The sequence below is a fragment of the Salmo salar genome, chromosome ssa04 (assembly GCF_905237065.1).
Source record: "Salmo salar chromosome ssa04, Ssal_v3.1, whole genome shotgun sequence".
Lineage (NCBI taxonomy): Eukaryota > Metazoa > Chordata > Actinopteri > Salmoniformes > Salmonidae > Salmo > Salmo salar.
In genome coordinates, this window is record NC_059445.1 from 28,779,724 (window position 1) to 28,851,812 (window position 72,089).

At 41.4% G+C, this 72,089-nt stretch overlaps 2 protein-coding genes across 3 annotated transcripts; both read right to left on the minus strand.

Annotated features, from left to right (window-relative positions):
• Nucleotides 1-7,181: 7,181 nt before the first annotated feature.
• gucy1b1 (guanylate cyclase 1 soluble subunit beta 1) lies at nucleotides 7,182-49,540 on the minus strand. The gene is given in 14 exon segments (XM_014195554.2): nucleotides 7,182-8,766; nucleotides 9,011-9,129; nucleotides 9,131-9,166; nucleotides 15,866-16,006; nucleotides 28,277-28,514; nucleotides 39,547-39,744; nucleotides 41,751-41,884; nucleotides 42,116-42,232; nucleotides 42,471-42,701; nucleotides 43,921-44,118; nucleotides 46,707-46,825; nucleotides 47,017-47,117; nucleotides 48,871-48,944; nucleotides 49,304-49,540. Coding segments are annotated over 14 exon segments (1,842 nt in total). The 5' UTR covers nucleotides 49,307-49,540; the 3' UTR covers nucleotides 7,182-8,633.
• Nucleotides 49,541-55,964: 6,424 nt separating this feature from the next.
• Nucleotides 55,965-69,722, minus strand: LOC106602731 (guanylate cyclase soluble subunit alpha-1). Of its 2 annotated transcripts, XM_014195552.2 has the most exons (8): nucleotides 69,160-69,722; nucleotides 68,830-68,891; nucleotides 68,354-68,448; nucleotides 67,302-68,086; nucleotides 63,101-63,586; nucleotides 61,053-61,196; nucleotides 58,138-58,292; nucleotides 55,965-56,915 (listed from the first exon to the last, which is right to left on the minus strand). In XM_014195552.2, exons 1-8 carry the CDS (start codon nucleotides 69,400-69,402, stop codon nucleotides 56,720-56,722), a joined length of 2,166 nt encoding a protein of 721 aa, XP_014051027.1. In that variant the 5' UTR covers nucleotides 69,403-69,722; the 3' UTR covers nucleotides 55,965-56,719. The 2 variants fall into 2 exon arrangements, with proteins under 2 accessions (XP_014051027.1, XP_014051028.1); XM_014195553.2 differs by lacking the exons at nucleotides 68,830-68,891; nucleotides 69,160-69,722 and adding an exon at nucleotides 68,569-68,684.
• Between the last annotated feature and the right edge of the window lie 2,367 nt (nucleotides 69,723-72,089).

Consider the following 72,089-nt stretch of genomic DNA (forward strand, 5'->3'; position numbering starts at 1 on the left):
CCTCCTCTCAGCTGCCCACTGCACTGAGGCTAGGAAACACTGTCACCACCAATAAAACCACAATAATCGAGAATTTCAATAAGCATTTCTCTACGGCTGGCCACGCTTTCCACCTGGCTACCCCTACCCCGGCCAACAGCTCTGCACCCTCCGCAGCTACTGGCCCAAGCCCCCCCCCCCACTTCTCCTCCTCCCAAATCCAGACATCTGATGTCCTGAAAGAGCTGCAGAATCTGGATCCATACAAATCAGCTGGGCTAGAAAATCTGGACCCTCTCTTCCTAAAATGATCGGCCGCCATTGTCGCAACCCCTATAACTAGTCTGTTCAACCTCTCTTTCGTATCGTCTGAGATTCCTAAAGATTGGAAAGCGGCCGTGGTCATCCCCCTCTTCAAAGGGGGAGACACTCTAGACCCAAACTGTTACAGACCTATATCCATCCAGCCCTGCCTTTCTAAGGTCTTCGAAAGCGAAGTGAACAAACAGATCATCGACCATCTCGAATCCCACCGTACCTTCTCCGCTATGCAATCCGGTTTCCGAGCTGGTCACGGGTTCACCTCAGCCACGCTCAAGGTCCTAAATGATATCATAACTACCATCAATAAAAAACAGTACTGTGCAGCCGTCTTCATCGACCTGGCCAAGGCTTTCGACTCTGTCAATCACCGTATTGTTATCGGGCAGACTCAACAGCCTTGGTTTCTCTAATGACTGCCTCACCTGGTTCATCAACTACTTCTCAGATAGAGTTTACATTTACATTTTAGTCGTTTAGCAGACGCTCTTATCCAGAGTGACTTACAGTAGTGAATGCATACATTTCATACATTTTTTCCCCGTACTGGTCCCCCGTGGGAATCGAACCCACAACCCTGGCGTTGCAAACACCATGCTCTACCAACTGAGCCACACGGGGAGTTCAGTGTGTCAAATCGGATGGCCTGTTGTCCGGACCACTGGCAGTCTTTATGGGGGTGCCACAGGGTTCAATTCTCGGGCCGACTCTTTTCTCTGTATATATCAATGATGGCGCTCTTGCTGCTGGTGATTCTTTGATCCACCTCTACGCAGATGACACCATTCTATATACATCTGGCCCTTCTTTGGACACTGTGTTAACTAACCTCCAAACGAGCTTCAATGCCATACAACATTCCTTCCGTGGCCTCCAACTGCTCTTAAATGCTAGTAAAACTAAATGCATGCTCTTCAACCGATCGCTGCCCGCACCCGCCCACCCGCCTAGCATCACTACTCTGGACAGTTCTGACTTAGAATATGTGGACAACTGTAAATACCTAGGTGTCTGGCTAGACTGTAAACTCTCCTTCCAGACTTTTTTTCTGCTCTTTTGCACACCAGTATTTATACCAGTATTTATACTTGCACATCCTCATCTGCACATCTATCACTCCAGTGTTAATTGCTAAATTGTAATTACTTCACCACCATGGCCTATTTATTGCCTTACTGCCTTACTTCATTTGCACACACTGTATTCAGATTTTGTAATTGTGTTATTGACTGTACGTTTGTTTATCCCATGTGTAACTCTGTGTTGTTTTTTTGTCGCACTGCTTTGCTTTATCTTGGCCATGTCACAGTTGTAAATGAGAACTTGTTCTCAACTGGCCTACCTGGTTAAATAAAGATGAAAAAATAATAATAAATAAACTGCACATTTTAGAGTGGCCTTTTATTGTCCCCAGCACAAGATGCACCTGTGTAATGATCATGCTGTTTAATCAGCTTCTTGATATGCCACACCTGTCAGAAATGCTAACTAACAGGGATGTAAACAAATATGTGAACCAAATTTGAGAGAAATATGCCTTTTTTGCGTATGGTACATTTTGGGGATTTTTTATTTCAGCTCATGAAACATGGGACCAACACTTTACATATTTATATATATTTTTCAGTGTATGTTTGGTTGTCTCTCAATATTTACCAGCAGCCATCATGGTAGTGATAGGGCAACTGCTTTTGAGAGCTTTTAAGATAAAGTTGTGATTTCTTACGTAATAGTAAGATGGTTCCTTACCCTGTAAGGAGCCAGGATAAACTAATTCATGGTTGGGATTGGTTTATGGGAGCAAATGGAGGGAAGATACACCACAAATGTAAGATTGCAGTGAAAGATAAACTAAAATCACCTCAAATCAACCGAAAGACTTGGTTTTCTCCTGACAAACATACATCACATTACCGCAGAGTAGGAGTTATAACCTAGGATCCCCCCCACAGAAACACTCATCCCCAGCATCTCACCTTGCTGCAACCACTTTCAAATTTCTCTCTTTCAAATCTCATCTGGTGGGTGATACCACGGCAGCCATTTTTGCACCAGAAAGTTCACCACTCATCTAACAATCACAAAAATTGAAAACTAAAGCAGTTCTTATTTTGGGAGTCGTAATAAACATGTGTATTGCATTTTTGTGTTTAGCTGTTGTGTGGTGAAATTTGTGGCGCAAAAATGGCTGCCGTGTCATCACCCACCAGATGATATTTGAAAGACAGAAATCTGAAAGAGAGACTAATGCACTCAGATGGCTTCTGTTCTTAATTCGTTTATTTGGAAGAAAACCTTGTATCTCCACAATGGGAACTTTTCAGGAAATGGACAACACAAGAATGTAGGTGAAAGGACGTAGGTGAAAGATTGATGAGTTAATTCCTTCCCACTACTCACATGAACTCTATCTGGAGTTGGATAAGATTCATGGCCACTTACAAACTGAAGCCCTGTTTATTCCTGGTGCTCACATGTGGTTGTTGTCATTCGATCAAGAGCCTACAATTGGCAGTAAAATGTGTCATTTATTCAATAGCACAATGTGCTGTATATATATTATTTATTTATTTAACAATATGTATAGTTTATATTGTCTCTTTGGTTTGTATTGTATGTAATGTGCTATGTCATCCTGCCTGTAGATCAAATGTCCCTATTAGTCCATGGACTAAATATGATTAAATATAGGATGACTCTATATAACTAAAATACTTTTGGTGTTAGTTATCATCAAGGTCACAATAAAGAAATTCCCAATACTACCCATTCTAGCTTCGAAATACCCTAAAAATCGTACCCATAGATAATTCATTACCATTTCTATTGTTTCACACCTTATTTTGTGTTGTATTATGACATCCATTGTATTATCTATCCATTGTTGTATTGTAAGACAACAATTGAGACAATTGGTGATGAACATTTCATGTCATACCCTCAATCCTGTTGAAACAAATAACCTCATTGGGGTCATAACATTAATGCACCGATAACCACAATTGAGCTACCTCCGATAAGTAGTTATCATACTGAAATATAACCCACAGACATTGACCTTAATGAAAATAATTTTTAGACTTTGTCCCCCCCCCCCCCCCCAGAGTGGACCAATATGTGAAATGTGGCCCTCTGGCACATGTCTTATATGGGACAATAAAGATTTTAAAAAACGTTCACCATGAACTTCTTGCCCTTTGATCATGCATAGATAGCGCTGCCTATTTTTTATTTTGTCTATGGACATCAAATTACTTTGTGGCAGACCACGTAAACTGAGTGCACCATAAGAAGCGCATCTGCTATTCTCCTATAGGACAGTAAAGATCAGGATAAGGACAGTTAAGTGTTAGGGACTGGTTCACATTGGTGGCCTTGGATCTTAACCATTGCCTCTCTCTTGCCTATCTTTATTTTACTTTAAATTTTTTATTTAACCTGTATTTAACTAGACAAGTCAGTTAAGAAAAAATTATTATTTACAATGAGGGCCAAACCCGGATGACCCTGGGCCAATCATCCGCCGCACTATGTGACACCCAATCACGGCCGGATGTAATCATCTGCATCTCTGATAAAGTTTGGTTTGATAGAAGACTTTAATCTTAATCTTCCGACTACTTGACCTAAAAATGACGACCTTCGTAGTTGTCAGTTAATATTGCACAGGGATAGTGTAAGCCCTAACAGATAACGTATTGTGACATCTTTACTGTCCTATAGGAGAATAGCAGATTATATTTTCTGTTTAGATTCCCTCAGTTTAGGTGGTCTGCCACAGAAAGAGCCAATGGGGAAATAATCTGACGTGTAGGAGAACATTGGCTGTAATGAATGGATTGGCGTTTGTGTGGCACTCGGTTTCTTTGTTTCTACTGTTTATTTCTACAAATCTGTGTAGCTTTCTTTACAATGAAAATATAGGTTAAAAGATAGGAAAATTATTCCCTATCTAGCACCATTTCAACTTTTTATGCTACCTACAGTATGTTAGGTTCTTTTTCACTAAAGAGTTGTACCATATTCACCATGGTACACACGGATTTATTCCAGAAGTCTCTAAATGAATTAATGAATTAATGAGTACTGTGCAGTGTGCAGACATGGCACAACTGTCATCCTAAGAGATCCTTCTGGACAGCATTTTCCATTAGCAAATTTCACATGACCTATACATACACCTCAAAGAAGCTGTCTTTGGAAGATGCCTTTCTATTTTAGTTGTAGTGATGTAATCAATCAAGGGAACATTACTCAACAATGTAGATGTGGGAGGTTAATCATTAACAGCATTATACTCAGTAGTAGTGATAGGCATCAATATGGAAAGGCTATATCGATATCTGTAAAAAGGAAATTATATCGATATCAAGCATCCAATTGCATTTGAGCCCGGCACATCAAAAAGCTCAGAAGATTGGCCAAGAGTTCACCACGTAAGCTAACCTTTAATGAAATATGCCATACTAGCAAGAACAGTGTGCTGGTTTTTATTTTCTTTGAAGTTATCGCATTATTCCCATGAAAACCTTCAACGAGGCTTTTTTAACAACATTCATCAAATAATTATACTTCAATTATACTGAATGTTTGTAAAGATGATAAAACTGCACATCTGGTGTAAAACATTTTACTATTTTTTTAAATTTAATTTAACGTTACAGCCTTATTCTAAAATGTATTACATTAAATGTTTTCCACATCAATCTACACACAATACCCTATAATAACAAAGTCAAAGAAGGTTTTTTTTGTGCCAAAAAAATAAATAAATACCTTATTTACATAAGTATTCAGACCCCTTTGCCATGAGACTCGAAATTGAGCTCTGGCGCATCCTGTTTCCAATGATCATCCTTGAGATGTTTCTACAACTTGATTGGAGTCCACCTGTGGTAAATTCAAATGATTGGACAGGATTTGGAAAGGGACATACCTGTCTATATAAGGTCCCACAGTTGACAGTGCATGTCAGAGCAAAAACCAAGCCATGGGGTCGAAGGAATTGTCTGTAGAGCTCCGAGACAGGATTGTGTCAAGGCACAGATCTGTAGAAGGGTACCAAAAAATGTCTGCAGCATTGAAGGTCCCCAAGAACACAGTGGCTGCCATCATTCTTAAATGGAAGAAGTTTGAAACCACTAAGACTCTTCCTAGAGCTGGCCGCCCGGCCAAACTGAGCAATCGTGGGAGAAGGGCCTTTGTCAGGGAGGTGACACTCTGACAGAGATTCAGAGTTCCTCTGTGGAGATGGAAGATCCTTCCAGAAGGACAAACATCTCTGCAGCACTCAACCAATTAGGCCTTTATGGTAGAGTGGCCTAACGGAAGCCATTCCTCAGTGAAAGGCACATGATAGCCCGCTTGGAGTTTGACAAAAAGCACCTTAAGGACTCTCAGTCCATGAGAAACAAGATTCTCTGGTCTGATGAAACCAAGACTGAACTATTTGGCCTGAATGCCAAGCGTCACATCTGGAGGAAACCTGGCACCATCCATACGGTGAAGCATATTGGTGGCAGCATCATGCTGTGGGGATGTTTTTCAGTGGCAGGGACTGGGAGACTAGGCTTGTGGGAAAGATGAACGGAGCAAAGTGAAGAGAGATCCTTGATGAAAACCTGCTCCAGAGCACTCAGGACCTCAGACTGTGGTGAAGGTTTACCTTCCAACAGGACATCGATCCTAAGCACAGCCAAGACAATGCAGGAGTGGCTCTCGGACAAGTCTCTAAATGTCCTTGAGTGGCCCAGCCAGAGCCCGGACTTGAACCCGATCAAACATACCTGGAGAGACCTGAAAATAGCTGTGCAGCGACGCTCCCCATCCAACCTGACAGAGCTCGAGAGGATCTGCAGAGAAGAATGGGAAAAACTCCCCAAATACAGGTGTGCCAAGCTTGTAGCATCATACCCAAGAAGACTTGAGTCTGTAATCACTGCCAAAGGTGCTCCAACAAAGTACAGGTCCTGTGTGGCTCAGTTGGTAGAGCATGGTGTTTACAACGCCAGGGTTGTCGGTTCAATTCCCACAGGGGACCAGTAAAAGGAAAAAAATTATGATGTATGAAATGTATGCATTCACTACTGTAAGTTGCTCTGGATAAGAGCATCTGCAAAATGACAAAAATGTACTGAATAAAGGGTCTGAATACTTATATAAATGTACTCTTTCTGTTTTTAATTTGCAAACATTTCTAAAAACCCATACCCGCGATAACATCTGCAGAATATGTGTACGCGAACAATAACATTTTATTTGATTTATTTTATAGGACATGGCAAGCTTTAATTTATTTTGTTGTCTGGTTGATTATGTACCTGAGTTTTCATTTTTATTGATGTGTGTAGATATATATCTATATTATGTGTACCTCAATACTAGGATAGAAAGAAAATCAAATCATTGAGGATCATTAGGGAGGGCGGGTGGTAGGGTAGGACACATGGTGCTAAACATTTCTTTCCTTTTTTGTGTGCTCTGATCTGTGTACTCGGCTCTGATCTGTCAGTCAGTATCAACTGTTCTACAACTGGCCACTTGAGGGCGCATTAACCAAGGATGATTTCCTCTGCTTCTGCAAGGTTGAGTATTTCAGTTGCAAACAGTGACTTTGTTCAAAATGCATGAACTGTTTTGTAATTCCTCTGCTCACTTGGTACAGTAGTGTATGTATAGTAGAATTACCTCTTGCCTCACTTACTCCTTGACAGCCCACTCCTATTCAAATATTTGATACATTTCTCCTATTATTGTCTCAACTATCTAGCCTGGTGGAAGCAGCCCGATCTCTGCTGGTTCCACCAGCCTACGAACAATCCCCATTACATGCCAGCATGGAAATAAGTAATAAAAAACTAACAAATAAATAATACCACAGCTCTGGTAGCCTCTTTTTATTCAACAAAAATCATCAATGAAACAAACAGTGAAATAATTTATGTAAAAACAATAGTCTTCTCCTACCTCAGACTATGGTGAAGGCATGCCACGTTGTGAGGCACTTGCACATTAACAAGTTTTTGGGTGAGTGCAGTTTAAAATAAATGTCACACTTACAGAACAATATATTGGCAGTGTTAGGGAAGCTACTCTGACAATATAATTTATCAAGCTACCAATTACTTCACACTGGAAGAAGTTAAGCTATACTAAATCTACCCTTAAGAAAAATATAGTTTACTTAACTAAAGTCACTTTGAAAAAGTAGTTCTCGACATCCAAATCGTGAAAATTATGATATGTAAATATGAAATGTCATAGACAAGAAATTGCAAGAATAGATCAAGTTGGGGTCATATGTTAACAGAATATGTAATTTAGCCTATTAAACACAAAACCGATGTTTCTAGTGAGAATTAGGCAGTCTGAGGTCGAAAAAGAAAGGAAATGATTGCCTACGTCACCCATATTTTATTTTATTTTTGCAAAATAGTAGTGTTTAGTTCCAGTAGTTAGCTACACCACTACATGGCAAAGAAAGTAATTAACTAATGACAACACTACCTAGATTTGAATGTAGTTCAACTACCACCAAGCTACTGCATCATTTTGTTAATTTACTAGTTGAACTACATGTAGTTCACTACTACACAACACTGATTATTGGTGTTAAAATTTATTTGGACAGTTAAGTGAAATATTTAATGTGTTTAATACATTATACCAAAGGTTCAGTGTGTCCTACAGAATATGGAATTCACAGTTGAGATTAAGATTTGGCCTATACATTTTGGCCTATACATGTATATTATACCACAAATAAAAATAACAAAGAAAATCAGTGCACAGATACAACATTAGTGAATAAATACATAGAATACAGAATACCTTGAGGGTAAAATACTACTTTAAATGCTGGAATGGATAGAGAAACAAAATACATGACATTGTATTACAGTACGTGCCAGTACCTACAGTATATCCATAAAAATAGGTTCTTCATCTGTGTCATATCATACTAACTTAAACCTATAATCTAACCTATAGTTACTTGTAACAAACAAGTGACTATACTAACAATAAGAATAACTTTGGTGAAGGAGAGAACAAGGTATATTTCTAGATGGTAAAATTGTCTTCAGATACAGCATGTTCTTGAAACTGACAAGTGATCCAGTGAGCAAAACTGGTCAGGCATGAGTTATGGTCCAGTTTTATGCTGATTGTAAAACGTTTTTTTTAACTTCTCTTTTTAGCGGCCAGAAAAGGACATCTTCTCTTGGTTCTAATTTGGTTATCTGATGTCTCTTCAACCCGTAAAACCACATTAGAACCCCAAAATTACACTTTTATGCATTTTTCCGGCTGGGGAAAGGGAAATACTTTTGTGATCAAACATCGCTTTCAGTACTTTTGCGCGACAGAAAGTACACATTCATCGGCTCCTTCTTGCCTTTCATGGTGATGGGTCCTCGGTACTCCAAATGAAACTGGGGGTCAGCATTCTCTGCCGACTGCAAACACCTGAAATCAAAGGTATTTCCCACATTTTCACAGAATTCAACAATATGTTGTTTCCAAAGGCTGCTTCAAAAGAAGAAGGCATTTTTTTCCCTTTAGCCCAACCCCCAAGACACACACATACAGAAGGGTTGAAGGACAGGGTCAGCAACAGTACTATACCATGCCATGCACGATCTTACAAAGAATGGATCTGCACTTCACAGCAACGTCTCATTCATCTAAATAACGGCATATTTATCCTTACCTGTAAGTATATTCTGAAATGTTGATTTTTCCCTTCTCTCCTGTGGTTTCTGTACGGCTGGTGAGGTTGACAGTATTTCCAAACAGGCAGTAGCGGGGCATCCTTTGACCTATGACTCCCAGTTACCACCTCTCCTGTGTGGATCCCAATGGTTATCTAGGGAGAGAAGAGGATTGTCAAGAAAACTGGGTTTCCCATACAGAGTCACGGTCGAGTAAGTAACACTCCTGGACAGCATATGTACATGCCTCCCCAATGGAGACCGGGGTTTGATCCCCATTTCAACTCTACCTGCCTGTGTCCCAGCACCTGTTTTATGTCTGTCTAATAAAGCATGAAACATACTAAAGGTAGAGCGGGATTACACTGTTTAAAAAAAACTTTTCTTTAATCCCTGGATTCTCACAATATTGGCACATGCTGAACAGTGTGCATGAATCTATTGACTTCATCAAGCTGTTTGGACTTTTCAGTGGCTGATCACCTGCCATGTAATAACCCAGTATATATCAGATAATTCACACAACATTCCTACCGTCATAACTTCCATATAGCTAACCATTTTGGAACCGACTGTCTATAGTAAATGTACTGTTTACATAACACCCACCATGACGTTTACATCTTTGTAACCAAATGTTAAGCCAACGTTAAACAATAGACACGGTTGATGATTTGTGTTCCACAAAGACATGGATAAACACCAGAGACAAGATAACTAGTCGTTGGTCATGGAATGTTTAACAATGTATCTGCTGCAGTGTTGTTGTTTTTAACATCTCTGCAATGTGTCTAAATGTGAACACGGTTGAAACAACTGCGAACATGTTTTTGGAACATTAGTTTGGAGGCGTTACAAGGTCAAGGTTTCTCAGGATCTCTGCAGTTCTTTACAGCTCTATGGGACTCAGGGCTGCGTTTGCCCGACCTCCAGGGGGCCCTCAACTGATGAGGTCATATGCTATCTGGGGGGGGGGTTCACAACCGACGTGTTCATAATATTCTGTCTGCAGTGGCCCCGTCCTCCTGGGGGCTCACAACCTACGTTTTCAAATACTATCTAGGGGGCCCCCAACCCTGTGTGCCCATTAGGTAATCCGGCCCTGATGGGACTGTGCCAATAGAATTAGGAATTTAGTGTACCAGTCAAATTGCCATGGTCTGAGTATGTTAGTATATTTATATGACTGTGCCAGCCCCTTCCACCCCTTATTGCATGAGGATCCATTTCATTTGACAAATAAGAAGTCTTTACACTGTTTAAATGTGGCACTGGCTCTGTGTGCCGAGCTAGATGAGCTCATGAAAAGAGAGAACATGATAGATGAAGGCTGTTATAACTGTTTGTTTTTGGGGAAATTGCTACGGGCGAGCAGTGTTTTGCAATATGCAGTCATTTTTGGACTCTCAATTTCCTGTTTATAGTAGACATACCTTCAATAACTGGTGCCATGACTGGAATTGTTATACTAGCGTAAATACAGGTAATTTGTTTACATATGCCTACATAATGTATGCCCAGTCAAAACTGTTCGCTGCTCTGGCACCCCAATGGTGGAACAAGCTCCCTCACGACGCCAGGACAGCGGAGTCAATCACCACCTTCCGGAGACACCTGAAACCCCACCTCTTTAAGGAATACCTAGGATAGGATAAAGTAATCCTTCTAACCCCCCCCTTAAAAGATTTAGATGCACTATTGTAAAGTGGTTGTTCCACTGGATATCATAAGGTGAATGCACCAATTTGTAAGTCGCTCTGGATAAGAGCGTCTGCTAAATGACTTAAATGTAATGTAAATGTAATAATGTAATGATGGTATTTGTCATTTAAAACTATGTCTAAGGTGAAAGAAAGGGCACCTAAAACGAAATGAAATATTTAGACTCTAAATGAAATAACAAATCCATAAACATTCCATTGAACGTAGCAGACCCTCTATTTGTGTCTCTTACGGGTTCAGGACCTTCAGTGCTCGAACAGTGAGAACAGAACACAAGCTGAACACTAAATGTTTAGGATGAAGTGGAATGGGGACCTATTTTTTTTTTTACCTTGAGCAGTGAGATGATTGGAGGTTGTTTCTACTGCCAAACTGGGATCCTCTCCACCCCATGCCATGTGTCTGATAAACAATGTTTTGTTAGCCAGATGTGATTTTCCAATGCCAAGTCTCCAAGAGTCACTGATACAATAACAAACTCAATCCGTCAGTTAAACAAAAAGTCTGCTGTTTAACATCCAAGTTACAGCTCTTACAATGTCTTATGTGGACAGTGGCTTTTTTAAAGAAGAGTTTATAAATACTTGATGCTAAAAAATACTAGGGGGTAAAGCGACGAAAACAAATCATTCACTAATGTCTGAGACGGGACAATAAAAAAGAGATTATTAAATAAGAGTCAGTACTGTATATCGCAATATTCTTATCATTTGTTTAATGTAATATGATACATACTTCATGAATGAAATATGCTTATGATTATAATTTCCTGGGTTTATGATTTGTGATATCAAGTATCTTGCATCATATCCTTACTATTTACTTTTCTCACTTTCTTATGAATAGGACTAACAAAACTAAACATAGATATACATATACAAACTTGCACATCTCCACATTACAACTGTAGCCCTGAGAACTGTAGCTTGTTTCGGCCTGCTCTAGTGGTTGCTTCACACACTCTCGTGCTAGCCTGCCTAGTCAGTGAGTCAGTTGAATGAGTTGAACTGAAAACTGAAGAGAAAAGCACCAGATAAACAAATGATTAACGTTATCATCACGGTGAGTGAGTTATAAAGCATAGGATATGAAACACCAAGTTAAGCGGAGTGTAATGATATAATTGTTATTTTTTATAATGTTAGTTTAATTAATGTATAAAAGACCATTAGCATAGAAGCTAATGTCAGCTAAAGTTAGTGCCAGTCAAGATAGCCTGTCGTAGTCATGGCGACAACAAATGTTCAAAACAGAGTGTAAACAAAGGGAAACATTGTATTTTGCTGTTGTTATGAATATGTTGAGAATTACATGATGAAAATGTATTTATAAGATAAGATGATATTTAATACCATTTTAAATATATTTTTGTTGTACAGCACAAATATCATACCATACCATACCCCAAAAATGCTAACCTCCCCTGTTATTGTAATGGTAAGAGGTTAACATGTTTTGGGGGTATGATATTTGTGCATCTGTAACTTTCTCACTCATCATTATTCTGTCACGACTCCTGCCGAGGGTGACTCCTCTCCCTGTTCGGGTGGCGCTCGACGGTCGTCGTCACTGGCCTACTAGCTGCCACCGATCCCTTTTTCCTTTTCTGTTGGTTATGCCTTTATTTGTTGCACCTGTTTCAATTAGGTCATTAGCTGAGCTATTTAAGCCCGTCTCCCCACCTGTTCTGTGTGCGGGCTTGTTTCATTCATTTACCCTGTGTGTTGTGTAGTGGATCGTGTTTTTTGGGACTTTGTATTTTGATACGCCCTGTTGTGTTGGGCGAATACTCTTTTGGTGGTGCGTAATAAAAAGCACTGTACTAAACGCTTCTGTTTCCTGCGCCTGACTCCACACCCACGATGTCCCAGCGTTACATATTCACGATTCATCCAGGACTATCCGTAGTCATGGTAGCATCCATATTAATGCAAAGTGTTTAAAAACCTATTCTATTCTTATTTACAATAAAAGTGACTCCAAAATGACACTACATTATTTACCATTAATTTCTATGGAGCACAAAATAATCTGAAACACAACCAAAACAAACAGCAAATGCATCCAACAAGTTTGTAGAGACCAAAAAGAAAACTTGTAACTATTTTAATACACATAAGTGAACTTATCCCAATACTTTGGTCCCCTAAAATGGAGGCAATATGTACAAAAAGTGCAGTAATTTCTAAACGGTTATCCCATTATGGATGAAATTACCCTCACATTAAAGCTTACAGTCTGCACTTTAACCTCATAGTCATTGTATCATTTTAAATCCAAAGCGCTGGAGTACAGAGCCAATTTAAATTTAAAAAAAATTCACTGTCCCAATACTTTATGTTATTATTATTTTCCGAAGTACTGTATACTGGCTTTGGCAGCCAAAACAGCCAAATACTCCATCTGAACAAATTGATTATCAATTGCGATATGGTTCTAGAAACACAAGGCCCTTTACTTTCATATCACATCAAAATAATTTCACAAATGCAAAATGTACAGTTACTGTACGCTGATTTAACTGGCTTCATCACAGGTACAGTCAACAGTATTTTTCAGTGACAACACGTTTCTGGTGGCCTTCTTCCATTACACACAGGTGTTCAGAGCATGCTAGATAGCTAATTAACACAGGTGGTCCCTATGTCTTCCTTCTTCCGTAAACACGCGCTGTAACATGGAGATGTGGCCATGTGGGAACACTAGCCCTGGCAAGGTGTGTATCAATTTAACCTTTATTTATTTTTTATATTATCTCTCGCTGATATGAAAGATGAGGTCCTTATGCTTCCAAAACCGTACCGCAAGTGATCCATGTTAATGTTCAGACCAAGCATCTTAACAAAACTCCCCCGTACAGAAGACGCCAGAGTCCAATTACTCTTATGTGTAATGGAACAGATGAACAACGTGGAACAAGGGGTAATGTAGGATATGTACAAGTAAGTATCCCATATTAGGTACAACTACTTGGATAGATAGGAGGCAGATGTTGCAAACAGAGGTAGATACTGCGTACTGTATGTTTGCAAGTCATTACAAGTCATTACTTGGCAGTGATTGTGCCACCCAAAGACACATTGTGTCACACACTGTGAACAGACTGTGTGTGGAGCACCCTTTCTTCTCATAGGCAGTACTCAAATGAGTTGGACTTGTTGCTGTCATGTTGCTGAGTTGTGTCCCGAATCTCCTCCCTTCGCCCGAAGCATGCACTTGCATACTCCCAAGATGAGGAGTTGGCAAGTGCACACCATAAGAGAATTGGGATGTGGCCCTCATGTGCTCTCTCAACCACCTATACGCCTATTCCTGTAACTGAGCTGGGTGCCCCGTGAGCTGGGTGCCCCGTTCAAAGCCCACTGCGAAGTAGACTCAAAATAAAGTGACATGTCAAGAATGTGGAGTAATAATTTAGGATTCAGTGTTCACATGATCTGCCTTCCCAAGTAGAATTATAAAAATTCTAACATACAGTGCCTTCGGAAAGTATTCAGACCCCTTGACTTTTTCCACATTTTGTTACGTTACTCCCTTAATCTAAAATGGATGAAAGAAAAAAAAAACTCAGCAATCTACACACAATACAGGACAAAGCAAAAACAGGTTTTTACAAATGTTTACAAACATTTTCATTTGAGTCCACCTGTGGTAAATTCAATTGATTGGACATTATTTGGAAAGGCACACACCTGTCTACATTGGGTCCCACAGTTGACAGTGCATGACAGAGCAAAAACCAAGCCATGAGGTCGAAGGAATTGTCTGTAGAGCTCTGAGACAGGATTGTGTCAAGGCACACGTCTGGGCAAGGTTACCAAAAAATGTCTGCAGCATTGAAGGTCCCCAAGAACACAGTGGCCGCCATCATTCTTAAATGGAAGAAGTTTGGAACCACTAAGACTTCTCCTAGAGCTGGCCGCCCAGCCAAACTGAGCAATCGGGGGAGAAGGGCCTTGGTCACGGAGGTGACCAAGAACCTAATGGTCACTCTAACAGAGCTCTAGAGTTCCTCTGTGGAGATGGGAGAAACTTCCAGAAGGACAAACATCTCTGCAGCAATCCACAAATCAGCCTTTATGGTAGAGTGGCCAGACGGAAGCCACTCCTCAGTAAAAGGCACATGACAGCCCGCTTGGAGTTTGACAAAAGGCACCTAAAGACTCTCAGACAATGAGAAACAAGATTCTCTGGTCTGATGAAACTCTTTGGCCTAAATGTCAAGCGTCAAGTCTGGAGGAAACCTGGCACCATCCCTATAGGTGAAGCATGGTGGTGGCAGCATCATGCTGTGGGGATGTTTTTCAGCAGCAGGGACTGGGAGTCAGGATCAAGGCAAAGATGAACAGAGCAAAGTGAAGAGAGATCCTTGATGAAAACCTTCTCCAGAGCGCTCAGGTGCTCAGATTGGGACGAAGGTTCACCTTCCAACAGGACATCAACCCTAAGCACACAGCCAAGACAATGCAGGAGTGGCTTTGTGACAAGTGTCTGAATGTCCTTGAGTGGCCCAGCCAGAGACCGCACGAACATCTCTGGAGAGACCTGAAAATAGCTGTGCAGCAACGCTCCCCATCCAACCTGACAGAGCTTGAGAGGATCTGCAGAGAAGAATGGGAAAAACTCCTCAAATACAGGTGTGCCAAGCTTGTACCGTCATACCCAAGAAGACTCGAGGCTGTAATCGCTGCCAAAGGTGCTTCAACAAAGTACTGAGTAAAAGGTCTGAATACTTAAGTAAATGTGATATTTTTTTATAAATTAGCAAACAATTCTAAAAACCTGTTTTTAATCAACTTTAGAACAAGGCTGTAACCTAACAAAATTTGGAAAGTCAAGTCAAGTGGTCTGAATACTTTCCGAAGGCACTGTATACTGAAATAACTGCAATTTTTCAGACACCTCAATAGATTTGAACAAATTGCTCCCCCAAAAAATGTGTCCCTCAGTTGAATTTCGAAATCCCCATGTGGCCCTCGAGCCAAAATTATTGCCCACCCCCATCTAGCACTTTGTTGTTTCTGGACAAGGCTGCTGATATGGTTCAGCCAGCACCAGCATTTCACGTTTGCTACATTTCTCAATAAATGTTTGTCTAAATGTTGGAAAAAGGAAACATATCCCATCCTCACCTGTACTGGATCTTCATCCACTTTGACCTGTCCAGCAATCTCCATCATGTCCAGGGCCAGGTGGCAGATAGATTGAGCGTGGTGGGTACATGGTTCTGGCAGCCCACTGACCGTCATGTACTTATCACCCACTGTCTCCACCTATAGAAAGAGAGACATTTTGGTTACCAGGCAGAAAGTTATATCAGAAAATGCTGTGTGATGTAAGTGGTTATATGTGAAAAGGACATGAAGTCTAGAAAACACTGTCATTTTTTACACTATTCTTTTTGACACTTTTATATCACTCACTGTTTCCACCTATACGTAGAGAGAGCTATTTCTGTTACTATACAGAATTTTATATCACACAATATTTTTTCCCCTTAATGTAAATCTTTATGATGAAAAGGATCTTTGGACTTCAATGGTTCATCAAACTATTAAGTGCCACTTGAGGTCACAAACCATCAAATAAATCTCTAACCAATACATTGGGATATACAGGTAACTGCCAAAATAAAGAAACCTGTTACGACTCCCACCGAAGGTGGCGCCCCCTCCTGCTCGGGTGGCGCTCGGCGGTCGTCGTCACCGGCCTACTAGCTGCCACTGATTCCTTTTTGTTTTCCACTTTCTGTTATTGTTTGCACCTGTCCGTAGTTGGGTTGATTAGCGGGGCTATATTAGCTAGTTGGCCCGCCTGCTCTTTGTGCGGGATTGTTTCCTCTGTGTGTTGCTTGGGTAAGCGCTGTCTGTATTTTGCGCTAGTGCATCGTGTTGCGCTCACTGTATTTTGTCCCCTGTGTTTGGGGCACTTTCATTTTGTGTGCGCTAAGTTCGCATGTTGGGTAGGCAGGTGTTTTGTTTTTCGAGCATTAAAAGCTATAACTCTTCTCGCTGCTTTCTGCCTCTGTTTCCTCCTCCACTACGCCCGAGCCCTACAGAATCCCGCCACTACCAATGGAGTCAGCAGGAGCAGCTGCTAACCCCCTTCCCTCGATGGAGGAACGCGTACTCCATCATACGTCCGTCCTCCACCAAATTGGATCCGCGATGGACCAGATGATGGAGAGGATGGATCGTTGGGAGAGGAGTGGTCTCCTCTCTCCACCTCTGGCTCCTCCGACGCAGCCACCTCCGCCTCCCACTGCGTCTGGCTCCGGCGCACTTTGTCTGGCGCTCCCGAGGGAGTATGATGGAGCGGCGGCTGGGTGCCAGGGATTTCTGCTCCAGCTCGAGCTGTACCTGGCCACCGTCAGACCTGCTCCCTCGGGAGAGGAGAGCGTGAGTGCCCTCGTTTCCTGCCTGATGTGGCAAGCTCTGGAGTGGGCCAACGCAGTCTGGAATGGTCCGGACTCGGCGAGGGACCACTCGGTGTGAGCAGCTGTTCCACCTCAGGCAGGAGACGAGGAGCACACAGGACTTCGCACTGGAGTTCAGGACCTTGGCTGCTGGGGCGGGGTGGAACGACAGGGCCCTGATATACCATTACCGGTGTAGTCTCCGGGCGGACGTCCGCAGGGAGCTAGCCTGTCGGGACACCGCTCTTTCTCTAGATGAGCTCATCGACATGTCGATACGACTGGACGATCTGCTGGCTGCCCGCGGGCGTTCGGAAAGGGTCCTGTCCGTTACACCTCCGTGCACCCCCGCCCCTACTCCTATGGAGTTGGGGGGGGCCGTGCCGAGGGGCACCGGAGGAGGTGGCTCCTCCTGCACCAATTGTGGTCAGAGAGGACACACGGCCGACCGGTGCTGGAGGAGTCAGTCTGGGAGTCGAGAGGGTAGGCAGAACACTTCTCGGTCACCCCAGGTGAGTCAGCACCAAACTCACCCAGAACCCCCTGTTGGTCACGTGTTCTTATTAATTTTTTTTCAGATTTTTCTCCCTCTTCCCAGCATAGGGCGCTAGTCGATTCAGGCGCAACTGGGAACTTTATGGATCGCGGACTCACCATTAAGCTGGGCATTCCGCGAGTGCCAATAGATTCCCCCTTCCCCGTGCACTCCCTAGATAGCCGGCCATTAGGGTCAGGGCTGGTCAGGGAGTCTACGATTCCACTGGACATGGTAACTCAGGGGAATCATAAGGAACGGATTAGTTTCTTTCTTATCGATTCACCTGCGTTTCCGGTGGTGCTGGGGGTCCCCTGGCTGGCTGATCACAATCCCCGGATTTCGTGGAAACAGGGGGTTCTCCAGGAGTGGTCCAAGGAGTGTTCAGGGAAGTGTCAAGGAGTTTCCATAGGTGCCACGTCGGTGGAGAGTCCAGACCAGGTGTCCACCGTGCGCATTCACCCTGAATACGCCGATTTGGCGATCGCTTTTTGTAAAAAGAGAGCGACCAAATTACCACCTCATCGACAGGGGGATTGTGCGATAGATCTGCAGGTTAACTCTGCGCTTCCCAAGAGTCACGTGTACCCCTTGTCCCAGGATGAGAAGGTGGCTATGTAGACATATGTCACGGAATCTCTGGGACAGGGGTACATTCGGCCCTCCATCTCACCCGTCTCCTCGAGTTTCTTTTTTGTGAAGAAAAAGGAGGGAGGTCTGCGTCCGTGCATTGATTACAGAGGTCTAAATTCTATCACGGTGGGGTTTAGTTACCTGCTACCTCTCATCGCGACGGCGGTGGAATCTTTTCACGGAGCAAAATTCTTCACAAAACTGGATCTCAGGAGCGCGTATAACCTGGTGCGTATTAAGGATGGAGACGAGTGGAAAACCGCATTTAGTACCACATCGGGCCATTATGAGTACCTCGTCATGCCGTATGGGTTAAAGAATGCTCCAGCCGTCTTTCAATCCTTTGTAGACGAGATTCTCAGGGACCTGCACGGGCAAGGCGTGGTTGTCTACATCGATGATATTCTGATATATTCCGCCACCCGCGCCGCGCATGTGTCCCTGGTACGCAAGGTGCTTGGGAGACTGCTGGAGCATGACCTATACGTCAAGGCTGAGAAGTGTGTGTTCTCCAAACGAGCCGTCTCCTTCATGGGTTATCGCATTTCCACCACAGGGGTGGTGATGGAGTGTGACCGTGTTAAGGCCGTGCGTAATTGGCCGACTCCAACCACGGTGAAGGAGGTGCAGCGGTTCTTAGGGTTTTCTAATTACTACCGGAGGTTTATCTGGGGTTTTGGCCAGGTAGCGGCTCCCATTACCTCACTGCTGAAGGGGGGGCCGGTGCGTTTGCGGTGGTCGACGGAGGTGGACGGAGCCTTCAAGAGGTTGAAGGTGCTGTTCACCGAAGCACCCGTGTTGGCGCATCCGGACCCGTCTCTAGCATTCATAGTGGCGGTGGACGCATCCGAGGCTGGGGTGGGTGCCGTGCTATCACAGCTCTCGGGTACGCCACTGAAACTCCGCCCCTGCGCTTTCTTTTCGAAGAAGCTCAGTTCGGAGGAGCGTAACTATGATGTGGGGGACAGGGAGTTGCTAGCGGTGGTAAAAGCCTTGAGGGTGTGGCGACACTGACTTGAGGGGGCTAAGCACCCCTTTCTCATCTGGACCGACCATCGGAATCTGGAGTATATCCGGGCAGCTAGGAGACTGAATCCGCGTCAGGCAAGGTGGGCCATGTTCTTCACCCGGTTTCGGTTCACGATCTCCTATAAACCAGGCTCCCTGAACACGAGGGCTGACGCGCTCTCCCGTCTCTATGACACTGCGGACCGGCCCATCGATCCAACTCCCATCATTCCAGCGTCTAGGCTGGTGGCACCGGTGGTATGGGAGGTGGACGCGGACATCGAGCGGGCATTAGTATTGGAACCTGCGACTTCACAGTGTCCCGTGGGTCGCATGTACGTGCCGCTCGGTGTCCGTTATCAATTGATTCGGTGGGCGCACACTCTACCTTGTTCGGGTCATCCTGGTGTGGCGAGGACAGTGTGTAGTCTCAGGGGGAAGTACTGGTGGCCCACCTTGGCTAAGGACGTGAGGTTCTATGTCTCTTCCTGTTCGGTGTGCGCCCAGAGTAAGGCTCCTAGGCATCTCCCGAGAGGGAAGTTACAGCCCCTCCCCGTTCCACAACGGCCATGGGTGCGAACCTGTCTGTAGACTTCCTGACAGATCTACCCCCGTCTCAGGGGAGCACTACGATCCTGGTAGTTGTGGATCGATCCTGGTAGCCGTCTCCTCCCGTTGCCCGGTCTCCCTACCGCCCTGCAGACTGCGGAGGCCCTATTTACCCACGTCTTCCGGCACTACGGGGTGCCGGAGGACATTGTCTCTGATCGGGGTTCCCAGTTCACATCCAGGGTCTGGAAGGAGTTTATGGACCGTCTGGGGGTCTCGGTCAGTTTGACCTCCGGTTATCACCCCGAGAGTAATGGGCAGGCGGAGAGGGTGAACCAGGACGTGGGCAGGTTTCTGCGGTCGTATTGCCAGGACCGGCCAGGGGAGTGGGTGAGGTACATTCCTTGGCCCGTTTCCCAGACCTGAATCCAATTGAGCACATCTGGGTCATCATGTCTCGCTCCATCCACCAACGCCACGTTGCACCACAGACTGTCCAGGAGTTGGCGGATGCTTTAGTCCAGGTCTGGGAGGAGATCCCTCAGGAGACCATCCACCACCTCATCAGGAGCATGCCCAGGCATTGTAGGGAGGTCATACAGGCATGCGGAGGCCACACACACTACTGAGCCTCATTTTGACTTGTTTTAAGGACATTACATCAAAGTTGGATCAGCCTGTAGTGTGGTTTTCCACTTTAATTTTGAGTGTGACTCCAAATCCAGACCTCCATGGGTTGATAAATTGGATTTCCATTGATTATTTTTGTGTGATTTAGTGGTCAGCACATTCAACTATGTAAAGAAAAAAGTATTTAATAAGATGATTTCTTTCATTCAGATCTAGGATGTGTTGTTTAAGTGTTCCCTTTATTTTTTTGAGCAGTATATATATATATATATACAATGAGGGAAAAAAGTATTTCATCCCCTGCTGATTTTGTATGTTTGCCCACTGACAAAGAAATGATCAGTCTCTAATTTTAATGGTAGGTTTATTTGAACAGTGAGAGACAGAATAACAACAAAAAAATCCAGAAAAACGCATGTCAAAAATGTTAGAAATTGATTTGCATTTTAATGAGGGAAATAAGTATTTTGCCCATCGTGGCAGTGTGGAAATAATCTCAAATGAGTGCAGGAAATGCAGAAATTCATGGAAATGCAGGAAATTATTTTAGATTGAAGTTGAATTGAACAGTATAAAACAATCCGAATGGAGAAAGACCCATTGAAATAATTTAGAATATATGCGTTGCCACCCTAGGGTCACGCACTACTCACAAACTTCTTTTTAATCAAAAACATAAAATACCGTCAAATACTGTCAAAAATGTGAATGCTCCAATTTGTAAGTCGCTCTGGATAAGAGCGTCTGCTAAATGACGTAAATGTAAAAAAAAAATGTTAAAAAATACCATGATATGATATTTTTTGTCCATATTGTCCAGCTCTAAGTGGGAGGCCCCGGTTCACAACTGAGCAAGAGGACAAGTACATTAGAGTGTCTAGTTTGAGAAACAGACGCCTCACAAGTCCTCAAATGGCAGCTTCATTAAATAGTACACGTCGCAAAACACCAACACCAAGGTATTCCTCTTGTCCAGATGGGATAGGGCAGTGTGCAGAGTGATGGCGATTGCATCGTCTGTGCATCTATTGGGGCGGCAAGCAAATTGAAGTGGGTCTAGGGTGGCAGGTAAGGTAGAGGTGATATGATCCTTGACTAGTCTCTCATAGCACTTCATGATGACAGAGGTGAGTACTAGGGGGCAATAGTCATTTAGTTCAGTTACCTTTGCTTTCTTGGGTACAGGAAAAATGATGGCCATCTTGAAGCATGTGGGGACAGCATACTGGGATAGGGAGAGATTGAATATGCCCGTAAACACACCAGCTAGATGGTCTGCGCATGTTCTGAGGACGCGGCTAGGGATGCCATCTCGGCAGCCTTGCTAGGGTTAACATGTTTAACTCACGTCGGCCTCGGAGAAGGAAAGCCCACAGTCCTTGGTAACAGGCCTCGTCAGTGGCACTGTGTTATCCGAGGGTTAACATGTTAAACTCGCGTCAGCCACGGACAAGGGAAACCCACAGTCCTTGGTAACGGGCCGTGTCAGTGGCACTGTGTTATCCTCAAAGCGGGTGAAGAAGGTGTTTAGCTCATCCGGAAGCAAGATGTCGGTATCGGCGGTGGCTGGTTTTCCTTTTGTAGTGCGTGATTGTCTGTAGAGCCTGCCACATACGTCTCATGGAGTCATGGTCAGATTTGCCGAAAGGAGGGCGGGGGAGGGCCTTGTAAGCATCCCGGAAGTTTTAATAGCAGTGGTTGAGTGTTTTACCTGCCCTCCAGTCGATATGTTGACAGAACTTTGGGAGCCTAGTCCTCAAATTTGCTTTGTTAAAATTCCCAGCTACAATAAATGCAGCCTCAGGATATGTGCTTTCCAGTTTGCATAAAGTCCAGTGAAGTTCTTTTAAGGGCTGTCGTGGTATCGACTTGAGGGGGGATATAAACGGCCGTGGCTATGACCGAGGATAATTCTCTTGGGAGATAATACGGTCGGCATTTGATTGTGAGGTATTCTAGGTCGGGTGAACAAAAGGACTTGAGTTTCTGTATGTTACTACAATTACACCATGAGTCGTTAATCAGGAAACACACACCTCCGCACTTCTGTTTCCCGGAGAGATATTTATTCCTGTCTGCACGATGAACTGAGAATCCCTCTGGCTGGACCGATTTCGACAGAATATCCCAAGAGAGACATGTTTCCGTGAAACAAAGTATGTTACAGGCCCTGATGTCTCTTTGGAAAGAAATCCTTGCCCTGAGCTCATCAACTTTGTTATCCAAAAACTGAACATTAGCGAGTAATATACTCAGGAGGCCCGCTCACCACCCACCGCTTCCAAGTCAAACAAGCAGGCCGCTCCAAGTGCCTCTCCTCCGCTGGCGATGTTCTGGGTCGGCCTCTGGAATGAGTTCAATTGCTCTGGGGAGAGCGAACAAAAGATCTGCTTCGGGGAAGTCCTATTCCTGGTCGTAATGCTGGTAGTTCTGGTAAGTTACCGCGCTCTGATATCCAATAGTTCTTCCCAGCTGTATGTAATGACACAAAACATTTCCTGAGCTAATAATGTAAAAAAGAATACATAAAAATCGAAATACCGCAAAGTTTCCTAAGAGCTAGTCGCGAGGCCATCATCTCTGTCAGCGCCAGGTGATCAATACTTAAGTGCCTTGTTGCAAACAGGATGCATGTTTTGGAATATGTTTTATTCGGTACAGGCTTCCTTCTTTTCACTCTGTCATTTATTGTGTAGTATTGTGGAGTAACTACAATGTTGTTGATCCATCCTCAGTTTTCTCATATCCCAACCATTAAACTCTGTAACTGTTTTAAAATCCCCGTTGGCCTCATGGTGAAATCCTGGAGAGGTTAAGAAGGATGCCTGTATTTTTGTAGTGACTGGGTGTATTAATACACCATCCAATGTATAATTAAAAACTTCACCATGCTCAAAGGGATATTCAATGTCTACTTTTTTTTTTACCCGTCTACCAATAGGTGCCCTTATTTGCGAGGCATTGGAAAACCTCCCTGGTCTTTGTGGTTGAATCTGTGTCTGAAATTCACTGCTCGACTGTGGGACCTTACAGATAATTGTATGTGTGGGGTACAGAGATGAGGCAGTTATTCACAAATCATGTTAAACACTATTATTCACAAAGAGTGAGTCCATGCAACATAAGAACATTTTTACTCCTGAACTTATTTAGGCTTGCCATAGCAAAAGAGTTATTGACTCAAGATATTTCAGCTTTTCATTTTTTATTAATTTGTCAAAAATTTGAAAAAAACCTTACACTTTTAAATGATAGGGTATAGGCCAGTGACAAAAAACCCTTACTTTAATCCATTTTAAATTCAGGCTGTGACACAACAAAATGTGGAAAAAGTCAAGGGGTGTGAATAATTTCTAAAGGCACTGTATATATCTCAAACCAATTGAACACTTATGGGAGATTCTGGAGTGGCGCCTGAGACAGCATTTTCCACCACCATTAAATGATGGAATTTCTCATGGAAGACTGGTGTCGCATCCCTCCAATAGAGTTCCAGACACTTGTAGAATCTATGCCAAAGCGTATTGAAGCTGTTCTGGTGACTAGTGGCGGCTCAACGCCCTATTAAGACACTTTATGTTGGTGTTTCCTTATTTTGGCAGTTACCTGTATGTTAGTGGGTATTTGTGTTAAAAGGATGTGAGGTGTTTAAAATAATACTACACTGATTATTGTAATCTTTTAGTAAGTCCACTGTTAATACAATCCTCAAGTGTGCATGTCAATAGTCAAGTTTTCAAGATAAAGCACAGTACAGAGCAAAAACTGTCATGATAGTGCAATTTGCAGTAGTATTTCTTTAAGACACTACCCTTTTGGACTCATCTAGCCCAACTCAGACCCCTTCAGGAGCAGACCGTGATAATGGCAGTTCTTTTAACTTCAGGCAAATGCCTTGCAGTTGAAACATCTCGACACAAACACTTAAACACTTACGTCAGCTTATAGACATTCAAGGCTCTTCGGAGCCAGATAACAACTTGGACCACCTAGTCATTTAGGATGGTAGCATAAATATTACTTATTTTGGTGACCCAGTGCTGAAGTCCTTCCCTTGGATGTAGTAAGGTTTGTTTGACTTCTTAAAGTGCATTCTTGTCTGAAAGCCTAAAGTGCCCAGCGACGACGACTATAACATTTTGCTCAAAAACAAAATGGGGTTTTAAAGTGAAGTTTACCCAGTGAGGCTTTTGAATAGAGAAACATCCAAATGAATCAATTCTACAGTACATCACACTTGTGTGACAATACGACATTCGAAAAAAATTGAATTGGTGCTACTACTAAAGGAGCAATCTGCAGTTTGAACAAAAACACACCGCCACTGATTTGGTAAACAGCTGAGGGATGGGGCTGGAGAAATGTAACCACTCTCAAACTCATGGACAGAGCTATGGATACAAGGACTGACTATCCATTATAGCAACATTATAGTTTTAACCATGTTTTAAGGCTATAGAGTATTTTTTCACATTAACATTGTTTACAAACAAAGGAGCTAAAACAAGCTTATATTTTGGATTCTGATGGGGTATAACAGTTGAACTAAGCTCCTTAGGAATCTGTAAGTAAAATTCTTCAAGAATCAATGGGTATATACCATTAATATAAAAGTCTAAAAATGGATGCAGCAACTGCAGATTGCCCTGTTTAGTTGATATAATACTGTATACCACAGATTCCAATTAATCTCAACCAACCATTCTGCAACATAAACTGAAGCTTAAAATGGACTTGATTTACATAATGAAAGCATATCTTTAATGTAAATATTTATAGAACATTCTATTTTTCATACAGCCTGGCTTTTATAGTGTACATTGATTAGTATCTAAAAGTAATTTAACCCTTAGCCTACAATTTCCACGCCGCCATGGAAATTGAATTAACATAAAACAATCTCCATCAAAATCCTGTTTTTTTCATGGGCTGCGCCTCAATCCACTGCATCCGCTAATATCACTCTTCTGCATCTGCGGTGAAAGGTGGAAGGGCTAGACGGTGTTTATAAGGCCATGAGACATCCCAAAAATCAGTTTTCTCACGAAAACATATGTAGTGTTAGAATGGTTTGGGCTACACACTAATATGAAAGACGAGACTCTCACGAACATGATGTTGTTCTCTAGGACGCACACAAGACTCGTCTGAAGGTCCCCGGTAACCGTTGAAACAAATTATGGAAGTATACAGTGAGCACCATAATTCATTGGACAGTGACCATTTGTTATTATTTTGGTTCTGTACTCTAGCACTTTGAGTTTGAAAGGATACAATGACAATGATGGTGAAGTGCAGACTGTCAGCTTTAATTTGAGGGTATTTTCATACATATCGGATGAACCGTTTAGAAATGACAGCACCTTTTGTACATGGTCGCCCCATTTTAAGGTACTACAAGTATTTGTTGAATTGGCTTCACAGATGTGTGTCGTTAGGCAGGTGTATTCATTTGTGTCGTTAGTGAATGCAGGAGAGCTGTTGATGAATAGTATTGATTCTAGACTTTGCTATTGCATTTTGGAGGTTGTTGTTGGGGTGTGACAACATGAGGAAGACAGCGGTGTCAATGCAAATGAAGCTAGCTGTCATAAGGCTCAGAAATGAAAATCAATCAATCAGGAACATTGCAAAAACCCTAGGCATGCCCAAGTCAACAGTTTGGTTCATCATTAACAAGAAAAAAACAACCGGTGAACTCAATTATGTCAAAAGACCCGGTAGACTGAGGAAGACCACTGTAGTGGATGGCCGGAGAATACTCCCTATGGTGAAGAAAACCCCCCTGACAACAGCCCAACAGATCAAAAACACTCTCCTGGATGCAGGTGTGGATGTGTCAAAGTCTACCATACGTAGAAGACTACACCAGCAGGACTACAGAGGGTACACTACAAGATGCAAACCACTGATAAGCCTGAAGAACAGAAAGGCGAGATTACAGTTTGCTAAAAAGCACCTAAAACAGCCCCAAGAGTTCTGGAAAAAAGTATTGTGGACAGATGAGACAAAGATGAATATGTACCAGAGTGATGGAAAGAGGAAATTGTGGAGAAAAAAAAGACATGCCCATGATCCAAAGCATAACACCTCATCCGTGAAACATGGTGGAGGGGGTGTTATGGCTTGGGCCTGTATGGCTGCCAGTGGAACAGGCTCACTTGCCTTCATTGATGATGTGACTGCAGATAGAAGTAGAACAATGAATTCTGAAGTCTACAGAAATATTTTATCTGCTCAGATAAAACCAAATGCCTCCAAACTCATTGGATGGCACTTCATCATGCAACAAGACAATGACCCTAAACATACTGCTAGAGCAACGAAGGGGTTTTTGATGGCCTTGGAAAATCCTTGACTGGCCGAGTCAATCACCGGATCTGAATCCAATTGAACATGCATTTTACATGCTGAAGAGGAGACTGAAGGCAATAAGTCCCGAAACAAGCAGGAACTGAAGATGGCTGCAGTACAGGCCTGGCAGAGCATCACCAGGGAAGATACCCAGCATCTGGTGATGTCGATGCATCGCAGACTTCAAGCAGTCATTGCTTGCAAAGGATATGCGACCAAATATTAACAATAATTACTTTATTCTACATTATGTTACTGTCCAATGTTTTTTGATGCCTGAAAATGGGGAGGACTATGTACAAAAGGTTCATCCGATATGTATGACAATGCCCTCAAATTAAAGCGGACAGTGTGCACTTCACCCTCATTGTATCCTTTCAACTCAAAGTTCTAGAGTACAGAACCAAAATAACAAAAAAATGGTCACTGTCCAATGAATTATGGTGCTCACTGTATATGGAGACAGTTTAGTGCCTAAAATAAGGGGATAAATACATGTAATTTAATTTGATATCGTTTCCTGATCTTTCAAATATAGGACGGACACTTCAGAACAAACTTCCTTTTGCTTTTTTGGGGGAAAATCTATTGTTCCATGTAGTGAATCTGTTATTCAAAATGTTTCTATTGGCTATTAGAAGTAATGCAAAATGCATTACCCCCCCGGCTTAGACTAGAGGGTTACGAGATTTTGATGTGCAGTACATATCAGCAGATATGTTTACATAAAGCCAATTTGTATAATGCTTTATAAATGTTTTACATAAGCATGTTATAAGCCCTCATAATGTCTTATACCTGTTGGCTTTCAGTAGTGTGTTGTCCAATTAATTTCTGTGAGGGTAGCGAAAGGTCAAGCACCTAGTGACAAAATTTGCCTAAGCTAAGTAAGGGATAAACAACGAGGGGCTATGTGTTCTATGGAAAATAATGAACGACATGGAAGGTGTGTTCCACGACGCACTAGCGGAGTGGAACTGACCTTCCACGGAGTTGCAATATTATCCAGAGAATGCATAGAGCCCCGAGTTGATTATGTCTATAATTTAACACATGTGTGTTCAATATGTTCAGTGGCGGTAGAATTGAAATCTGAAGTAGCTAGCAAGTTTACCATATAGCTACACTAGTTGCCAGGGTAACCAAACATAGTTGCTAGTTTAGCTAACCAAACCATCCGTCCTAGCTTGCTATTATGAAAATCGAATTCAACTATAGCCATTGAATTCTACCGTGCAAATATATTGTGCGTTATAGGGAAATAATGCTCTAGAATGCCCTTCAAGCCAATCAGAAAGGAGTATTCAACAAACAATGCCATGGTATAAGGTGTGATAATGGTGCAATGCATCTGACTGTTTCAATGTTTCAATTTTATCTGTAAATAAAAGAGAAAAATAAGAAAATATCCCTTCAAACCTTGTACACGTAGGGGTTCTTTCTCGAGTCGGTCAGGATGTCAAATCGGGTGTAGACGTCGTTGAGCAGGTTGACTATCTTTATGGCACCCTCGGCTGATGCGTGTTTGCTGCAAAAGGTGTTGAATCCCACAATGCCGCTGAAGAGGATGGTCACATTGTCATAACGTTTGGCAGGGACTGGACGCTTGTGGCGCAACTCATTGGCCACCGATGGTGGCAGGACTGAGTAGAGCAATCTAAAGAAAAGTGAAAAGAAAACATCTCGTATAGATTATTGTTTTTATTCCCCCCCCAAAAAATCCCCCATAATACTGATTGTGGTCCTGTATGGCTCAGTTGGTAGAGCATGGTGCTTGCAATGCTGGGATTGTGGGTTTGATTCCAGGGGGCTCCCATAGGTAAATGTATAAAGGACTGTAAGTCGTTTGGATAATAGTGTCTGCTAAATGGCATATACACTGAGTGTACAAAACATTATGAGCACCTGCATTTCCATGACATAGACTGACCAGGTGAAAGCTATGATCCCTTATTGATGTCAACTGTAAATCCACTTCAATCAGTGGGGGAGGATACAGGTTAAAGAAGGATCCTTGTATTTGTGACATTCAGAATGGGAAAGACAAAAGAGTGCCTTTGAACGGGGTATGGTAGGCGCACTGGTTTGTGTCAAGAACAGCAACGCTACTGGGTTGTTCACGCTCAACAGTTTCCTGTGTGTATCAAGAATGGTCCACCACCCAAAGGACATCCAGCCAACTTGACAACTATGGGAAGCATTGGAGTCAACATGGACAGACCAGCTGGCTGTAGTGTTTACTGACATATTCAATCTCTCCCTGTCCCAGTCTGCTGTCCCCACTTGCTTCAATATGTCCACCATTGTTCCTGTACCCAAGAAAGCAAAGGTAACTGAATTAAATTACTATCACCCCGTAGAACTCCCTTCTGTAATCATGAAGTGCTTTGAGAGCCTAGTTAAAACCTCTGGGATATGTGGGACGCTAGCATCCCACCTCGACAACAGCCAGTGAAATTGCAGGGCGCCAAATTCAAAACAACAGAAATCTCATAATTAAAATTCCTCAAACATACAAGTATTATACACCATTTTAAAGATAAACTTCTTGTTAATCCAGCCACAGTGTCTGATTTCAAAAAGGCTTTACGGCGAAAGCATACCATACGATTATGTTAGGTCAGCGCCTAGTGACAAAAAAACATAGTCATTATCCAGCCAAAGAGAGGAGTCACAAAAAGCAGAAATAGAGATAAAATGAATCACTAACCTTTGATGATCTTCATCAGATGGCACTCATAGGACTTCATGTTACACAATACATGTATGTTTTGTTCGATAAAGTTCATATTTATATCCAAAAATCTCAGTTTACATTGGCGCGTTATGTTCAGTAATGTTTTGCCTACAAAACAAACGGTGATTTTGCAGAGAGCCACATCAATTTACAGAAACACTCATCATAAACATTGATGAAAGATACAACTGTTATGCATAGGATTATAGATAAACTTCTCCTTAATGCAACCGCTGTGTCAGATTTCAAAAAAGCTTTATGGTGAAAGCACACCCTGCGATAATCTGAGTACAGCGCTCAGCCACCAAAACAAGCCATACAGCCCGCCATGTTGTGGAGTCAACAGAAGTCAGAAATAGTGTTATAAATATTCACTACCTTTCATCTTCATCAGAATGCACTCCCAGGAATCCCAGTTCCACAATAAATGTTCATTTTGTTCGATAAAGTTAATCTTTATGTCCAAATACCTCCTTTTTGTTTGCGCGTTTAGTTCACTATTACAAATGCACAAGGCACGGGCACTAAGTCCAGACGAAAAGTCTAAAAAGTTCCATTACAGTTTGTAGAAACATGTCAAACGATGTATATAATCAATCTTTAGGATGTTTTTATCATAAATCTTCAATAATATTCCAACCGGACAATTCCTTTGTCTTTAGAAATGAAAGGGAACGGAGCTCGTACTCACGGCTGCGCGCGATCAACAACTAAACGCTTTCAGCTGAGGCAGTTACTGTGACTAGTCTTATTCACTCCCATTTCACAATAGAAGCCTGAAACAACGTTCTAAAGACTGTTGACATCTAGTGGAAGCCTTAGGAAGTGCAATCTGACCAAATTTACACTGTATATTGCATAGGCAATCACTTGAAAAACTACAAACCTCATATTTCCCACTTCCTGGTTGGATTTTTCTCAGGTTTTCGCCTGCCATATGAGTTATGTTATACTCACAGACATCATTCAAACAGTTTTAGAAACTTCAGAGTGTTTTCTATCCAAATCTACTAATAATATGCATATCCTAGCTTCTGGGCCTGAGTAGCAGGCAGTTTAGTCTGGGCACACTTTTCAACCTGACGTGAAAATACTGCCCCCTTATCCCAAAGAAGTTTTAAGGATCATGTCACCTCCACCCTACCCGACACCCTAGACCCACTGCAATTTGCATAAAGCCCCAATAAATCCAAGGATGATGCAATCGCCATCACGCTGCACACTAACCTATCCCATCTGGACAAGAGGAATACCTATGTAAGAATGCTGTTCATTGACTACAGCTCAGCCTTCAACGCCATAGTACCCTCCAAGCTCATCATTAAGCTAGGGGCCCTGGGTCTGAACCCTGCCCTGTGCAACTGGGTCCTGGACGTCCTGATGTACTGCTCCCAGGTGGTGAAGGTAGGCAACAACACCTCCACTATGCTGATCCTCAACATAGGGGCCCCACAATGGTGTGTGCTCAGCCCCCTCCTGTACTCCCTGTTGACCCAAGACTGAGTGGCCACGCACGCCTCCAACTCAATCATCAAGTTTGTAGATGACACAACAGTGGTAGGCCTGATTACCAACAACAATGAGACACCCTACAGGGAGGAGGTGAGGGCCCTGGCGGAGCGGTGCCAGGAAAATAACCTCTCCCTCAACGTCAACAAAATAAAGGAGCTGATTGTAGACTTCAGGAGACAGCAGAAGGAGCACGTCCCCATCCACATAGACAGGGCCGCAGCGGAGAAGATGAAAGGCTTAAAGTTCCTCGGCATACACATCACTGACAATCTGAAATGGTCCACCCACACAGACTGCGGTGAAGAAGGTGCAACAGAGCCTCTTCAACCTCAGGAAGCTGAAGAAATTTGTCTTGGCCCCTAAGACCCTCACAAACTTTTACAGATGCATCCTGTCGTGCTGTATCACTGCCTGGTACGGCAACTGCACCATCCGCAACCGCAGAGCAATCCAGAGGATAGTGAGGTCTGCCCAACGCATTACCCGAGGCACGATACCTACCCTCCAGGACATCTACAGCAAACGGTGACACAAGAAGGCCAAGAAGATCATCAAGGACCTCAGCCACCTGAGCCACGGCCTGTTCACCCTGCTATTATACAGAAGGCGAGGTCAGTACAGGTGCATCAGGGTACTGGGATTGAAGACTGAAAAACAGCTTCTATCTCAAGGCCATCAGACTGTTAAATAGCCATCATTAGTCGGCCTCCACCCAGTACCCTGCCCTGAACTTCGTCGCTGTCACTAGCCGGCTACCACCAGGTTACTCAACCCTTCCCCTTAGAGGCTGCTGCCCTATGTTCATAGACATGGAACACTGGTCACTTGAATGATGTTCACATACTGTTTTACCCATTTCATATGTACAGTTGAAGTCGGAAGTTTACATACACTTAGGTTGGTGTCATTAAAACTCGTTTTTCAACCACTCCACAAATTTCTTGTTAGCAAACTATAGCTTTGCCAAGTCGGTTAGGACATCTACTTTGTGCATGACACAAGTAATTCTTCCAACAATTGTTTACAGACAGATTATTTCACTTATAATTCACTGTATCACAATTCCAGTGGGTCAGAAGTGTACATACGCTAAGTTGACTGTGCCTTTAAACAGTTTGGAAAATTCCAGAAAATGATGTCATGGCTTTAGAATCATCTGATAGGCTAATTGACATCATTGGAGTCAATTGGAGGTGTACCTGTGGATGTATTTCAAGGCCTACCTTCAAACTCAGTGCCTCTTTGCTTGACATCATGGGAAAATCTAAAGAAATTGTTGACCACCACAGGTCTGGTTCATCCTTGGGAGCAATTTCCAAATGCCTGAAGGTACCACGTTCATCTGTACAAACAATAGTACGCAAGTATAAACACCATGGGACCACGCAGCCATCATACAGCTCAGGAAGGAGACAACAGCAAAGGACCTTGTGAAGATGCTGGAGGAAATAGGTACAAAAGTATCTACATCCTCAGTAAAACGAGTCCTACATCAACATAACCTGAAAGGCCGCTCAGAAAGGAAGAAGCCACTACTCCAAAACCGCCATAAAAAAGCCAGACTATGGTTTGCAACTGCACATGGGGACAAAGATCGTACTTTTTGGAGAAATGTCCTCTGGTCTGATGAAACAAAAGTAGAACTGTTTGGCCATAATGACCGCAGCAAGCCAAAGAACACAATCCCAACCGTGAAGAACAGGGGTAGCAGCATCATGTTGTGGAGGTGCTTTGCTGCAGGAGGGACTGGTGCACTTCACAAAATAGATGGCATCATGAGGGAGGAAAATGATGTGGATATATTGAAGCAACATCTCAAGACATCAGTCAGGAAGTTAAAGCTTGGTCGCAAATGGGTCTTCCAAATGGACAATGACCCCAAGCATACTTCCAAAGTTGTGGCAAAATGGCTTAAGGACAACAAAGTCAAGGAATTGGAGTGGCCATCACAAAGCTCTGACCTCAATCCCATAGAAAATGTGTGAGCAGAACTGAAAAAGTGTGTGTGAGCAAGGAGGCCTACAAACCTGACTCAGTTACACCAGCTCTGTCAGGAGGAATGGGCCAAAATTCACACAACTTATTGTGGGAAGCTTGTGGAAGGCTACCCGAAACGTTTGAGCCAAGTTAAACAATTTAAAGGCAATGCTACCAAATACTAATTGAGTGTATGTAAACTTCTGACCCACTGGGAATGTGATGAAAGAAATAAAAGCTGAAATAAATCATTATCTCTACTATTATTCTGACATTTCACATTCTTAAAATAAAGTGGTGATTGTAACTGACCTAAAACAGGGAATTTTACTAGGATTAAATTTCAGGAATTGTGAAAAACTGAGTTTAAACGTATTTGGCTAAAGTGTATGTAAACTTCCGACTTCAACTGTATATACTGTATTCTACTCTATTCAGGCCATCCTATTCAACTATTGCTGTACATATACCATTATATCCTTTTTTAAAATGTATTTCACCTTTATTTAACCAGGTAGGACAGTTGAGAACAAGTTCTCATTTACAACTGCGACCTGGCCAAGATAAAGCAAAGCAGTGCGACAAAAACAACAACACAGAGTTACACATAAACAAACGTACAGTCAATAACACAATAGAAAATCTATGTACAGTGTGTGCAAATGTAGAAGAGTAGGGAGGTAAGGCAATAAATAGGCCATAGAGGCGAAATAATTACAATTCAGCAATTAACACTGGAGTGATAGATGTGCAGATGAGGATGTGCAAGTAGAGATACTGGGGTGCAAAAGAGCAAAAGGATAAGTAACAATATGGGAATGAGGTAGTTGGGTGTGCTATTTACAGACTGGCTGTGTACAGGTACAGTGATCGGTAAGCTGCTCTGATAGCTAATGCTTAAAGTTAGAGGGAGATATAAGACTCCAGCTTCAGTGATTTTTGCAATTCGTTCCAGTCATTGGCAGCAGAGAACTGGAAGGAAAGGCGGCCAAAGGAAGTGTTGGCTTTGGGGATGACCAGTGAAATATACTGCACCTACTGGAGCGTGTGCTACGGGTGGGTGTTGCTATGGTAACCAGTGAGCTGAGATAAGGCAGGGCTTTACCTAGCAAAGACTTATAGATAACCTGGAGCCAGTGGGTTTGGCGACAGATATGTAGTGACGGCCAGCCAACGAGAACATACAGGTCGCAGAGGTGGGTAGCATATGGGGCTTTGGTGACAAAACGGATGGCACTGTGATAGACTAAATCCAGTTTGCTGAGTAGAGTGTTGGAGGCAATTTTGTAAATGACATCGCCGAAGTCAAGGATCGGCAGGATAGTCAGTTTTACGAGAGTATGTTTGGCAGCATGAGTGAAGGAGGCTTTGTGCAAAATAGGAAGCAGATTCTAGATTTCATTTTGGATTGGAGATGCTTAATGTGAGTCTGGAAGGAGAGTTTACAGTCTAACCAGACACCTAGGTATTTGTAGTTGTCCACATATTCTAACTCAAAACCGTCCAGAGTAGTAATGCTGGACGGGTGGGCAGGTGCGGGCAGCAATCGGTTGAAGAGCATGCATTTAGTTTTACTAGAATTTAAAAGCAGTTGGAGGCCACGGAAGGAGTGTTGTATGGCATTGAAGCTCGTTTGGAGGTTTGTTAGCACAGTGTCCAAAGAAGGGCCAGATGTATACAGAATGGTGTCGTCTGCGTAGAGGTGGATCAGAGAATCCCCAGCAGCAAGAGCGTCATCATTGATATATACAGAGAAAATAGTCGGCCCGAGAATTGAACCCTGTGGCACCCCCATAGAGACTGCCAGAGGTCCGGACAACAGGCGAGGCAGTCATTTGAGAAGCCAAGGCTATTGAGTCTGCCGATAAGAATGCGGTGATTGACAGAGTCAAAAGCCTTGGCCAGTTCGATGAAGACGGCTGCACAGTATTGTCTTTTATCGATGGCGGTTATGATATTGTTTAGGACCTTGAGCGTGGCTGAGGTGCATCCATAACTAGCTCGGAAACCAGATTGCATAGTGGAGAAGGTACGGTGAGATTCGAAATGGTTGGTGATCTGTTTGTTAACTTGGCTTTCAAAGATTTTAGGAAGGCAGGGCAGGATGAATATAGGTCTATAACAGTTTGGGTCTAGTGTCTCCCCCTGGTGTCTCCCCCTGACCGTGGCAGCTTTCCAATCTTTGGGGATCTCAGACGATACGAAAGAGAGGTTGAACAGGCTAGTGATAGGGGTTGCAACAATTTCGGTGGATAATTTTAGAAAGAGAGGGTCCAGATTGTATTCTTCAGATATACTACAAATCCTATCCATATACTGTCCACAATGTCTATACATCCCATCTCACACACACACACACACACACACACACACACACACACACACACACACACACACACACACACACACACCGCACACACACGCACACACACACACATACACATAATATTTCTATATTTATTAATTCCATTCTTTTACTTTTAGATATGTGTGTTTTGTTGTGTATTGTTAGATATTACTGCACCAATACAATTTGATTTGATTGAAGGCTGTTCTGAGGGCAAAAGGGGGTGGTGCAAATATTAGGAAGGTGTTCTTAATGTTTTGTACACTCAGTGTATATTATTATGCTTTTAAATGACAAGAGAACTGTCTTTGGCTTCTTGTATTGTGTTTTAGGTCATTGGTAGTTGAGCAAGAAAATATAAACAATTGTATCAGTTTAGTAGGCCTATATTCTCTTGGTTTAGGTCTGTAACTGTTTATAATGAAGTAACTAATGAATTAACAAATTAAATAAACAGTATGTATATGAAAAACATAAATATACTGCATAATTGTATATAATATACAGGTTATGAGTACCCCATTGATGTTTTAATGGTCTCCCATTACACATCACCTCATACAGCCTTTGGTAACTTCACCCTTTTCACTCAAGTCTTTACACAAGCTGGTCTCGAACAGGCAGTGTGTGGTAGCCATGGTAACTGACTAAAGCATTACCATCTGTGTCTACCAATGGGAAATGTCATAAATGATGTATCAGCATGGCAGGGCACATGGTGCATACAAATACCTCTCTACACTGGCACTCTAAAAGTATTCTCTGAAACACCACAAAAAAAGTAACACAACCCAGGGATATGTCTAAAGCAGGGGTGTCAAACTAATTTAGCCCTGGAGCCACATTTGGTCTTCACCAAGTTGCTGACCCACTGCTGTGCCGTGCCATGAAAAGTAGAGAGGGAAAAATGTATTAATCTATCATTTTTTCACGTTTTGCTATATCTGATATCTTCCTGATGCTGTCAAAATTTGCAAAATCTCCTTCCATCATTTTTTATTTTTAGTTAAGTATTTTTATTTTTTTATTTTACCTAGACAAAATGGTGGGCCATAATTAAATCGTCTTTCTATTATATACAGTAGTCTAATAAGACATTGTTTGCAACATATTTCAAAGGCCAATTTACACGTCTTATACTTTCATCACCACCCAATTGCATACCTCTAAAATGTGCTTTGAGAAAGCGATAAGTGTACATTACAATACAGTCTACCAAAATGAGAGAGCTTTGAATTCCAATCAAACATAGTGGACCTGAGTCCTCTGCTGAGGCACACTCAGACCTCAGAACTACATGAAGAATATTAATGAAACTCCACCACGGCCAAGAGAGAAAGCATTTCCCAATAAGAAGATAGGGTGCTACACAGGGCCGGATTACCGAACTGGCACGCAGAGCACGTGCCCCCCGACCTCCAGAAAGCATATGATAGCAAAATGTGTAGAATAACAGGACATTAGCTTGAAAACTGCAAAATGTTCTCTGAGCCTCATGGCAAAATGTGAACAAAAGCATGAGATGAGCTATAAAACAGCAATTATTTTCAATGCCCCATGGCAAAAAGTATAGAATTGCAGGAAATTTGCTTTAAAACTGCAACATTTTCTCTTGGGAGGGGGACCCCAGACCCCAAATGCCATAGTCCGGCCCTACATCTACAGCAGGCTTAACAGTGTGTGTATGTGTGTGTTTGTACAGTATAGTTAAGCTTAAGGGTTAGGTATATGGTTTTGGGGTTAAGGTTATGGTTATGGTTAATGTTTAGTGTTAGGGTTTTTGGAGTTAAGGTTAGGGTTAGGCTAAGGGTTAGGGTTAGGTTTAAGGTTATGGTTAGGGAAAATAGGATTTTGAACGGTCAAAATTCATAATCTACAAAAACTCCAAAAATGTCACTAAAATAAAGCTGTGTGTGTGTGTGTGTAAGCACATGTGTATATGTGTGTTAGAGGACGTGACCGTATGTGTGCATCAATGCGCACGTGCGCCTGTGTGAAACCTCACTCCAACCGAGGGAACTTTAAGTACGGTTCGGTTCGCTAGCACAAACAGCTGCCAGTGTTTACTGTACGGACGCGCGGTTGTCTGTCTGACTGTGGTTGACGTTCCTGACCTCTGTTCTTTTGACCTTTCACCCCCTCACAAAGCACTTTAAAATGCAGTCAGAGCTGCTGGAGGCATTTTCTCTCTCTCTCTGGGAGATATAGTGGTGTGGGGGATGGGTGAACAATAATATATGGGCCCTTTGTAAACAGCTGCCACCGAGGAAGCTGTGTTTGGGTTACAGTGAAAGGTTGTTGAGCCACCGAGTAGACAGAGGCAAATCATACAAAAGGGGAACTACCAGACAGAACGTCCACTGCGGAGAAGTAGCCTAGTAGGTACAAATATGACATTTGTTTGTGGTTTGACATAGAGGTCTTCACCGATATACACGAACCCGATAACCTGAGATCCGATCCGGTATCCGAACATGTCGGATCCAAAATTCAGTAGTTGACCCTTGGAAGCCGGATTGGATCAAGCTAGGTGGCTACCGACCTCGGATCTGCCTGAAAATATGTAATATACTCACCAGTTCCTAAATTATATTTGAAGAAGAAAGTATCCTGAGGAAAATAAATATCCTCTATAAATAACATTTGCTACACATGGCAGTTGGTTCAGTCAATAACATTAATCTCTTAATGCTCTGCCTGTCTGCTTCTCTCGGTCTGGTTTGAGCTCTCCCTATTGTAAACTTGCAACATTGTTTCAACTGGGCGCTCACTGTTTCCCACGCCAAGTAGCTCGGAACAGACACAGCAAAATGTTGCTATAGCCCACCGAGGTGCAGTGGTTACTTTGGCCTATCAGGAAGATTTTGGAAAAATGTTACAAATACAGTGATGAACTACTGTCATTCGCAATGGATGTAAAAAACTCCCTCATTTCGGACATATTTTGGGTCGGATCTGGTCCACCTCGGATCCGTATTGGATCGGGAATTGATTTTTTTTTTTATGGCCGGGTTCTGTTGGTGTCAGTTTAGAATTTCATGGATCCAATTCAGTTCGGACCTCAATTTCAGGATCCGAGAAGAGCTCTAGTTTGACATTATTATGGCAATAACATTTTAATGAGGGTACTTGACCAAAACATTTTTTACCTAAATGCTTAATAAAATTGGACTTTGGATTTGACATACAGTACCAGTCAAAAGTTTGGACACACCTACTCATTCCAGTGTTTTTCTTTATTTGTACTATGTTCTACATTGTAGAATAATAGTAAAGACGTCAAAACTATAAAATAACACTGGTTGAGTGAATGCCAAGAGTGTGCAAAGCTGTCATCAAGGCAAAGGGTGGCTAATTTGAAGAATCTCTAATATAAAATATATTTTGATTTGTTTAACTTTTTTGGTTACTACATGATTCCATATGTGTTATTTCATAGTTTTGATGTCTTCACTATTATTCTATGATGTAGAAAATAGTAAAAATAAAGAAAAAACCTTGAATGAGTAGGTGTGTCCAAACCTTTGACTGGTACTGTATATGATGAGAGTGTTGCACCTCACACATTCATTGGCATATTGCAATAAAACAGAAAGACTGAGTTAATGTAGGTATATAGTGTAGTATATTTTATAAAAATATGTTCATGTTCATCATGAAAAGTCAAAGCCAAAGGGAAGCCACCCCTTTTCTGATTTTCAATGGAGGAGGGGTTCAGAAGTTCCTTCTGAGGCAATCCGCACTACTAAGCAGAATGGCGCTACTGCGCACAAAGTTCAAACAATTTGTGGTTAATTAGGTTTCACATTATTTACGAAAGGCATTCTGTACATTTAACTAAATGTGTAAGTATTTTATCATTTTTAACAGTAAGAAGTTAAAAAGGGAGATAGACACAGAGAAAAGTGTCCACAACACGGCTCGAACCCCAGTTGCCGGGGGGGGGGGGCGTATGTGATGGGAGTCGGGAGTTTAGACCACTACACCAAAGACTCCAACACAGCTGAAATTCTATTTGGAGTGAACCATCCCTTTACGTAAAAAAAATGGACATGGGTGAAGGATTCTATCAAACTATGAGGGTGAGGGCGATGGGTCGGGAGTCTATCTACGAACCTGTCCGTCTTCTTCTTCTCATCCTCCAGGGCCCGGAGGGTGTGCTGCAGACGGTCAGTCAGGATCTCCAGTTCCTGGGTCAGCTTGTACTCCTCACGGAACTGTTCTCCCAGCAGCACCAGGTCACGTGTGGCATCGTGCAACGGGATGTCGCTCAGGTACAGGCCTCTCCGCGTCAGGTCGTCCAGGTTCATCACACTGAACACACAAAGTTGGTGACGCATCATCAGAGGCTGAACACTAAACAGTGGCTGAACACAACTCAACAGGGGCCGTGTTCAGCAGGGCACAACATATAATGCATTATGATTAGCATGTATGCCCCACTTATAATAACTATAATCTTATAATGATTGACTAAATAAGTTACTTGGGTAAGTTGAAAATGTTATACATAAAGACACATCATAAAAACTTGTCCTCTTATGAATGCAGGAGGGCTAGTTACTTTATTTTCTATCCCTTTGCCCAGTATCAAGAGCTCAATTCTCTCATCATAATCACTTTCAATAAACTTCAATCAAACGCACTTCAACGAAAGGTCTAACAGACACAATGCACTCTAGCTGCCACGGTCTCTGATCTAGACATAATATTCAGCTGTAATGACTTGCAAGACTGACTGAACAGGGCCAAACTGATACAGTCGCTGATGAAAAAGTCAAGTCTCTTTCCTTCTGTAAACAACAACACCAATGTTGTTTCACCACCTGCTGGCACCATGCAGGGACACTACTTTCTCTAGATGATCACTTGATAGAAATAAGGTTTTACCAGGTACATGGGGTGCGTTGCAATTATCTTCAAGTGTGAACTTGTTCACTTCCCTTCATTGATTTGAAAGGACATCTAGCCCATGCCAACCAATGCTTCTGGTTGGCATGGGACAATATTTTCATGTTGCACACCTTTTAGTTTTCTTATTAAATGCTTTCAATATTTTACTTGAATTTGTACAATTTATAGTTGGTTTGAGGTTTTTACGTCACTAAAATGTGGATCTATTTAAATGTGAACATATTGTCCCATATACATTATGTAATTTATTGACGGTCTGTAACTAGCCCCATAGAGATATCCAACATGGTCAGTTTGTGGGCATAACTTAAAATCCAACCCAACCCTCTGACATTTTTTGGGGGAAAATACTGACTTTATTACTTAAGTTATCCTATTTGCAATTTTTTGTTACTTCTCGGACTAGAAATGGTGTATGTGACTATTACCAACAGGCCGTTTTCAACCAGAAAATGATTTTTTTTTACAAAATGTACTGCATTGTTAGACTCTTCATCAGCCTGTCTTATAAGATGCTCATAATGATGTGGACTAAATACAGTAACAGCTTGTTTGAGACATATTATAAACCTTGTTATAAGACAATATATAAACGGATGCTTTAAGTAAAGTGTTACCAAAGATTTTATAAAAGGGACAATCTGTTGTTGCTACATCCAATTAATGATATATACACATTGATTCTTGAAGAATATCACTTATAAATTCCTAATGAGCTTAGTTCAGCTGTGACACCCTGTCAGAACCCAAATAGAATCTTGTTTTACTCCAATGTTAGTAAACATTGCAAATGTAAACAAACACTGTATAGCCTAAAAACATGGTTAAAACTATAATTTTGATATAATGGATGGTCAGTCACTGCATCCATAGCTCTGTCTATGAATCTGAGAGTAGTTAAATTTTTCCAGACCCATCCCTCAGCTTTTTACCAAAACAAAGGCGGGGTGTCACTTTGTTATTGTTTCAACTGTAGATTGGCCCTTTAAGGCCAGACCATCTGCTGCACTACAGTAGCTGTGGTTTTGAATCCAATTAGGTTTCACACACAAACCAAGAGACATCCACCCCACGGCATCCATCCAGCACAGCCATCCACCCGAAGGCTAAGACTAAATCCCAAATGGCACCCTATTCCCTACATAGTGCACTACTTTTGACAAGAGCTCCATGTGCCCTTTTGGACACAGCCCAGAACAGCACATTGTCTTTGTCTAACGCCACTGCAGCAGGAAGGCAGAGACAGACTGAAACAGACAAAAAATCTGGAACCAATTACGTCTCGCACTCTCAGAAAACCGACATGATCTTTAAGCTTTTAAGCTATGTAAGGAAAAGGGTGCCATTTGTGATTGGGACACAACCTTTGGACAGCAGATAGTTTTCTAATGCCACAGTGGCAGAACCTGGGAGAACAGAGGAAGAGGATGTTCTCCGCCTCGGGCAGGTAGATCATCTGTCCCTTCAGCCTCAGGCAGCTGATCTCAGCACCAGTCAGCTCGTCCTCGTTCTCCGAAGTCTCCACGTTCAAGAGGCCCTCCTGGAAGGACGTAATACACATGCACACACAAACAGACAGAAATCGCACGCACATGTATGTATGCATGCACATGCAAGCACAAACACACATGAACACACAAGCAGCCAGGACACACAGAAAACATAAATGCAGCTTTCAATCCAGTTTTTCTATTTTATTTTTTATTATTATTTTTCTGGCGTAATTTTAACGTTAAATTAAAAGTTTAAGTAGTGAATATTCTTGGCGTACCTTGCTTCGCAGAACGAAGACAGTGTTGATGTGGGAGAGCATGCCTTGGAAGCTGAAGTCTATGTGTGGACGCACCAGAGAGAACACGGAGGGCAGGTTACAGATGCCCGGCTGGAGCTAAGGAATACAACAGCAAAACACTTCATAAGGGGGTCATACATGCTAATGACAAGTCTTACAATACATTACAACCACATCATAATGCATTATAATTGCAGGCTACCTGTGAAGCCCATATCTGCAATGCATTATAAACACACTCATACTGAGTTATAATGTAGTCATAATGCAGTATAAGAGTAGTTATTTACACACATAAAATCTCATAACATCCTATAACTAAATAGACATAAACCTGCGGCAGCACACGGAAGATGGCATTGCCGCACTGAGTGAGCATCAGGTCCCTGTCGAACATGAGGTGGAAGGGGAAGGCCTTGCAGAAGGTGTAGGGGCTGATCCGGGTCTCCTGCGTGCCGTTCTCCTCGAAGCCGTCCAGATCCTCATAGAAGGCCTCCTCCTCCGAGTCCTTTTCCTCGATCAGGAACTTAATGTGGTCACACTCCTCACTCTTGTGCTGGATCACCTGGTGAAGGAAGAATGGACTTCATAAAGGGAGGAAGGTACTTCCATAAAATTAGAATGAGTGCATGCTATGCTTCCTGTGTTTATATCCTGCTTTACTTTATGGGGACACTCAAAATGGCCGCCAGTCCACCCATTATGGCAAGAGATAATGTAAGAGATACCGGTGGGTGGTTGGTAAACGCATAGACATCGAAATACTGTCTTTATATAAATATCTACGGTTTGGTGTGATGGTTTTAAACACAGTGATGTTCTTGTGAGGGTTACTGCCTGGCCACAACAAGTCCTTTTTAGTCTATACACTGACGTCAGAGTGACGCACACGGTTGCCATGCCAACGGCGGATAACATTTCCAGAAAAGCTGGTGTCACATTTGAAGGGTCTGTCAATTCAGCTCCCCCATTTAATTTTGGGAGAGAAATACATACTGACATCTCTATCTCTGCGATATGATTAGGTTTGATAGTAGAGTTGGCTTTCTCTGAAAATGAGGAGGTATCTTAAGTGCTCAGAGACAAGATTTTTGAAAGGACTATCCAAGTCTATACCAATGGTGTATACTAATTCCACCTAGTGTTTGCTGCATGGACTACTTTGCTATTAAGAATGTGCATAACTTATTCACATATCCCTAGCTTTAAAATTAGAATGACAGATATCAATAACTTATTCACATACTCCTAGCCTTAAAGCTATCATCACACATATCAGTCTAATAATGGTTAGACACTTTAAAATACACTATCTTACACTATAACTGTTAGCTATTTGTTAATTGCATTATGTCACCTTCTGGGTGTACTAACATTCTGCCCCTTCCATAGACATCTGACCCAAGTCAACAGAGACCCACCAGCATCTCAAAAAATGCCCACTGTGGGTGACAAACACCTAGCAGTTGCTAAGACCCAAACAACTCCTGAATTTTAAAAGTCAACCACTGTCCCATTTTGGACTGAAGGCAAGATCCCCAAGCGGCACAGAATCCGAATAGCTACCAAGGCACCCAAAACAACAGTGCCAGAGTTAGGTCTTGGTGTAGTTAGCATTGGCTCGCAAAACTACCTCTTAACTTCATTTATACTGAACACAGAGACATAGAAATGGTATCCACGAGTTCATCTGACTCTGGGGAAGTACATAAAGGGCCTCATTGCCAAAATCCTGAACTATCCCTTTAAGTAATAATATACTTATTTTCTTTGAAACAGCATACCTTCATTTCTATTTCTGTGCCGTGGATCTGTTGGGCCACCGTCTTGATGATGCCGATCACGATGTCCTGGAGCCCCTCCCTCTCCGAGTAGTAGTGCAGGATCAGATTGTTTCCCTTCTCCGCGTCCGTGCAGCGGAAGGACGGAGCCCTCATCCCAGGGTAGATGGTACCTAGGTGGTCGTGGAGGGCATCCAGATTCTGTATGGGGGTTGCATAAATGATTTAAACGGGAGTTTCTCTCCATTAAGATTCCACTTAGACTGGTCCCATATCGGTTTGTGATGTAGAGCCAACTCCTGTGGTCATTGTCATGCCAAACACCATAGGAGTTGGCTACAAAGCATAAACAGATCTAGGAGCAGGAAAGGTTCCTTTAGAATAAGGTTGCATAACTCCAGTCCTCACTCCTTTATCTCAGTTTCAACCCAAAGCGAAGCCCTACATTTTGTGTTTGTAAACAGAGGGTTTGGTCTTGGCAAATCTAAGCATTAAACGTTCAAATAGCTCTTTGTTGACTGTTGCTGGGTGCTATCGTCCTCCATCCGCACCAGCCTGTACCCTACCTGCCCTAAGCTCTCTCCTAGCCTCATACACTAAATCTGAATTTGTCCTGCTAGATGACCTAAACTGGGACATGCTTAAACCACCTGACCAGGTCCTAAAGCAATGGAATTCCCTAACTATTTCTCAGATTATGACCAATCCAACAAGGTATGACTCCAAACACCCAGAAAAGGCTACTCTCCTCGATGTTATCCTCACAAATAATCATGATAGATATCAAATAAAATTGTATTATTCACATGCGCCGAATACAACAGGTGTAGGTAGACCTTACAGTGAAATGCTTACTTACGAGCCCCTAACCAACAGTGCAGTTTCAAAAATATGGATAAGAATAAGAGATAAAAGTAACAAGTAATTAATGAGCAGCAGTAAAAAATAACAATATTTACAGGGGGGTGCCGGGACAGAGTCAATGTGCGGGGGCACTGGTAAGTTGAGGTAGTATGTACATGTAGGTAGAGTTATTAAAGTGACTATGCATAGATGACAACAGAGAGTGGCAGTGGTGTGGAGAGGGGGGTGGGGGGCAATGCAAATAGTCTGGGTAGCCATTTGACTAGATGTTCAGAAGTCTTATGGCTTGGGGGTAAAAGCTGTTTAGAAGCCAGTCTGGTGTTTTCTGTAATGACCTTAGTGATCACTGTTTTACAGCCTGTGTTCGTAATGGCTGCTCAGTGAAATTACCTGTCCGGATTTGTCATAGACACTTGCTAAAAAACTTTAATGAGCAAGCCTTCCTTCATGAACTGGCCTCTGTAAAATGGTATAGAATCAGCTTGATCCCCTCTGTCGAAGACGCTTGGACCTTCTTTTTTGATATTTTCAATGGTATTGTTCACAAATACGCCCCCATAAAGAAAATGAGAATTAAAAACAGGTTCAGCCCCTGGTTCGACAGTGATCTTGCGGACTTACTCCACCTCAAGAATTGAACCTTGTTCTGAACACCTCCAAATCAAAGGTCATGTGGTTTGGTAAGAAGAATGCCCCTTCTTCCCACAACTGTTATTACTACCACTGAGGGTTTAGAGCTTGAGGTAGTCACCTCATACAAGTACTTGGGAGTATGGCTATACGGTGCACTGTCCTTCTCTCAGCACATATCAAAACTGCAGGATAAAATTAAATCTAGACTTGGTTTCCTCTATTGTCTATCGCTCCTCTTTCACCCCAGCTGCCAAACTAACCCTGATTCAGATGACCATCCTACCCATGCCAGATTACGGAGACATAATTCATAGATCGGCAGGTAAGGGTGCTCTCGAGCGGCTAGATGTTCTTTACCATTCATCCATCAGATTTGCCACCAATGCTCCTTATAGGACACATCACTGCACTCTATACTCCTCTGTAAACTGGTCATTTCTGTATACCTGTCGCAAGACCCACTGGTTGATGATTATTTACAAAACCCTCTTAGGCCTCACTCCCCCTATCTGAGATATCTACTGCAGCCCTCATCCTCCACATACTACACCCGTTCTGCCAGTCAAATTCTTTTAAAGGTCCCCAAAGCACACACATCCCTGGGTCGCTCCTCTTTTCAGTTCACTGCAGCTAGCGACTGGAACAAGCTGCAACAAACAATCAAACTGGACAGTTTTATCTCAATCTCTTCATTCAAGGACTCAATCATGGACACTCTTACTGACAGTTGTGGCTGCTTGTGTGATGTATTTTTGTCTCTACCTTCTTGCCCTTTGTGCTGTGTCTGTGCCCAATAATGTTTGTACCATGTTTTGTGTTGCTACCATGTTGTTGTTATGTTGTGTTGCTACCATGCTGTGTTGTTATGTGTTGCTTCCTTGCTATGTTGTTGTCTTAGGTCTCTCTTTATGTAGTGTTGTGTTGTCTCTCTTGTTGTGATGTGTGTTTTGTCCTATATTTATATATTTTTTTTATTTATTTCTCCCAAGCCCCAGTCCCCGCTGCAGGTCTTTTGCCTTTTGGTAGGCCGTCATTGTAAATAACAATGTGTTCTTAACTGACTTGCCTAGTTAAATAAAAGTTAAATAAAATAAATAAATACATTTGAATTACAAGGTCACCTTCCCCAAATCCAAAGATGAGAGGGCGGTCACAGAATTGTTTTGGCACTGTACAATTAAAATACAGGTCATATTTAACTTATGTTGAAGCATTCATGACTTTGAAGAGTACATTGTTTTACATTAGTTTGTTAACTGAAGAAAGATTAAGAAGGAAACTGGAGTGCTTACCTGCAAGAATTCACGGACATTGGAGCCTAAAACACGCAGGATGGTGTCATACCCTGATTCTTGGCAAAACTCAAAAAACATCTTCCCAAACATCTGTAGGATACACCCTGCATCAATCTCTGCAAGATAAAAAAAAAAAGGTATCCACTTGTTGCATACACCATCTCAGTCCCATTGGTAACACTTTACAATAAGTTACCCTTTATAAAGGGTACCATATTTGAAATGTGTTGCCGTACAATTATGTTATGAATAAACTGGTTCAAATAATGTATCTTGTATCTCAAAACATTATTAAAAAAAAACGTACTGAGAACTTTGCTTGCAGCTGCAACAAGGTCGTATGTTTTGGCATCTTCATATATGATTCTGACAAGGAACTGACCCTCTACATCGAGTTGCGCCTCCCTCCTGATAACAAGTAAGAAGAAAATATAATTATTAGATATCATATTAACGTGATTATTACCTATGTAATAAAGAGGCTGTTGACAAGAGCATATGACAACATATTTATTGTCCTCTATAGTATCCATTAAAACTAGCTTCATAACATTGTATGCTGTTGTTTCTGCCTGTGACTGACAGTATAGTGTCTTATATAGTTGTTATTAAGGCTTAATGAATGCATACATAAAGGGCCTTTAGTAAAGTGATACCTACACTTATTGGGTCCAAACAAAAACAATCAGTAACACTTTACTTTAGGGGGGTATACATAAGCCATTCATAACACCGTTATGAAACCAGTCATGACACCTTCATGAATGTTGCAGTACCATTAAACTACCTTTGAGCATTAAGTGCATTGTCGGATTATCTATATTTAGAAGTTACAATGAGAAAATGTATTTGGCATGCTAATAAATAAGACTGTTATATATCCTAATGAGGTCTATTTGACCTGATTACTGAGTTGATCTGAGAAAACAATACTGATTTGCTGTGCTGGCTAGCAACCACTTTTTCTGAGCATGTGATCAGCTGAACAAACACACCAAGCAACGTAAAAATGTAGTGAAAATAAGATTTCATTTTTCAATTGCTCTAGCTTGAATAATTAGGCATGTAATAATGTTGAATTACGTCAGCCAAGATAAGGTTGAGATAACATTAAGATAACATTGTGCTGCAATATTTCTTGGGAGATAAAAATGACCAGATTCCTCAAAACACATTTTTCGGAGAGGCAGCTGTGCATCTGTTCTTATAGGATGGGATGAAAGTCTGGGTCCTGGAAAGCGAAGACTGAGGAAGAAAAATAAACGTGGATCTTGCCAAATATTTGAGCACTTTGAAAAGAGGGGATTGTTATCATAATGCAACAACATTCACAACCTCTCTTTATCACCACTATCAGAAGGCTAATGAAAATTAATGATTGAGTAAAAATATGGCTCGCCTTCTCATAAGAGTGATGTAATTTAAGAATGAATTGATTCATTATATATTGTTTTCTTTTATGTTTGCTGGTGATTTATGGTCACATGTTTTAAGTTACAGATAGGCCAACTACCACTATATCTGCTGGTCATGTATCATCAGTGGAATATCATGACATGGTCATTCGTTATCCACTCTGTTTAGCAATAGGGGGAGATTACTGATTTCAAAATTATAATATGGTTAATGGACATATTTTTGTATTATTATCCATGTCATATTAGTAGGTTACATAAAATTGTGGTCAAGACAATGTAGTAAACAAAATGAAAGTGTAATAACAATGTAAAGTAACAGCAATTGTTATTACATGGTAATTACATAGGCAGTAGCGTAATTTGTTTTTTGTATTTTTGTATTTATTGAGCAACATTAAGGCAGTTATATACAATTTCAAATATTACATGACATTACATTTCATAACACTTTTCACAACACATTAAGTATCTGCCCTCAGGCCACTACTCTCCTACCGCATATCTTCAATACACAATCCATGTGTTCTGTGTAAAGTGTGTTACTACAGTGTTACTTCACAGTTATAGGAGCAACTTAATGTGAAGCGTTAATAACATATCTATGTAATGACCATATCTGCCAATTCTTTGTTTTGCTTTTGCAACATGGCCACATTGAGTTTTTATTCTAATTTTCTGCTTTCAATTATGATATACAAATGCCCTGTGCCATTCACAAATACAAAATAAATCTTTAAACTTACTTGATGTCTTCCCACACTTCTTCGCCATAATTTCTTAATACAAGTAGTTCCAAGGCGTGGTTGACAAAACCATACTAAAACGGAAATAAAACAGAATACAGAAAGAATAGAGAAACATAAATCTGAAAATACTGGGAATAACAAGTATGTAAATAAATGCCTTAGAGTGATGATAGTATTATGATTCCATTGTAATTTCAAGGAAAGGATGCTTAAATTGTACAACAGCAAATAATGTTTTAATTGATGCAGCATGATTATTAGAACAATAAAATCGCAGTCGAATAACGAATTTCAGTGGTAATTTACAGCAAGTAACGTTAGCATGGTGAACGAATACTGTAGCCATAGGCTGATAGCTCGTTCTCATACGGGAAAACACAACACTACACATCAAAATAGCCAGGAATTTAATATGTCGATGTTTACATACCATTTTTACGACCAGTTCTTCCCGATTCCCTATCAATGTAAGTAAACTATTATGTCTAAATTATCACGGCACCTTCACAGTTTGCAGATGTTACGTTGCGTCTCCATTCCTGAAAACATTCCCCATCAAATTGACGTCGATTATGTCCAATGAGAGCTCAAGGAAAAAAATACTCACTCGGCAACCGACCACTGAGGAAGAAGTGAGGGTTGCCCGTTGAAGACAGCGTTGTTTATGAAAACAGTCCCATCAAACGTTTTATTTATCCACTGCAAAATAAAGACTACAGAACGAAACCAACCTATTTAAATTCCACAATCAAATGATAGAAACAAATATTTGGTAGAATAGATTATAAACTGAGTGGTTCGAGCACTGAATGCTGATTGGCTGAAAGCCATGGTACATCAGACCGTTTACTATAGGTATGATAACAACAAAAAATGCTACTGCTCTAATTACGTTGGTAACCAGTTTATAATAGCAATAAGGCACCTTAAAGGGTTTGTGGTATATTACCAATATACCACGGCTAAGTGCTGAATCCAGGCACTCCGCATTGCGTCGTGTGTCATAGCCTACTATTTGACAATGATTTTTAGTTATACAGAAATAACAAAACATGGCAGAAAGCTACTGTGATGTTCAATGTACATGTAACCAGGTCAGAAATCCCGATCTATGGTTCACAATGCTCCCAAGTAGGGGAATAGAGATTGCAAGAAGAGCCCTGTGGCTTCAGGCTATTCGGCGTGGGAGAGTGGCTATGTGTGTGGAAACATTTAATCACAGGTAAGACATTTAACTTGTTTAGTATAATCCGTTTGTAACTCCACTCACTACTTGAAGCTGTATAGTCCATTTGTTTGTGTTGTTGGTTTTGGCTAGATCAACGTTCTGGTCAGTTGCTAGCTAACACTTACTCACGTGGCTTCTAGCTCCATCATGAAATGGGCAGTGGTGGAAAAAGTAACCTATTCTCATACTTAACAAAAGGTTAAGATACCTTAATAGAAAATTACTCAAGTAAAATTGAAAGTCACTCAGTAAAATACTGCTTGAGTACTTAAGTATTGTAAGTAAATGTGATTGCTATAATATACTTATGTATCAAAAGTAAAAGTATAAATTATTTTGAATTCCTTATATTAAGCAAACCGGCACCATTTTATTTTTTTATTTACAGATAGCCAGGGGTATACTCCAACACTCAGACATAATTTACAAACGAAGCATTTTTTGTTAAGAGAGTCCATCAGATAAGAGGCTCTAAGAGATGGCCAGGGATGTTCTCGTGACAAGTGCGTGAACTGGAGCATTTTCCTGCCCCGCTAAGCATTCAAAATATAACTAGTACTTTTGGTTGTCAAGGAAAATGTTTGGAGTAAAAAGTACATTATTTTATTTAGGAATGAAATGAAGTAAAAGTAGTCAAAAATATAAATAATAAAGTAAAGTACAGATCCCCCCCCCTCAATTAAAAACTACGTTAGTCAAAAGTTTGGTCACACCTGCTCATTCAATGTTTTTTCTTTATTTTTTACTATTTTCTACATTGTAGAATAATAGTGAAGACGTTAAAACTATGAAATAACATTTACATTACATTTTAGTCATTTAGCAGACGCTCTTATCCAGAGCGACTTACAGTAGAGTGCATACACATGGAATCATGTAATATAAAAAAATAAAAAAGGGTTAAACAATCAAAATATATTTTATATTTGAGATTCTTCAAAGTAACCACCCTTTTCCTTGACAGCTTTGCTCACTCTTGGCATTCTCTTAACCAGCTTCATGAGGTCATCACCTGGAATACATTTCAAATAACAGGTGTGCGTTGTTAAAAGTTCTTAATGCTTTTGAGCCAATCAGCTGTGTTGTGACAAGGTAGGGGTGGTATACAGAAGATATCCCTATATGGTAAAAGATCAAGTCCATATTATGGCAATAACAGCTCAAATAAGCAAAGAGAAATGACAGTCCATCATTACTTTAAGACATGAAGGTCAGTCACTCTGGAAATTTTAAAGAACTTTGAAAGTTTCTTCAAGTGGAGTCGCAAAAACCATCAAGCGCTATGATGAAACTGGCTGTCATGAGGACCGTCACAAGAAAGGAAGACCCAGAGTTAGCTCTGCTGCAGAGGATAAGTTCATTAGAGTTACCAGCCTCAGATATTGCAGCGTAAATTACACTTATCAGCATCAACTGTTCAGAGGAGACTGCGTGAATCAGGCTTTCATGGTCGAATTGCTGCGAAGAAACCACTATTAAAGGACACCAATAAGAAGAAGAGACTTAATTGGATAAAGAAACACGAGCAATGGACATTAGACCGGTGGAAATCTGTAATTTGGTCTGATGATTCCAAATGTGAGATTTTTGGTTCCAACCGTTGTGTCTTTGTGAGACGCAGAGTAGGTGAATGGATGATCTCCGCACGTGTGGTTACCACCGTGAAGCATGGAGGAGGAGGTGTGATGGTGTGGGGGTGCTTTGCTGGTGACACTGTCTGTGATTTATTTAGATTTCAAGGCACACTTAACCAGCATGGCTACCACAGCATTCTGCAGCCATACGCCGTCCCATCTGGTTTGCGCTTAGTGGGACTATCATTTGTTTTTCAACAGGACAATGACCCAAAACACACCTCCAGGCTGTGTAAGGGCTATTTGATCAAGAAGGAGAGTGATGGAGTGTTGCTGTCACGTATTTCCCCGGTACTGCTGTTCATTCCGTTCACCAGCTCCGGAGGTCTACGTCACCGGCCTTCTAGGTGTCACTGAACTGGATCATTACTACCAACCCCAGACTGTCTTGTCTCATTACGCACACCTGGTTCCCATTCCCCCTGATTAGTATGTGTATATACAGTTGAAGTCGGAAGTTTACATACACTTTAGCCAAATACATTTAAACTCAGTTTTTCCCAATTCCTGATATTTAATCCTAGTAAAGATTCCCTGTCTTAGGTCAGTTAGGATCACCGCTTTATTTTAAGAATGTGAAATGTCAGAATAATAGTAGAGAGAATGATTTATTTCAGCATTTATTTATTTCATCACATTCCCAGTGGGTCAGAAGTTTACTTACACTCAATTAGTATTTGGTAGCATTGCCTTTAAATTGTTTAACTTGGGTCAAACGTTTCGGGTAGCCTTCCACAAGCTTCCCACAATAATTTGGGTAAATTTTGGCCCATTCCTCCTGACAGAGCTGGTGTAACTGAGTCAGGTTTGTAGGCCTCCTTGCTCACACACGCTTTTTCAGTTCTGCCCACAAATCTTCTATGGGATTGAGGTCAGGGCTTTGTGATGGCCACTCCAATACCTTGACTTTGTTGTCCTTAAGCCATTTTGCCATAACTTTGGAAGTATGCTTGGGGTCATTGTCCATTTGGAAGACCCATTTGCGACCAAGCTTTAACTTCCTGACTGATGTCTTGAGATGAATAAGCGTGTGCGAGCAAGCATTCCTCCCCCTCCAAACACGGCGAGTTGAGTTGATGTCAAAGAGCTCCATTTTGGTCTCATCTGACCACAACACTTTCACCAGTTGTCCTCTGAGTCATTCAGATGTTCATTGGCAGACTTCAGACAGGCCTGTATATGTATTCTTGAGCAGGGGGACCTTGCAGGCGCTGCAGGATTTCAGTCCTTCACGGCGTAGTGTGTTACCAATTGTTTTCTTGGTGACTATGGTCCCAGCTGCCTTGAGATCATTGACAAGATCCTCCCGTGTAGTTCTGGGCTGATTCCTCACCGTTCTCATGATCATTGCAACTCCACGAGGTGAGATCTTGCATGGAGCCCCAGACCGAGGGATAGTGACAGTTCTTTTTTGTTTCTTCCATTTGCGAATAATCGCACCAAATGTTGTCACCTTCTCACCAAGCTGCTTGGCGATGGTCTTGTAGCCCATTCCAGCCTTATGTAGGTCTACAATCTTGTCCCTGACACCCTTGGAGAGCTTTTTGATCTTGGCCATGGTGGAGAGTTTGGAATCTGATTGATTGATTGCTTCTGTAGACAGCTGTCTTTTTTACAGGTAACAAGCTGCGGTTAGGAGCACTCCCTTTAAGAGTGTGCTCCTAATCTCAGCTCGTTACCTGTATAAAAGACACCTGGGAGCCAGAAATCTTTCTGATTGAGAGGGGGTCAAATACTTATTTCCCTCATTAAAATGCTAATCAATTTATAACATTTTTGACATGCGTTTTTTTCTGGATATTTTTGTTGTTATTCTGTCTCTCACTGTTCAAATAAACCTACCATTAAAATTATAGACTGATCCTTTCTTTGTCAGTGGGCAAACGTACAAAATCAGCAGGGGATCAAATGCTTTTTTCCCCCACTGTATATATATATATTTGTATAATTTTTAGATATAAGCCCATACGTATCATGCCACATGTCCTTTTTGAATCAAACATTTGATCAAATGTCCACTAATAAAAGCTTTTATTACTGTTTTGAGATAGCTTGTGAAACTCTATGATGTTCCAAAAAGGACAAAGAACACATAATCCCCTTCGTTTAGTCAAAGCTGCTGTGCTGTTTCACTGGTTTTGACTCACAGGTCAACTTGGATGGGCCTTGCAGTTTCAGGACAGTGCACAAAACTAGAGCACTATATAGGTAATGGGGTGCTGTTTGGGACGCAATCAGTGTTTTTGTAGCTTTTTTTTATGTGGAGGGGTAGACAAGTTTTACCTCCTGTTTATTGATCCATGTTTCGAGTTGTTCAGCCTATAATGACCAAGGGCTACATGATTGTAATAATAGAAAATAACAAAATAAATGTTTTCTTCCTTACCTTTTTCTCGACCCCCATCCACTATATTAACATAGGCCGAATTGCATCTGATCTCCTCTAGGCCTACCATCACAGCTGTTACAACCAAGTCTGTGTCTGAAATGGCATCCTATTCTCTGTGTCCTGTAGTGCACCTCTTTTGACCAGGGCCACTAGTGGCAGGTAGCCTAGCGGTTCAGAGCGTTTGTATAGTAAGGTCTCTGGTTCGAATCCCTGATCTGGCAAGGTGGAAAAATCTGCTGTTCTGCCTTTGAGGAAGGCAGTTGACCCCCAACAACAACTGGTCATCGTCAAATAAGGCAGATAATTAATTACACCCACCTGGTGTCCCAGGTCTAAATCAGTCCCTGATTAGAGGGTTAGAATGAAAAAAACTGGCTTTGAGATCCAGAGATGGAATAGTGCCATTTTGGACACAATTTCCTTCGTGTGAAACAAACTTGAGCAAATGTTTGATCCTCACATTGTTGCAGTGTAATATCAATTGTGAGAGTGAAATTGCAAGATTATGTTATAATACTGTTATTGCATCAAATGGTTGTTTGATAGAAAAGAATAGGGTTCTTAGAACACCCTCATCTGTGCATAGTCTTCTGAGTTGGGCCTCTGGGAGCTTAATGCTGACAGTGGATTTACGATGCCTTTGATGATAAAACCTAAAGACCGCATTCCATAGTTAGTGTTTGTATGCTGGGAGGTACCAGGGTGGAGATGGCTAGGGTATGGATAATGATGAGAGGAACCTTGTTTTGGGGGCCAGACCCTGGTTTCCACACAATGAGAACAGTCTTTATAGCAGATATTTGCTGTGAATTATTAATTTCTTTCATATAAATCCTAACCTTGTGACCCATTCCACACAGCTGTTGGTTGTCATGAACATTCAGGAGGATGTACTTTGCTATAAAATGCTGTGGCTCAAATCAGCTCGTTGGGCTCTCAATGAATCATCTTAGGGTGGTTCGTCGACCAGCTTCATTATTGCAATAATTAATCGATGTTATTAATATGTTTTGAATAAAGAAATATCCTGATTGGTGATTGACCTTGTCTCTCCTCATTATTGATTACATTTTCCACGACACAATCTACAGGTAACTTCCAAAATAATGGAAACACTTGAGTAAATAAGGGATACAAAGTATATTGATAGCAGGTGCTTCCATACAAGTGTGGTTCCGGAGTTAAATAAGCAATTTAATTTTATTTATTTTACTAGGCAAGTCAGTTAAGAACAAATTCTTATTTTCAATGATGGCCTAGGAACAGTGGGTTAACTGCCTTGTTCAGGGGCAGAACGACAGATTTGTGCCTTGGGCATTTGAACTTGAAACCTTTCAGTTACTTGCCCAACACTCTAACCACTAGGCAATTAACATCCCATCACGCTTAAGGTCATGTATAAAAGGTCATGTATATTTTGGCTACCATGGCTATGCCCCATAGCATGACAATACCTCCATCCACAAGGTAGGACTGGTCACTGAATGGTTTGATGAGCATGAAAACTATGTGAACCATATGATCAGTCACCACATATCAACCCAATTGAACACTTACGGGAGATTCTGGAGCGGCACCTGAGACAACATTTTCCACCACCATCAACAAAACGTAAAATGATCAAATGTATCGTGAAAGAAAGGTGTTGCATTGGATAGTTTCCAGACACTTGTAGATTCTATGCCAAGGTGCATCTGGCTCGTGGTGGCCCAATGCCCTATTAAGGCATTTTATGTTGGTGTTTCCTTTATTTTGGCAGTTACATGTACTATGACTATGCTCGCAGGAAAACTGAAAATATTTTCCAAACATCAGAGTAGTAGAAGTGTAGACACACAAACCTGTTAATCACAATATTTATTGTCGCTTGGACAATACAAAAATAATCACAGTAATAAATGCTAATTGTAATGGAAGCACGTTCATTGTGTTCTAGCCATGCCGTGTCATTAGTTATTGTGTAATTCTCTTTAAAGGGATAGTTTAACCAAATTACAAAATTACATATGCTTGGCACTTAGCCTGTATGCAGTCTAAGGACAAGGTGAGAGGCGGAAAATGCAGGGATATTGACTTGCATTTGGAGAGCAGTTAATCCAAATTAAAGCATGGATTGCTTTCTTACCTTGTCCACAGACTGCATACAGGGTAAGGAAACCGATATGTAATTTGGGTGACTATCCCTTTAAGTCCCAATGTGTGATTAATACCTATGTATTTACATGGTAGTTACATAGGCAGTTGTAGTGTAATTACAGTGTAAGAAATTATGTGAATCTGGTGAGGTGAATAAATCAGTGAAAGCATACAAAATGTACATCTAGCGATTTTGTAAGAGAATAATCAACATTTCTACATCACCTAAAGAAATCTACAGCAACGGGTGCTAGCTGTATTTAGACCTGGGAACAAATATTAGTTTTCTTTCAAATACTTTAGCTCTGCTCAATTGAGCTTGAATTGCGCAATGAATCCAATGGAATATTGCTAAAAGTGCAAACTCTGCCCATTTGGTGCTCCAGGCAGGCTCAATCAAACGCTCAAAGATTTAAAATATTAATTGAACCCAGGTTTGGCTGTGTCTCATCATACCATCTATGTTTGCTCAGCCATGAAGTTTGTATTGCTGTAGCATGGTTCATCGGTCTCACAGTCACTTGTGGTTTTGCCCGACCATTGATCAAAAGCCTCCAAGAAGTAACAAACACCAGGAATATCCGGTGGGAAGTTTGGCGGAAGATCCTGTCTGGTCCGGGGAATGAAGACGAACTCTGGACAATCTTTCAGCAATCTGGAAACCCAAAAGGACAAATGAACCATCTTGAATATAAATACAACGTTTTAGTATGTGCTGCAGATAGAAATGGAGGCTACGGGGCTCTCTATTCAATCAACATTGGATCCTGTTTCCTGTGCAAGACCACATAAACAATTTATCTTGTACTGTGAGAATGTGTGTATGAATTTATTGTATAACACAGTTACTGTCTGAAACCAAAAAGCAACAACTGGATAGAAAGTTAAACACGTTCTCTTGAAACACACAAACAATGTTGTTTTGCCTTCCTTACAAAAAATATACAGTAACATAATCAACCAGTACACTGTAATTACACTAGTAATAACAATGTATTAACATATTTTTACATCTTTCTTTGGTAACTGCATTTTAATAATAAGAGCAACGCAGAAATTTGTAACAATGTTGTTAATGTAATAATTACAGTGTTATTACACAGGTGCAAAAAGGACTTTATTGAAAGTGCTACCAAATACCCAGGTAATCTTTTGGACACACATTTCAGAGGCCCTACACCAGGGCTATCTTATTATTACAGTCCGAGAGAACAACCATAGCCAATCTGGTTTTCATTCTTTCCTTCCAATCAGGGACAGATTTAGACTTGGGAAACAAGGTGGGTGAACTTTATGGCCAATCAAGTGTTTTGTGAAACTGTTTTCAACTGTGCCCCTAAAGAGACCACACTGAACATCCTAGAATGTGTGTAGTAAAGACCTTAGCTTTATTGACTATGACAAATGTTGGGTAGCCAAATCAGGGTTCTAATTCTATGCCCAACAGTGGACGTAGTGTAAGTACGAAGAGTAAATAGTACAGATCCAGGCAAGACCTGTTGACACCATAGGGTTTAATGGTCTATCTTCTGATGAATGCCAGTGCATCTTTCATTATCACGGTGAGTTATAGGTAGCGTGTCATTTGAAGAACACCACACAAAATATCATTTACTGTGTGACTTTTGTGATAAACAGTGTGATCCAAATTAATGAGACATTAAAATTAAGACATTATAAATACATACATGCTAATGACCAACGATACATTATAACCACATCATAATGATACATGTGATCATCAATGCAAAGTGTAAACACAAGACTCTTCAAAACATATTTTTTTATATAAAACATTAGCTAGTGGCTGAGCATAGGGAGATCTGGCAGTGAAATTAACTATAAAATATTTTGCTAGTGCAGAAGTGTTAAGTCACCTGTGGGTTGTGGGGCTAACGTTGATTCTTCTAGGTACGCTACAGGACTCAAACTTATTTGCCAATGTGACGTTGTTGCCAAACAGACAATAGCGCGGCATCATCACGCCAACAACACCGGCCAGAACTGAGCCAGTGTGCAGGCCAATTCTCATCTGTAAATAAAAAAAGATAACTTGTGTTGAGGGAAAAAACTGCAACATTAAATCAAAGCTTCGTTGATTATATTAAGTTTTCCTTTGAAGTGACAGCTATAAAGTGAAATCAACTAAAATCCAATATAAATGTTTCTGTATTCGAAAAGTAAAGTTCACCAAGGTGATTTCAAGGAACAACAAATTGTGATTGTTCTTCAAAGACTGTCTTGGAAATCACAATCAAGTCATTGCAACTCCTATCTTTTGGGGAAATCACATTTTGACTAGTAAATATAATTTAAATGTAATTTGATGATAATAATTCAAGAACATTTCCCATGCTATCGGCTGTGATGCTTTATGTGATATAACCTTATCCACGTTCTACTTCTGAATGGATTATTTTGCCAAATTATTACTTTGATTTATTGATTGAATTTATATAGCAATTTCCAGATGCTCAAAGCGCTTTCATAGTAGGGAGGAAACTCACCTCATCCACCACCATCAATGTGTGGCACCCACTTTGGTCATGCAAGGCAACCATCAGGTAGCATGGTGTAGAGGTGAGGAGTGATATATGCCAATTAGGAATGATAGGGATGATTAGGTGGCCATGATGGAAATGAGGCCAGGACACCCCTACTCTTATGATAAGTGCCATGAAATTGTAATGACCACAGAGTCAAGATATCCGTTTAACGTCCTATCCGAAGGAGTAGGGCAGTCCCATAACTGACAGCAGTTATGTGTGTTCTCTGTGTATTCTAGAGGTAGCAGCTTAGACCGCTTGACCACCCAGACCACAAAGTTGTACTTTAGAAGTTACTTGAATGTGATTTAGGCCTACTTTTTGGAGCATGTTAACCAGAGGGGTATACAAAGCAGGATCTATGCGTTAGCCAGCTACTTTGGAAAATCACCCAGAAATAACTATAGATTTTCTAGTTCATTAGAGGAAAGCTAAACTTAGATGTGTTTTTGGTTGTTTAGTATATAAGACAATGCACATTTAAAGCTTATCTTCCTAAAGAGCTGGCTAACTCCTTGATCCTGCTTTGTAGTATACCCCTTGTTTTGTGTTCAATGATGCTAATGCTAAACTGTGGCAAAGTGAACGAATCCAAATCATGGTTTGGGTCAATAATCTGTGTTCTAGGTATTCATAAGATGGGGTCAACTACCTCTAAGCTTTCAATATAATGTAAAATGTCAAATAATATATCAAAAGACAGGAACAGCTGCAGTTTTCTCATTATAATCTCCAAATTGGAGATGTTGATGAGCCACTGTCAGGTTGTTAGGGAGGTTACTAGCCGGTCTGACATCTGCCCATCCTCTTGACTCTGCAGGTCACACAATACACAGTCTCCCACAAGATCTCTGTCTCTGCCCATCAACAACTGGACTCATTCATGCTATATCTCTGGACTTGTGGGTTGGTGTGCATGACCAAAGTGAGTGTGACATGTATATACTGTATATACTGTATATAGTGTGACTGTGTATATACTGTAATTCCTGCTTGTTGTTCTTATAGTTGTTATATGCTGCCTTTGTGTATAGCTGTATTGTAATATGTGCAGGTATCATATACATTCATACAGTCCTTCCCTTGTTAATAACCTTGTTACTCTACTTGTGCTATCACTTATCGCAGGGGTTCCCAACCTGGTGGGGCACCAACGTTTCACTGGGGGTAAAAAATTACTACAATTAGTAATAATAATAAAATAGCTAATCATTTACAATTCACGATTGTTTATACTGATCTAAAATTATGCGTAAATCTGCGATGCTTTTGGCAAGAAACAAGCGGTAAAATGCCAGAGGAAGACACAACTTTGATGCCAATGGGAATATATTTTGTTTGTCTCTATGATATTCAGAAGTTGAGCTACAACCTTCTAAAGTCGAGGAGTCAAAGAAATTGGACTTTGCTTGGGAAGTAATCTTATACGATGTGTGACTGTCGCTATCAATTAATCTATTCACTTTCTGAAAAAGAGAACATGTACAATTAAATTGAGGGTTTATATAAATGATCATAATAAAACATTTGGTAGCGGAAGAACATTTGGGTAAATCGGGTCTAGAGTTCCATATCCATTATTATTATTAGTAGTATTAGTATTATTATTATTATTATTTAGCCTACCTAAAAGATGTAATGAGTTTTGTTAAACTACGTAGAATTGCAGGGAATGAGCTTCAAAACAACAACATTGTCCTAGGTCCGTCAAGTTAAACAAAATCAATTATAAAAGCTGTATTTAATATAGGCTATCTCAATAAACATGAATTAATCAAATGTGAAAAGGGGGGCCCTGGGGAAAAATGTTGGGAACCCTTATTGCATTGTGTACAGTGTATTCATTACCTCTGTTTCTCCTGTTTCAGAACCATTACCATTCTTCATCCCCATGTACATCTCCGTCTGTGTGTGTGTGAATAAAATTCCTTGTGTGTAACTCTGAGGTTGCCTCATCCCCCCTCTTAACGGGGGAGGTGCTAGCGTGTCATAGATCAGCACAAACGGAGAGTCACTCTCTTTCAGATGAACAATATTGTCATTCTAGATATAAACAAAAAACAGCTACCAGGGAACAACTTTGTCTACATCTTGAGTAAATGGTGTAACAGTAGAAAAGCCTGAAAATCAGTTTTGTGTACAAAACTCTCTTGTCCAGGCAACTTCTTGTGCAACTCAGTGCCATTCTGAAAAGGGCTTTCCAATGATGGTTTCACACTGTGAAGAAGGTAAGCCGTAACACTCACCTTGATTGGCTCACCAGTGGGCGTCCTGACCTCATCGGACAGCTCCATCATCTTCAGCGCCATGAGGGCAATCTGCACTGCATGAGTCTCGCTCTCCTTGTGCAAGCCACCGGCCACACAGTACGCATCACCAATAGTCTCCACCTAGATACAGTCGAATAGAATAGTTTAATATCCCATAGACAAACTACATGGCATACAGTTAACTTCCTCACAAGACTTGTATAATATCAGATAGCATAGATCAGAGGGAACCGTTCAACTTTTTTTTTTTTTAAGATGTGCCCCCATTGTCTACAGACCCTCTGATCTTAATTTCTACATTGACTGTACAGAGAGAGAATAGTTGTATAGTTGTATGATGTATGCATAGGACTTTAAGTTGAATGATTGTTTTTCTAGCCCTCTTAATTCCTTGATTTGTGTGTTAGACCTTTCCAATTCATATACTCCTAATGAAAAGCACAAGTAATGAAAAACACGTCAAGTGAGCAAAAACTACTGTACCTATTTTAATTTGTCACACAGTCTTCCCCCACGGGTAGATGTTGACACATTCGAACACAAACACATTAAAACAATCATCAGGGCCAATTTAATCAGTGTGAATTAGAATCAAAATAGTTATTCTGAGAGGTGTTTATGTTTTACTCCGGAGCAGGAGAGCACTCGACAGTGTGGTGGTGGTTAGCAATGTGCGGTAAAAGTTGATGTTCCAAATGGCACTCCATATAGTGAATTGTAGTGCACAATTAAGGGAATAGAGTGCCATTTGGAAAGCAGACAAAATCTATTTTTGGACCGGGAATGGAAACAGGTCCTAAAGAAACCTCTGACTTCCCAGTACTTTACGAATGATCCGTCAGACATGCTGCTCTCCTCTGTTATACTTCAGTGACACACTGATTACATTAGCCAAACTCCCCGCAGATTACAGGACAGTTGGCTGAGAGCAAGCAAGTTTGGCCATGAGACAAGTACAGTCTGTTCTTTAAGAAATATTAAACCTAGATAAAATGGTGGAATTGTGTCATTTTTTATCCAAGACTTGTGTAATCTATGAGAGAACGCAACGAAAATAACTTTTCTACCATGAACTTAAAGTACTTTTGTCCCTAAATCACATAACAGTCTCATCCTGACAAGGTCAAAAACAACCATGGTCTTTCCCCTTTTTGGAGCCTGTGCATCTCTTTTATATTGCAGACTCTTATTTTGGAGTAGACATTTTTATTATTGATGGACTGTTAAGAATACACAACTATTATTCTCTCTAAATTGCTTTGGTCAAGACATAACTGTTAAGTATTGTCTATATTAATACATTAACAAATTATTGCTAAATTATGCAAAAGAAAGAAGTAAACAAGCCTCCACTCTCAAATGATTCATATCAGTTAACACATTCTTATAAAACGCTATCGAAGAGCAACATAAGGCATATCTAACCTTATTACCTCCATGGCTAAATTAATTCAAATGAAGCCGTATTCATGATGGGATGAACATAATATGGAAATGCCAGCAAGGGTCTGCAATCAACAACATAAATTGTTGTTCTAAAAATAATCTGTTGATATAAACATAATATTATATAGAGGGCCTTACCTATTCAATCCAATCCCGTAACGGGTTGTGGAATAAGACTAAAGAAACATTTTGGGCACATTTGGAGTCCATTTTCCCAATAATGTTCATTTTAGCTGTTACACTGTAAGGCACTTTTTGCTGTTCCATTTCAACTGCTGTTTAACTGCTGTTTTACTGAGAAATTATATTATATCCTGGTATTTTCTGGTACTTAATTCCACACAATTGATAACTGCATTGTACCAAATGTTGCGTAGTATTTCAATTAATTCAAGCGATCCCCATAAACAAATATATTCTGTGGTTATTATTCTGAATTTAGTTTCACCTTTATCAGTCCAAGTAATTACCAGGCACTTTGTAAAATAAACCACTATACAATGTTTAGTTTTATCTGGTAAATCCAGTTTTGATTGAGAAGTTCCCTGAGTTTCCTTGGGCCTTGCTGTAACACACACCTTGTATACATCCAGCTCCCCACAGTGGTGGTCAAAGCGTGTGTACAGCTCGTTGAGCATGGTGACCACCTGCATAGGTGTGCAGCGTGAGCACACGGCCGTGAAGCCCACGATGTCAGAGAACAGCATGGTGACATGCTCAAACTCCCTGGCATCCACTGTGTGGCCTTGCCAAAGTTCCTGGGCCACCGTCCCTGGGAAAATGGTGAAAAGCAGATCCACCGTCCTCTTTTTCTCTTCCTCCAGGGCGAGGTGAGCATGCTCCAGGGCCGCCTTGGCCTTGCCTAGGCGCTTCTTCAAGCCGTCCTGGGCCTTGGCCTGCTCGCCCACCAGGACTACGTCGCGCAGGGCATTGTGAATAGGGATGTCAGACAGGTAGAGGCCCCGGCCAGTCAGCTCCTCCAGCTTGTCTACGCATGGCGATCCCAGGAAGAGGATGACATTGGACTCTGAGATGTAGATCATCTGGCCTTTCAGGTCCATGAGCTAGAAGAGAGGAAAATAAGACATGAGATAAATGTCTGTCTGGATATTTTGCTTCCACTGGTCCTGGGGCCATTGTCAAGGTCAACGGCATCATGAACTACCAAGTACCAGGACATTTTAGCCAAAAACCTGGTTGCCTCTGCCAGGAGGCTGAAACTTGGCCTCAAGTGGATCTTCCAGCAAGACAATAACCCCTAGCACACATCAAAATCCACAAAAAAAAGGTTGATTGGCCACAAAATTAAAATGTTGCAATAGCCATCTCAGTCTTTTGCAATGGCCATCTCAGGACATTAACCCCATTGAAAACCTGTGGCATGAATGGAAGAGGGCAGTCCATAAGCGCAGACAAAGGATATCAAGGGTCTAGAAATATTCTATATGGAGGAATGGTCTGAGGTCCCTCCCAATGTGTTCAATCTCATAAAACATGTAAGAAAAAGTCTCAGTAGCCGTTATCCTCGCAAGGGGAGGGTGGCGGAGTATGGAAAACAGTGGTGCCAATAATTTGGACCCCTATCTTTTTATGATTTGTTTGTATTACTTGTTAAACAAAATGTATTTCTCTGAGCAATTGTATTAGTATAAAATAATATAATTTGCACAAAAAAATGTGCATACAATATAGCTAAGTATTATTTCTCAGGTTTTGTGTAGAAATATATTTCCATCCCTGTTAGTGAGCATTTCTCTTTGCCAACATAATCCATCCACTTGACAGGGGTGGGAAGAAGCTGATTAAACTGCATGATCATCACCTTGTGCTGGGGGACAATAAAAGGCCACTCTAAAATATGCAGTTTTATCACACAACAATGTCTCAAGTTTCTCAAGTTTTGAGGGAGTGTGCAATTGGCATGCTGACTGCAGGAATATCCACCAGAGCTGTTGCCAGATCATTTAATGTTAATTTTTCTACCATAAGCCACCTCCAACGTCGTTTTAGAGAATTTGGCAGTACGTCCAACCGGCCTCACAACCACAGACCTCGTGTAACCACACCAGCCCAGGACCTCCACAACCGGCTTCTTCACCTGCGTGATCGTCTGAGACTAGCCACCCAGACAGCTGATGAAACTGTGGGTTTGCACAACCGAAGAATTTCTGCACAAACTTTAAGAAACAGTGGCAGGGATACTGATTTGCATGCTCATCTTTTTTTATCCCCAATTTCATCATATCCATTTGGTAGTTACATCGCTGCAACTCCCGTACGGACTCAGGAGAGGCGAAGGTCAAGAGCCATGTGTCCTCCCAAACACAACCCCGCCAAGCCACACTGCTTCTTGACCCAATGCACACGTAACCCAGAAGCCAGCCACACCAATGTGTCGGAGAAAACACTGTACTGGCGACCGTGTCAGTGTGCATGCGCCCATGCGCTACATCCGGCCAGCCAAACCCTCCCTAACCCAAACAACGTTGAGCCGTGATGAGATCCTGAGGCCCATTGTCCTGCCATTCATCCACCACCATCACCTCATGTTTCAGCATGATAATGCACAGCCCCATGTCGCAAGAATCTGTACACAATTCCTGGAAGCTGAAAATGTCCCAGTTCTTCCATAGCCTGCATACTCAGACATGTCACCCATTGAGCATATTTGGGATGCTCTGGGTCGACATGTACAACAGGGTGTTAGTTCCCGGTAATACCCTGCAGCTTCGCACAGCCATTGAAGAGGAGTGGGACAACATTCCACAGGCCACAATCAACAGCCTGATCAACTCTATGTGAAGGAGATGTTTTGCGCTGCATGAGGCAAATGGTCACACCTAATGAATTTATTTCAATTGACTGATTTTCTTATATGAACTCTAACTTCCCAAGCTGTCCCTCATACCATCACGGTCACCTAATCATCCCTAGCTTACAATTGGCTCATTCATCCCCGTAACTATTCCCCAGGTCATTGCTGTAAATGAGAATGTGTTCTCAGTCAACTTACCTGGTACAATAATGGTAAAAAAAAAATGATAAACTCAGTAAAATCTTTGAAATTGTTGCATGTTGCAATAATTATTTTGTTCAGTGTATTTACTTGATACAATTTTGCTCATCTTTGTCCAGGGTGCCAGTCATTTTGGACATGACTGTAAGTATTGTCTTTAGTTGTTCAGGCTCTGGACACTACTTCAAGGTACACAAAGGAACAGATCTGATTAAATCATCTGTCATTGAATGGCATATAATTGCCCAAATTACTAATCAAGGGTGAGTTTGCCAAAAGCATTGTAGCTAATGTAGCTAGATAGCGCGAAGTGAACAAAATTCTCCAATTGAAGTACTTCGTAGTTCTATGAATGGTCTGACTCACTGAGAGAAATAAAGTGTCACAATAACTATGAAGCTTTCAGGGAAACTCACCCGGTGAATAGTTAACTTTGTATATGTTTTGACCTGACCTGACTTTCTTTTTACTGCTCTAAATAGTTGGCCATAAATAGAGGTTGTAACATGATTATATCAGCATCCTCATGAGAGACTTTGATGGGTGAACTGATTTGACATATTGCCTTCAATTAAACCTGGTCTCAGAGCATTTTGTATTATTCTGTATGTAAATTCAAGATGATTTAATATGATATATTACGTTTTGTATGGTATGTATTCATTTCTGGATGTCCATCACCCATTTTGTATGATATGTTACGAATTACAATTCATGTTATGTTACGAATTTGTAAATGTACAATATGTTACAAATTTGCAAAATGTACGATATGTTACAAATTTTCAAAACGTATGATATTTTTCGAATTCCAGCGAGCTGGCTAACATTTGCTAGCTGGCTAACATTAACTAGGCTAGGGGTTAGGGGTTAAGGTTAGAGTTAAGTTAAGTTTAGAAGTTAGGTTAAATGGTTAAGATTAAGGTTAGCTAAAAGGACTATGGTTAGCGAAAAGGGTTAAGGTTAGGGTTAAGGGAGGTGTTATCTAACATTCTAAGTAGTTGCAAAGTAGTAACTAGTTGAAAAGTTGCTAATTAGCTAACGTTGTCTGTAATGAAATACGAACTTGCAACCTTTGGGTTGCTAGACGTTCGCTTTATATGCCTGCCCATCCACCCTGACAAGCACCCTACTTTTGTTTTTTGCCTTAAGTAACCATCTGTCTTATGTAACCATATCATACTAATTTGAGTGTCCCGGATTTACATTTACTATATTACATCTAGTCTATGAGACCCGGCTGTCCAATTCCATCCTGGGCTTATGTTGTTCTCTACCTCAGGGGGAGCATTCCGCTAATTAGCACATAATAATTAACAATGCAGCATTTTGCCTTTCTGAAGGGCTATTTCTAACATCAAATCTGCATTTAGACAACCTTCGATTCCTTGTGAGTCATTCGTCTCAACTCCAAAGGGTCATATCTAGCAGACCTGAGTTCAAATGGTTTTGGAAATCAAAGACTGAGTCTTTGCTTGAGCCCACTTCCTGCGGAATCAACAGAAAGTGGATGTTTCAAGGGATATAGTATTTTCCACCTAACTTTCCACTGAAAAACGATAGTGGGAACTCCGCTCAGGCGTCTTTCTACGACTGCTACGTTAGGTTAGCTTAAACCTGACTGGACTGCCGAATGGGCGGGTTTGCATCTTTGGGACTATTCCATTGGTTCCATTGAACCAGGCGAGCTCAATGAAGCATCACTCAAGACTTCAAATACTATTTGAACACAGGTCTGATATTCAGTCGAAATAGGGTCATACCCTCCCTGTGTCATCGGCCATGGAGCCACCTTGGTGCTTTATCCGAATGATGAACTGTGTGTTCAGCATAGTCAAGATGCCTCGGAAGGTGCACCTGATCTGGGGCGTGACGATGGCAAAGTGCTCCAGGAAGGCAGTGGGCCGCCTCAGGCCGTCCTTCCGGCTAAGTCTCTTCCGGAGGCCATCCCCGATTTGCAACAGACCCAGGTCCTGATCCAGAAAGAGGTGGAAGGGGAATGTGGAGGAGAAGAGCGAGGTGGGCATGGTCCCAACTGACGTGGCCCTCATGGGACTGGGGCTCAGGCTCTTGGCGTTCTTCACCACCACCGAGTAGAGCAGGCTGGGCTGCCGGGGCCCAGCCTGAAACTGCAAGGGGCCTATGCTCTCCTTGGTGCCTCCTTGAAGGTCCATCTCCATGTCCATCAACACCTCCACGGTGGTGTCGTAGAGCAGGCGGGCGGCCGCCTTGATGACCCCAGGGAAGAAGAGCTCCGTGGTCTGCCTGGGGTTGAAGTAGTAAACGGTGAGCAGACCCAGATCCTTGTCCAGGCACAGCACCGACGCTTCTTCATTGTTTACATAATCTGTTCTCCTGTCTGGTTCGGCTTGCAGAGCGGCTGGTGCTAGCGGGTTTGGGCTGCAGCTCTGTTTCAACAGGACGTTGAAGCTGTTCAGGAAGTCGCTGAGGGCTCCCCCCACTACCCGCAGAATATGGCCGTCCTCGTCGAAGCACGTTTGGAACAGCTCCTCGCCAAGGGAGACTTTCAAAGCGTCCATGTGAATACCTGGTCGTAAAAGGAGGGCAAAACACTTATTCAATGTAATAGAATAGAATTACACTATGTAAATAAAAAATGAAATACAATACTGTATATTAGAATAGAAAATAATACAAACGAATAGAATATAACATTTTTATTTTCCACACAAGGTAAAAAAAAATTGCTTTTTGTTTCACAGAGGCATGAATATAACAGATGTTAAAAACATCCAAAATGGAATAAAAGCAACTCATGTTCAGTGTTGTTTGAATTCAATCAGCTTTACAATACCTGTTTTTAGAGAATAATTCTTCATGATCTCCATTAAATTCTCTGGTCGATCAAAGCTCCTATCTTGACAGATGTCTGCGTAACACACGGAAGGGCTGTGGACAGAAATTATATTAGTATTATATTAGTAAGCACTGCACTCCCCATATTAATAAATGGGTCTAGATATCGTATTCCTTGAAATCCCATGCATGTTATGAAAAAAAGTTTCTAACCTACGGTTTGGCTATTTTTCCTATTCCTTGTGTTGCCTTCAAAGCCATCTTGCTGATTGACCATATACAGGTCGTGATACATGGTGCATCCATGCATGGAATATAGTCAATAGGTCTTCAACAAGAATAATATCGGAACGCATTCAATTGAACTGAACATTGTCATTTATTATAATCATGACCTTTGACAATAATTAAATATCAGGGCAGCATAGTAAAAAATCATTAATTTCGCCAACATTTATTGGACTTATTTCTTACCATTTCTTGTCTAACGTATGCTGTTTCATCATTTGCAGAAAGGCAGTATGCAGTCTTTGAAACTGTAAACAACAAGTCGAGAAGTTTATTGACAAGATATTTGTATAAGAAATCTTATAGTTTGGCCCATTGCAATCACATCAACACAACAGCAAACCAATCATTTGGTTCGAGATAAAACCAGCAAAACAGACGTTTTTTTTGTTCCGAACTGTACATGTTCCACGGTGTAAACTGCTCTCTTCTGAGACTACACTCAACAACAGTGCACAAATCAATTCTGATGAATGTTTTGAGAAATTGCTTTATTGTAGTACAATCTCAATTTACCTCCGGACATGCCAATTTGCGGATGCTCTCCCCTAATGAATGAAGATTGACTCTAGTCTTGCTTGTCTTCCTTTGAGGTAGCACCTCCGATACATTTCCATGCACATCCTTGGAAATTGCCAGTACATCCCCGGTATGGTCACTTGTACATTCCTCAAAGTCTCCGGGTTCGTCCATACGACCGATACCGGAGAACGGGCATTCTCCAGAGATTTTCAGGTCTTTCAATTTTGCGCAAAACATTCTTAGTGCTTATCCTCATCTCTTGGTTACATGCAAATGTCTACATTTTGGACACGCAACTCCTGTCTCAGTTGGAAACTCCATTCCCACGTCATGGCATTCGCAAGGGAGCGAGGAGAAAAAAAAATGTATTATTTTATGCGCATCCTCTCTTGTGGACACCTGTCTTTCTCCCTTTCGTATGTTATAAATGATCCGCACCTACGCCAGCAACCACATACAATATTAATAGTAAATTACATGGGCAAAAGATGAGTGAAATACCATTATCACAAACCAATGAAAACCGACAGAAGAGTCGACCTGGCCAATCGATGCGCGAGTAGGTTGGGCTCTTAAAATATATATCAGTATGAAATGCCTTGTAGACTACTCCGCCCGTGCAGTGGACGGTTAGAGTTGGTTGATGATTTGTGCGCAATACCGTTAGGCACGAATGACTAACTGTGACTTGTCAATGGTATTTTGTTGTGACACCCCGAAATACAGGCTTTTAATTCAGGCTTTTAATTATTTTAGTAAAGGTATTTATCATGACGGACGGTATTATGTTTTTTGTTTTTACAGGCGTGCGTTTAAACGCATATTCTAGGCCTACACGGCGAAATTCCATGTTGATGTCAAGGGGAAAATCGGGTTGGAGATACGATTAACGTTTTGTTCTTCCAGCACATATTTGTAAATCCATTTTACAAATGATGGTAGTCCTATATACTATTCATTTTACACCATTTTTAACAGAATTCCTATTTCCCATAGCAGGCTAAACATCCATCCCAAAACTGCGTATAGTAGGTTAGACATGACAGAAGCATGTTGCATAAGATTTCCCATTACTGCCAAAGTGTAATAACCAAATTCACTAATACTGCCCAGCCATGGTTTACTTAACTCTAATTCTCATTTAATGTGCTTATAATATTGTACCTGTAATAATACATAGGCTACTTTAATTGAATTGCTATTTGCTGGTAGGCCTAAATATATATTGTGTGGTCAGACTTGATCTTATAGAACAATAACATACAATTACATTGCAAGAGTTGAACACAATTTGAAGTAGCCTATAGGCCTATATTTATATCTCACAAAAATAATATTTATTTTGCTATTATATCACCCTCACTAACGTTTAGCAACAGGGAATCTGTTGTACCCAACAAATATCACTACATCTAGAAGCCTACAGGGGAGAGCCTTATCAGTAAATTGCCTCATAAGATTTTGGTTCTAAAATGTTCACATTCAGCAATGACAGTTATCCAATGGTGTAGGCATCTTGTGATTCAAGGAGAACTGTATGGGGACTCAAGACAGTAGACAGACAGTAATCAAATTAAGACTCTTTAATCTCTTTCAAGATTCCTTTTAAGGTCTATTTAAATTGGAATTTATTACAGTTTACAAAATAACATTCCTATTGTAAATAATATGGTAATATATAACACACAATAACCCATATCTATCAATGAATCACCAACATGTAAGCTGTAGCAATGGCAAACCATTTGGACTGTTTTACTTATTTCCCCGTAACTCTTTGCTATGTCAGCTTTGAATTACATCAGTGACCCTGGTTGCTGTGGAAACGCCAGCAAAACCCAGAGTACATTTTATGGGGTTTAGACGGAATGAGAGAAGATGAGGCAGGACTAGAGAGAAGTGAGTCTTCCAAATTGGGCACAAGATGCTTACTCTTTCTTTTTACAAGCCCCATTCAACATCCCTTATTTTTATCCATGTCTATTACACCACAGGCTTTCCTTAGGTCTTCTCTTGGAAAACAGAATTACCAAGGATAAGAAGTACGCTATATGCATTCGGAAAGTATTCAGAACCCTTGACTTTTTCCACATTGTTACGTTACAGCCTTATTCTGAAATTGATTTAATTGTTTTTTTCCCCTCATCAATCTTCACAGGATTCATAATGACAAAGCAAAAACAGGTTTTTAGAAATGTTTGCAAAAATAAATAAATGAAGTATGACATTTACATAAGTATTCAGACCTATTACTCAGTACTTGTTGAAGCACATTTGGCAGTGATTACAGCCTCTCGTCTTCTTGGGTATGACGCCACAAGCTTTGGCAGACCAGTATTTGGAGAGTTTCTCCCATTCTTCTCTGCAGATCCTCTCAAGCTCTGTTAGGTTGGATGGAGAGTGTCTCTGCACAGCTATTTTCAGGTCTCTCCAGAGATGTTAGATTGGGTTCAAGTCCGAGCTCTGGCTGGACCACTCAAGCACATCCAGAGACTTGTTTCGAAGCCACTCCTGCATTGTCTTGGCTGTGTTCTTAGGGTCGTCCTGTTGGAAGGTGAACCTCTGGAGCAGGTTTTAATTAAGGATCTCTCGGTACGTTGCTCTGTTCATCTTCGCCTCAATCCTGATTAGTCTCCCAGTCCCTGCCGGTGAAAAACATCCCCACAGCATTATTCTGCCACCACCATGCTTCACGATAGGGATGGTTCCAGGTTTCCTCCAGACGTGACGCTTGGCATTCTGGCCAAAGAGTTCAATATTGGTTTTATCAGGCCAGAGAATCTTGTTTGAGAGTCTTTAGGTGCCTTTGGCGAACTCCAAGCAGGCTGTCATGTGCCTTTTTCTGAGTGGCTTTCTTCTGGCCACTACCATAAAGGCCTGATTGGTGGAGTCCTCTCCACAGAGGAACACTAGAGCTCTGTCAC

What these genes read in the sequence shown, in the direction of transcription:
- LOC106602731 (XM_014195552.2), bottom strand. Translation starts at nt 69,402, where the DNA reads ATGTTTTGCGCAAAATTGAAAGACCTGAAAATCTCTGGAGAATGCCCG. An exon ending in GCAAATTGGCATGTCCGGAG is followed by an intron (nt 68,892 to 69,159) that starts GTAAATTGAGAT and finishes TGTTGTTTACAG; the next exon opens with TTTCAAAGACTGCATACTGC. An exon ending in CATACGTTAGACAAGAAATG is followed by an intron (nt 68,449 to 68,829) that starts GTAAGAAATAAG and finishes TTCTGTCCACAG; the next exon opens with CCCTTCCGTGTGTTACGCAG.